This window comes from Hibiscus syriacus, unplaced genomic scaffold, assembly GCF_006381635.1.
Source record: "Hibiscus syriacus cultivar Baekdansim isolate YM2019G1 unplaced genomic scaffold, ASM638163v2 tig00003041_pilon, whole genome shotgun sequence".
NCBI classification, from domain to species: domain Eukaryota; kingdom Viridiplantae; phylum Streptophyta; class Magnoliopsida; order Malvales; family Malvaceae; genus Hibiscus; species Hibiscus syriacus.
Genome location: NW_024061960.1, coordinates 3,926,128 through 3,998,216, shown reverse-complemented (window position 1 = coordinate 3,998,216; position 72,089 = coordinate 3,926,128). Strand labels below are relative to the sequence as shown.

General features: G+C 34.1%; 1 protein-coding gene across 1 annotated transcript; it reads left to right on the top strand.

Annotated features, from left to right (window-relative positions):
• Positions 1-50,856: 50,856 nt before the first annotated feature.
• Positions 50,857-52,084, top strand: LOC120168070. The gene is made up of 3 exons (XM_039176912.1): positions 50,857-51,537; positions 51,601-51,844; positions 51,903-52,084. Exons 1-3 carry the CDS (start codon positions 50,857-50,859, stop codon positions 52,082-52,084), a joined length of 1,107 nt encoding a protein of 368 aa, XP_039032843.1.
• Positions 52,085-72,089: the final 20,005 nt, after the last annotated feature.

Genomic DNA, 72,089 nt, shown 5'->3' with positions numbered 1-72,089 from the left:
CTCTTCCTCTGACTTTCTCCATATTGTGAATAATTAATGAGGCTATTCTTTGGGTTTGAGTGAGATGTCCCAGGGTATGTTGTCTTTCTCGACTCTTTAATCTGATAGCCCAATTTCTCTTTAGCAGTTTATCTTTCTTTATCAGATTTCATTCCCTGAATAATTGATCTGATCTATCTGGTACTGAATCTGACGCTTCTTTCCTTGTATCCCGAGGTAACCCTGTCATTGTTCTGGCCACTGGTCTTGTAGTCCCTCATAAGATTGCTCCATGTTTTCATGATGACAGTAAGTAATATGAATGAATGACCTTGGTTTTACTGTTACAAAACCTTTCATTAATTATTAACATGTTTTTATGATTAAAGTACATGACAGTACTTAAATAAAAATGTGAAAAATGCATAAAAAATAAGAATGCAAAATGTGCAATTCAAAGATATAAAAAGTAAAAATACAAAATGAAAATGCACAGATACAAAATGTAAATGCATGTATGAAAAGGTATTACTTAGAGTGATCATCTTAGAACAGATTTATTGAACACAAAAGCTTCAGTACATCAACAAAACTTTTACATGTAGGGGACAACTTTTAGTCCTAACTTCAACAAACTTACATAGGGAATAACTTTTCCATTTTCTTCTCTAAAACCAAGTTAGTTTATCAGCTTATGGACCATAATGCTTGTCTGGACTGCAGCTTCTTCCATGACGTTCTGGTGTTCTTTCCTCTCCTATGTCAATTATCGGAGTTGCTCATTTTCCCTTGAGAGAACATTTGTGTTCAAAAAGTTTTTGGACAAGATCTTCATGTATGTTGCAACTTTTTTTCAGTTTGGTGACCCCTGTTATCCACTCTTCTGGGGTGTTCCCTATGCCAGTATTTTGAAAGGCTTGACTGACCTTCTGGAAGTCTTCATGTATGGTTTCCATTTTGGTGCTCAATTTATCGTTTTCAATCTTCAAATGATGGTGAGCTTCAACCTCAGCAATCTTCTCTCTCTGGGCGCCCCTACTGATATTCTTACATTTGAAGACTTTTGGTATTAATCTATCAGGACCCTTGGTTACCAACTAGGTCGATCATTTACCATAAATTGTAAGGTTCCATGATCTAAATGACTTTGGACTCGGCGTTGAAGGAAAGACAATTCTCGATGGTATGTCCTTGAGCTCCGGCATGATATTCACAATGACGTTGATCATACCAATTTGGATACGGTTGGAATGGTTTTATGTAATATGGAGCCACTTCTCGTGCTTCAAGTTCTCATACACAAGTAATTCATACAACTCTTTATATATAGGGATAGCATTAAAATGAGAACCCTTTTTTGGATTGAACCTGAGTTTAGACGCGGGAGCAGACCAAACTTTGATGATTTCTGATTACATGATTTCTTCTTTTCGTTAAGAATCGAATTCCCTTGCGTATCTGAAACTGCAGAGTTAGGTCATTGAGCTCTTCTCTTTTGTCTGGAATCTTTTCCTTTGGCCAACACAGATATTCTATCCTCATCTGGTCATGCTGCTCTCTTATTTCTCGAATCTCCTTTTGTTCTTCATGGTCATACGATCTTTGGTGCATAGCTTGCTTCTATCCTCAGAGTTTCTCAGGATGTTTCTTGGCCGCATCATATTTTGTTGATCATAAAAATTTTTTGTCCATTATAATTTCTTTCCAATATGATGAACAGTCTTTCAAGTAAACACCTTTGGTTATGCTATGATCATGCAATGCAAACAAAAGACATGAGAAAAAAATAAAATAGTTAGTACCAACTAATGAAAAAATCTATCTATCAAGGTATAAATCTTAACCTCATGCTTTCTAGTTCCATGCTTTGTTTGGAAAATTTAACCTAACCGCATGATTTCTAGTTCGCATGCATTTATTCAGGAGAAAAATAATAAATTAAATAAATAAAAGCTAGAGCTTATTTCTTGTGTAGAGCTATGAACAGAAGTTCAGTACTGTCTTATATTAGGTGAATTTCTAGGGTTTATTATATGCAGAGTTTCAGTTCTAGGAGTAAAGATACTCGAATTGTCCTTGTGATGCCCCCTTGGGCTGTCAACCCTCAATCATAGTCCATTACAGACTTAAACGGATCGAGTTCAATTCGAGGGACAATTTCTCTATACCTGACACGGAGAAATTCTCACGAAGACATAGAGCATATGAACCCCGAAAGTTACTTGCTAGGTCTGACACGGAGAATAATTTCACGAAGACGTCGCTTTCACTCCCACTTAAAAGGGACAACTCAATTATAGAGCTTTATGTTATGCAATGCAAGTGTTGTGTGTGAGGAGAAATATTCGAACCTCTGACAAAAAAAAAAAAACGAAATAAATACTTACAAGTAAAATGAAACATATAAATATTATGAAAAAATAAGTAATATAAAATTTTGAAAAGAAAGAATTAAAAATTAAATATATGAACTTTTAATTTTTAATTATAGAGACAATTTATAATTGATTTTAAAGTTGACCAGTCCCCAGCGGAGTCGCCAAGCTGTCGTAACCTTTTCGTCCGGGCACGCAAATATTTATTTGGCGGGAAAAGTGATGTTAATAAATGGTTTTGAAAATAATTTGGGAGTCGCCATCGCCTTTGGGTCAGGTAGGTCGAATACCTAAAAATATCTTTTAAAAGAGTTTTTAAGAAAACATCAATTAAAAGATAAATGATCTGCGTTTTAACCAAAAATTCGTTCTTTTTAATAATAAAAAGGGATTCGTAGTCGGTTACGTTTAGGGAAGGATTAGCACCCCTACAACGCCCAAAATTGGTACTTTTTAATTATAAATTGTCTCTATTATTAAAATTTAAAAATTCAAAATATTTAATTTAAATTATTACTATAATTTTAAGTAAATTTATTAATTTATATAAATAAGATATTATTTATTAGAATATCAGAAAAGAGCTTCTAGGTGTTTTAAGACAGCACTTTTCTTAGATATTAAAAATAAATGTATATCAAAATATGTTTTTTTTCTTAAAAGTAATTTATAAAATTAAATTTATAAATAGGATTTTTATTTAATAAACAAATAGAAAAATAATAAATATTATATATTTATATAACTTAATAATATAAAATAATCATGAAGATAATAATTTAACATATATCAAAGTAATAATAAAATAAAAATAATTAAAATGAAAGAAAACAAAAGTAATAATATTAAAACTATTGGATTATATTCATAATATATGAACCTAAATGTAAAATAATAAGACTTATGGTTAAAATTAAGATATATAAAATTTAATGATCAAATTATAAATATAATATTTAAGAGACATGGTTAGAATTATCATAAATATAAATACTAGTAGTATAATTAGCCATTAATTATTAATAGGTGATTAAAATAAATATTAAAATTATTAGGGACTAAATGTGATATTTATCCTAAATATATTATTTAATACTGGTAAGGACTAAAACATAATAAAATAAAATTCGAATACTAAATTAGAACATTCAGAAATTAGTTTTAGTGACTAAAATGAATAATTACAAAACTTAGATGGCTACGGAAGGGGTTAGCCATACATGTAAATTACACATATACCCCTTCCCAAAACGACGTCGTTCGGGAAGGGGTATATATACCCCTTCATAGCTGGCCCGAAGGGCCAGCAGCCTCTTGTTTCTTCTTCTTCTCTCAAAAACGAGAGAAGAAGCTCTCTCTTATCTCTCTTAATTCCCTCACCGGAGGGAATTCTGGCGCCGATAGCCACCGCCAACTCACCCGGCCACCGCCTCCGGTGGCCGGAAAATAAACTTATACCACAACGTAGATCGGATCGTCCTATGACGATTACGGTATTGTTTACCTTAAAAAGCTCTCAATCGGAGCAATCTATAAAATACCTTCGGTTTTCGAAGGATTGTTGTGGAGCGTGGAGGCGCGTGGTTACTCCGGTGGTGGTGTGGCTTTCCTCGGTAAGATTCTTTCGATTTTATCGTTATTTTGGTGTTTGACGGTGGTTGGATTGCTTGCTGTTGGTGTTGTTGTCTCCCGTTTTCTGGCTGTCCTCCTCTTTTTCTTGCAGGGGACGGTGGCTTTTATAGCCACCACCGGTGATGGCTTCAGACCGGTCCAAAGGATAAAAGGTTCGGTGAGTCTCCATAGCTATGGTGGTGACTCACCATAGGGCTCGACGTGGGTGCTTCGTGACGTTCTGGAGTGTCGCAGCAGCTGTTGGACCACCTGGAATCATCAGAGGCGGCTGGAAGCATCTGGAAACGGCTGGCTGCTAGGGTTAGAAACCCTAGGGTTTTCAATCTGGAACCCTTTTGGGCCGTTGGATCTTGCCAGATCCAACGGCTGATGATGTTGACGGCGGCTGGCCTTCTGGAATCTTGGAGGCGGCTGGGGGCTAGGGTTTGAAAACCCTAGCTGAACCCCAAATCAATTCAGGGTTTCCATTTGGGTTTGGGATTTGATAACGTGCCTCCATATTTGTAAAACGAGCCTCCGGGTCCTTTGGGCTTGTAATATATATATATATATATATATATATATATATATAATATAATATAATAATATTTAGTAATAATAAATTTAATAATAATAATAAAATTTAAATGAAAAAAATGATGTCTACACTATAGTTCATATTTATTTTGATTTTTGCATGTTTATTAGTATATTATATTTTTTTCCTGTTTGTATGATTCATTCCATGCATATATATATATATACATGTAATTTAGGTATGTATTTTTTTTTAGATTTAAATTTATGTTTAAATATTATTTTAGTCACTTTTATTTATTTCCAAGTTTATTCAAAGTTATTTACAATATTTTCTTTTCTTTAAGAACTTTTATTTCCTATTTTTCCAAATCAAATTGCATTTTTTACTTAATTTCCTTTAAATATGTGTGATTGATGCATGACTTTTTTATTAATTTCCTTTAAAGTATGCGTGATTCATGCCTGTTGTTTGGTATGAAATCAATCCCTTTATATTCTTTTCTTCCTTTTGTTTCTTTCACTTTTACATGTGTATTATTGTTTATTATTTTATTCATTACCTTTAAGTTTCATGTTCTTTACTATTCTCATATACTAAATTATAATTTTACGGGTCTAACTTAACATTGAATTTAGGTTGATTGAGTTAGTTTAATTCATAAATTTAATATCTCTTTAGAATTAGTCCATGAACTTTTAAATTAGGGAATATTGAATTTGGCATCACCTTAATTCTCGAAGTTCCATTTTATCTATTTGATTGCAAGGCTTACTGTTAATTATTTATGTTTCAGTCTTACTTTTATTTTTATTTTTATTTTTATTTTGCATGTTGTTTTCATATTATCCTTTAGTCATAATAAATCTTATATGATATCTTCATCAATATCACTTAACTCGATTTGAAATAAATTGACTAAGAGTAATATTCGATCATTTTATAATTATCGAAAGAAACTTTCTAATACATGAATATTTAATCCATTTTAATATATAGCATTAAGTATTAATACTAGAACTTACATTTTAGATTTGAGCCCCTAGGTTCCTTAATTTACATAATTTGACACTTTAAGTTAGAAAAAGGCCTTGATTTACTTTTAGTTTAATTAGGACAAATAAAATTTTATTTAATTGCGTTGTTTTTACAAATCTAAGGCGCTGTTCACTTATTAAAGAATTAATAGTATATCCTCCGCGATCATGCTCAAGGGGTGACTACTGATAATTCCCCAAATAGGTCGACATCCTTTTCAAAACCACATCATGTTTTTTAAAAATGAGGCAATGCTCGGTTATTAGACAAAATAGTTGATCTCCCGCATTTACGCTCGGGGGCGAATGTTATCGGTCTCAATAAACGAATACCCTTTTCAAACTCTGCATCCTTAATGATTTTTAAATTAAATAAAGATCGAACTCAAAATTTCCGATTTTAAATATAAGGTAATTAACTAGGTACCAATATTTGGGCGCTTATGGGGGTGCTAATCCTTCCCCATGCGTAACTGACTCCCGAACCTGATTTTTGGATTTTCGTAGACCCCAAAACTCAATATTTTAATAAAAATAAAATGTTTTATTAAAATCACCCGGTTTTTACGGTGTTCCAATCACACCTCAAATGATTGGTGGCGACTCTTCACCTTTCGAAACAATTTTCAAAGAGAAAACCCCATCGGCATCGGTCTTTCCCCTTCTGGGCGAAAAACGGTTACGACATCATGGACGGAGAGCAGGTGCTTCTGGTTCATCCTCAGCTGCACCCACAGGACCTTCACAGCAGCCACCGTATCTAACGACTTACATACCGTAGCCATATATGATGCCGCCACTGCCTTTCCATTAACAGATGTCGCCGTCGCCGCCTTCACCTGGTTTTATGACCCCGCAGCCGCCACCGTCACAAATGACCCGTCCTGGAGGCTATTATGGGTCTATGTTTGCATATCCGACTTGGGGATCATATACTGGATATTTGGCAGGTTCAGCCTCATCACCCATAGCCGAAGCACAGACACCTCCTGTACAGTTTTCACACTCAGTGATGTATGGGTTTTATGAGTTTTCCCAATTTTCGCAGGCCGGTGGTATAGTCAGTCATAGACCTCGAGGGTCCTTATTCTATGGAGGTGCTTCATCGTCATCAGCTCCTCATCAACCTAATGTACCTACTCAGGAGGACGACGATGATGACGACGATGATGATGATGATGATGGTGATGATGATGACAGCGAGGAGTCACAACCAGTGATACGAAGAAATCCTCCTCGAGACCGACAGCCACCGCCCTGCGGAACACATTCGCGTCGCAGGCATCGATAGATTTTGTTTTTTTATACTTGTATTTAGTACTTTTTTATTGTAGTTGTTTATTGGACTTTTTTATTGTAATTTTTTTATTTATCATTTAATACTTACTTTGTTAATTTATCATTTAATATAAGTTATTGTAATTTGGTTATCATTTAATACTTATTGTATCGTTAATATCAATTATTCGTTAATATAACGCCAACGTCTAATCTCGTATAATTGTATCATTTTTTTAATCTTCATCAGCGGTTATCGAATAACATTAACTTGAAGTAAATGCAAAGTAAAGTACAAGAATTATTATTTGATAAATAACTACATCATTTCCTCATCAATTGTTACTTGATGACAACAGAAGTGGACATGTTTTTCTAGTGTGTCCTGGGTTTCTACAATGCCCACATCTTCTGTATTGTCTAGATCTTTCTCGAATATCCATATCGTAATGAATTCGATTGGATTTTGGACGACCACACTCCCTCAATAAACTCAGATTTGGTACAATCGAAAGCTAATCTTGAACCTCATCAGGGTCTTTGTCATTACCTATAGGGGGAAACTCAAATTCGTATTCCTTAAAAACTTCAGATAGTAGGTATACGGGATCCACAAAACGGTTAGTCTTGACGTATATGCGAGAAAGCTGCTATCACATGAGAGCATGGATACTTCAGAGCTTGAAAAACCCCGCAGTCGCACGTTATGTCCCTTAGATTTACTCTTAACGACACAGCTTCAATCCATTGAAGAGGTTGCGGTAACTCTGTGACACGAAACATTTCATGACTTCTAGAGAAGCTTGTTACGGACATTTCATTTGATGCAACAATTTTTTTCTGTATATCTGCAACTAATCTAGGGTGATAGACATGACCGCCTTGCATCCAGGTTTCAGCTTGTCCCCCGAGCTTTGCAAAAAGCACCCCCAAACAAAAATATATAGTTTCTACCAAAGCCGCTACAGGTAAGTGACGTGCACCCTTTAAGGTTGAATTGATTGCCTCAGCCAAGTTGGTCATCATGTGTCCATATCGATATCCACCATCATATGTGTTCGTCCACATTTCTTTATCGATGAGGCTGATGTAATCATATCCTTCCTTGTTCTTCGCCCGCAAATATTGAATCATTGATTCAAACGTTCGAGGAAGTAGTTCGTAACCTGATCAAAAAATGTATAACTTAATAACCTGATTTCTTTGTAAAATTAAAATGATAAAAAAATGTATAACTTACTAACTTGCTTTCACTTACCCATGCGCACAATTAATTGACGCTCATCATTCTTCTTGTACCTCCCATGGTAGTTTGCAGCAATGTGTCAGAGACAATACCTATGTTGGACAAAGGGTGGTTGCCACATTGGACCCAAAGACTCCATTGTTGCTTTGATCCCAGCTCCGCGATATGAAATGACACAGATTTTCTCTCTCGTGATAACATGTACACGTAAGTTTCGGAGGAAAAAATCCCAAGAATCTGTATCTTCTCCTTCAACAAGAGCAAAAGCAACTGGAAGAATGTTGCGATTGCCATCTTGGACAACTGCCAATAATAAAACTTGATTGTATTTTTCATACAAGAAAGTCCCGTCGATCTGGACCACATGCTTACAGTATTTGACAGTATTAACGCACTGTAGGTAAGTCCAAAAAACCCGGTAGAATTGGCATCGATCGCGCAGAACTCGATCATTATGGTATGTATAGGAGGTTTCGAAGTCCACAATTATCCCAGGATTCAACGTCCGCACCAGCCTAAACCAACCTAGAAGTTCGTTGTAAAATGCATCCCATTCGCCATGAAGTTTGACAATGGCATTTTGTTTTGCCAACCAAGCTTTTTTATATGAGACATTGTACCCATACTACGATTGTATAGCTGAAATCAACACTGCAACAGCTATATGAGAGCTTGCTTTTACCATAAGCATGATGGCTTGGCATATCACTTCAGAGTCCAAGTTGGGATGATCATGGTTGACCCCTCCAGCACAACATGTGTGAGGACCGTTGTATAATGTTAGTTCACATCTGTTGTTTTTCCTCTTCCTCTTCGATACGCGAACCATCCAATTACAACCGTTTTCGCGTCGGGCACAATAGCATACATATTTTTTGATCGTGGAGTAGTTAACTCTGGACTGAACAAAATTACGGATATTGTAATTTTTTATAGCCATCATCGCTTCTTCCTTGCTTGAAAACTCTATGCCTAAAGATAACTCACCATTATTTATGGATGAGTAATATCCATAGTCACTGAGATGAGGCATATCCGTAAATTATGGCCCGTACATTGCATCATAATCAGCTTCATACATGTGTTCTAGAGGGTCAGTTTGTGCCATATTTGGTGGAACTTTATCTACATCATTATCACCATCGGAGTTGAATTACAGTGATTCTGAGTGAATGAATAGTCCAGTCTCAAAACCATCCGCACCAGGCTCACGAAGAGGTTCTTCTGGTGGAGATGATGGTTCCTCCATGCTCTCCACATTTAGGTCAAAGAACATACTACTGGCACGCCTTCCCCTTGAACTAGAAGGCATGTCTGGATTGAGATCGAAAAAGCTCGCAGTCGAATGCCTCCCCTGGAGCTTGAAGCCATCGTGTCAAATGAAAACTGCACAGATTGTTGCATCGATGGCATCTCCATATTAAGGTCAAAGAAATTTGCAGATGAATGCCTTCCCCTCGAACTGGATGCGATGTTGCCATACGGATTGTTCGTGGACCCACCTCGGTACATATCGTAAGGAGTTTGCAGATGAATGTCTCCCCATTGAAGTTGATGTGCCGGCACCATGATGTGGATTTCCCATTATGGCATTGAAATCATTACACATTACTGTAGTCGGGCTGTCAACATGATCAACTTGTTCAGCCAGCCCATAGTGTGAGCTTAATGGTTGACCCCGAACAACACGCACTTAAACAAACTTTGCATACATCTCAATATCACCGTATGAATAATTACTTTGAAAATCAACCATCATTTCAACATCATCATTGTTCAATAGTTCGAACGCTGTATAAATTAATGGCAACAATGATGTTGAAAATATGTACTGCAACGACGACATTCTTCTACTACTTTCAACATGAATCTTCCTCGAAATCTTCGTTATCAGCTCCTCAAGAGTTATGTTTCTCTTGAAAGATATTTTAACACGCTCATTTGATACGAAAATAACATCGATTTCATCTTCTTGAATTTCTCCATCATAATAAACAATAGCTGAAAGTCGCGTCATTCTTAGAGTTTAAAAGTGCAACAATATTATATCTGCAAAAAAAAACAACTGAAACAAACTGATTAAATAAATAATATATGACCAAAAATATAACAGAATAAATTTTTTACACATAAACATAAATAATTTAAATAATATAATTTTATATTATTACCTGCACCGCAAAAATATTTCGGCGTATGCTCTCACTTTCTAATTCTACAAACACAGAAATTAATTGAAAACAATTAGTATAATATTTTTTCAAATAATCATATATAACTATAAAATAAATATTATAAGAAAATTACCTTATAACAAAAGATCGAGCAAATTTCTGAATCAAATATAAGATGATCGTTGGATGTTATTTACTGATTCAAAGGATTGTTGGTGAGAGAGTTTACGGGGGACGGCTATTTATAGCAGAGAGAGGATGCCTTAAAGCCGAGAAGTTTGGGAAAATGAAGCAAGGCGCGGTCCTTGCACCACGCCTTGCATTATGCATGTTTGATAATTGATATAATTGAATAACGCGGCCCCTGTCCCGCGCTATATCTTACGTGGCGTACGGCGCGGCCCCTGCCCTGCGCCATACACATGTGTATCCATGTCAGCATAAGGCGCGGCTTACCCCACGTGGCGCCAAATCAACGTATAGCTCGCTGCAGGGGGCGCGCCTTACTGCAAAGGGTGTTAGATCGAAAAATATAGTCTAATCGGTGCCTGATCAGGAATATTAAATTAAAAAGATTATTTTTCTGGAAAAACGCCAATTTTCTTTCCTTCTTTTTGGGTTTTTAGATGATCTTCTCAGCGGTTGCATGCTCCAATATCTGTATGAATTTAATGATATTGAAAAATGCAGAACAGTATTGTATAATTATGCACAGGCACATAAGTTACTGTTTTCATGGAGCTGTTGCCAACTAGGCTAAATGGCTAATGGCATGAGTTGGAATTTGGTACACAAGTGACCAATTGGTTGTTTCTTTAAATCACTTTTCTTTATCAAATGTAAAGTTCTCATAAACAAAGAGAATCCACTAAAAAACATCTAATTTATGAAAACAATATTATTTAATTATCAAAATAACATTCCAATGATATTATTTAAAAAAATATTTTTTGGATCATGTAGAATAAAGATATGCCTAGCTGGCCGCACTTTAACAAAGATTCTTTCTGTTGGACACGTCCTTACTTTACGTATAGTTTTTGATAGACCATGATCCATATTGAATGATCAGTAGAAAACATACATAAAAAAATTAATCAGAATAAAATACTTATTTTAAAATAAAATATTAATATTATATAATTAAAATATTGATAAATTCGTAAATAAAAAATAATCAAAGAAACATACTTTGAAATTACCTTTTTTTTCTTTCAATACCTCTTTTTTTTTCTCTTCTTTGGTGTGAAGAAGAAAAATGTGTGATGGATATTTATAAGGGAAAAGGTGTGTTCTAATGAGAGCGTTTTCTCCTAAAACATTAATATTTAAATTAAATGCGCATAAAAAAGTGTCTTCAAATATTTTAAATCTTTGGATAAGAGACGCAGATAACAATTCACACCTTTCTTCTTCAACCAATTCTAATGAAGAGTTCTCACACGTTTTGTCACGTAGGGCAAAAGTGTATCCATATTAAAATGTCTTTACTAAGGTGCAACTAGTCTTATGTGATTGAAAAGAGTGTTATTTTTTAATTAATATTATTTTGATGCTATTTGATTATGATGCAGATTTATATTTATAATGTCCTTATTTTTAAAAGAATATTAATGATAAATTTACTATTATGATTTAATTTTAAAAAAGTCAAGGGTTTTAAGATATATTTGTAGAGTTATTGACATTTTTTGATGAAACAAACATCAAATTTGAGTTTAAGGGGAAAAAAGAGTGAATTGAAAATTTTAGGTTTTAATAATCGTTGACAACGGTGATCAATAGTGACCGACGGCGCATGTAACACCCCAAACGTAGGGTCAATGACCAAAATATAAGAAATTAAAATTTAGTGGTTTAATTGTAATCAATTGATAAGTTCAAGGACTAATTTTGGAAATTTTTGTTTAGGACTTATTAGCAAAGAAGGAAGAGTGAAAGGGAAAAGAGGTCTTTTATCGGCATATGAATTTAAAATTAATATTTAAAGATATTTTAAGTGTTGGAAATGGAGAAAAGAAGTATATGGAGAGTTGGCTCATTTCTCTTCTTCCTTTTCTTTTGGCCACCGTGACTCCATTTTTAAAGGTGAGTTTCATTAAGTTGGTTGTTTCGTTCAAGTTTTGGGTTGATTTTGAAGCTGTGAGTTATATATAAGCTTAAGGAAAGCTTAAGGTTGATTAAAGCTTAGAGATGAGTGAATTAATGATAAATTTATAAAATGGGTATAGGGGATTTGTTGATATAGTTTAGTTTTTGGATTTCTATTGATAAATTTGACTTGTCAAGGGTTTAGTTAAGAGGTTGGAAGTGTTAAAAAGGATTAAGAACATGTTTGAATTTTTTATATGTTTTTTAGTTTCAAGTGTTCTAGTGGGATTTTTTGATTTTTAGGAGGTTAAAGTGATATAAATTGGTTTTGATAAGTGTAGTTGGGATTAAAGGCATGAAATGAGATAAAATGGGAAGTTTTTTTGGAAGAGGTGTAAAATTTGAAGTGAAAGAGATGAAATCTGGGAAAGGGTATCGGTACTGAAAGAATAATATCGATACTATAGTGTTAAATCAAAGGAAATAGGTTGAATATGATGAACAATATCGGTATTGATTAAATTAGTATTGAAACTGAAAGTGAGATATCGATACCAAGAGTAAGGTATCGATACTATTATTAAGTATGAATTCCATAATACCAAAATGGTATCTGTACTGAAAGGGGGTATCGGTACCCTAGGAGAGAAGTATCGGTAATGTGGATGGGGTACCGATACTATTAAGTCTAAAACTTGAAATTTTGAAGTCTTTTGTTCCATTTATGTAGTGTTAATCGGTTAAAGGTTAACGAAGATTCGGTATTGATATGAGACATGTCTATATGTAGATTTGGATCGAAGCGGTACGGAAAGAATCGTCATAGTACGAGATTGAAAGAAAAGGATTTCGTTTATAACTTATGTGAGGCAAAGGTGAGTGCTATTTATTTAATTTATTGATGTTTGAAGGAAGGCTTGCGATGAGCCACCCTCATAGTGTTTTGAATAAAATGAAATGATATGATTATATGTGAAGATTTTCTATATGAGTAGGTTTTATACAAGTAAAGGAATAAGTTGAATAATGATATGTAATATGAAATAATTAGGTAAATCGCTATGAATATATAATATATGTGATTAAATAAAAATAATGAATAATGCTATGTGAAACAAAATACTATGAGTAAATGTATGAATGTGAATAAATAATAATAATTGATAACACTATGTGATAAAGATATATGTGAAATGTTATTTGAATATGTGCTAAGTGGAGATGTTCTATGGAACATAAAGGATAAGTGAAAATGTGATCTACATGAATTGTTCTATGTTCAAATGTGTTAAGTGAAAATGTCTTACATGAAATTAGACTAAGAGAATGTACTCCATGGAAATAAGGCATTCTTTAAATAGTAAAATGTAAAATAATGCCAAAGTTAAAGCCCAATGTATATGTATGAGAATTAGAGGTATAGTTGGCATGCCAAAATTTGAGGGTTCTATGTGGTCCTTCGGGACAAACTTGGTGCAAACCTATGTGGTCCTTCGAGACAAAACTATGTGGTCCTTCGGGATAATTATGTGGCACTTCGGTGCAAATTACAAGCTGTGGTGACAACATTAGTGCACGACCTCAATGTATTCACATATCTTGAGTTCTCAGTTTTTATACGTTGGGCCAATTAAACAAATGGATATGAAATGAAAATTGTATCAGTCATATGTAGTTTATATGAAACTAAAAGTCTATTTTAGTAATGACATGAAAGTATAATCAAGAATAAAATAAGTATAAATTCTTCAGTGATTAATAAAAGAGGTTATAAGTTATAAGACTGGTGATATTGGATAATTTAACCTTTCTTTTATAGAAATATACAAATGTTTTATTGTTTCATAGTACTCATAATGCCTCACTAAGTCAATGACTTAACGTGTGAGTATTTTCACACGTAGGTTCAAGAGTATGCGAGATGTAAGCAGAGTAAGTAAGGGCAGGACATCATATCTTTGCAGATGTTCAGATCAGAGAAATGAGATATGGTATATGTTTTGTTCTTATAAAGGTTGTTGGCATGTACTATAAATATTTAAATTTTAGATGCTCTGATATGTTCTATAAAAATGTTTTCATTTGTCTAATAAAAGTCAAATTTTAGACAAATTTTTAGAGAGTCAAAGAGTTGAAAGTCAATGTGACACCTCGAATGCATAACCGAGTCGGATACGTGTTAGGGTTGTTACAGCGTAAGGGGAGTTTTTGGTTGATTCATGGGTTAAATTGACATTTTATCCAAAGTTCAAAGGCCAAATTAGTGTTTTATCTATAGTTCAATGGTCAAATTAAAAATTAGTCCCATTTACCAACGTGCCACAACGACATTTTACGTCTCAGTGGTCGGAACTTTATAAATTGATAACATAAATAACCAAAACATTACCTTTTTTAAAAATTGATGATCAGAAGTGAATGAAAATGAAACTAAAGTGACCATTTTATGAGTTTTACCTTAATTGTTTTGGGTAGGTGGGAAAACATTCCTATCTATCATCGTAAAAGCTGTTCCTGGGAACGATAATTGTTCTCGAGTATCCAATCAATTAATCCTTTAACTGTGGAAGATTAAGTGGAAATGAAAGATGTGGTTGGTTCAAAATCTCAATTCCAAAAACAAATGCTTTTCAAAAGTAATGGTATAAGGGATCTAAACAGTCTTTCCGCAGTTCAGCCCTAAAAAGAACAATTGTGCAGTTCAAAGCATAAAGTTTTATTTGTTCATATGAGAATTTTGTATAGCCACAATACCTATCATCTGCTTTCATTAATACAAGCAGCACCAAATTTCATGACAAAAAACCAATGGATTGTACATGGTAAAGCTTTCTATTTGATGCCATTAACTGCTACAATAGTCCAGAAAATTGCAGTCAGTGGATCTATTCAGTATAAATCAAGTTGGTGCTGGTAATTCTTAAGAGAGTAAAGGCATATAATCCCAGATTGGGAAGATAAGTACTTTTTTTGATGGGTTTATAAGAACTAAGAAAACCATCTTTACGTTTCTCGTTGAATGTAGAGCGACAAAGACTTCACACGCATCGTGTTCATGTTAACAAGTATTTTCGACACATATCGCGCACTTATTATCTTTTTAGAGAAAATTAGTATGATTTTTTCTTTTGAATTTTAAATCTGAAATGATATCTCCTTCGTATGTTACTTCTAAGACAATGGTTTATCATGACACAGTGTTAATGTTCTAACACAGCGATGCACCACACGAAACATGTATTAGTGAAGGGCTCGGAGGCAGTCTCCATTCCTCAAAGACCAACAAAGAAAGAGCGTAGCTATGCATCTAGCATTTATCACTAAATTCTAAGGACACTTCAGCAAAAAAAGTATTACATTGATCACATCAATGTGAAACAATAGAATTAACACTTAGCAACGTTGAATAAAATCAGCATTTCCCATCTCCAGATAGTAAGGTTAAATCAAACATGATATAAGAAACATGTTGGGTTGATTTTGTATTTTCTCTCTTTTAACTTTTAATTTTATTAAGTTAAATTGACGTCCCCATATCATTTTTGTCAAATTTTCATCTTCATTTTCAATTTTTTTTAATAAATTAAATATATTTATTTATATTTTTAATAAAAGTTTAAAATAAAAATATTTAACTCGATTTGAGAATAATAGTATAATTGATATTTATATATTTAGGGATCATTACTATAATGGCTTAATATATATAAAAGTATTCAAATTATATCATTCTTTTCATCTATATCCTAATTTTGTTTTCGGTCAATCTAGGTGTCTAACATTACAAAAACGTTATCAATTTAAGTGTCTTGATCGTAACATTTAAAATATTTTTTTAACGAAAATTAAAAAATCATTTAAATGATGCATATCATGTTTATATTTTTTTTAATATTTTTATTTAAAAAAAATTTAACGAAAAACAATTTTTAAAGAATTGTTCTCAAACCCCTCACCCCTTGTTTGTGTGCATCTCTCCTCCCTCTCTCCCTCTGCGTGCCTATCCCCTCGTCGTCCTTCTCCCCTTCTCTCCTAGTTCCTCGACCATCCCTTTACTTCTCTCCAGAGAGAAATTTTTAAGCCCCCTTATCCGCTATTCAAAAAGAATAAAACAATTTAAATTGGATTTAGGATTAGAGATTTTGAGATTATGATTAGGAATTTATGGATTTAGGGGGATTGAGACAATGACAAGAGGGATGGTGGTAGTGGAGGTTCAATAACGAATGAATAACCATTCGACGATGATAAAGATGGTTGTCTATGGTCGGCGACAGTTGATATAGAGTTGGAATAAAAGATTTTAGGGTTTTAAAGTTTTTTTTGTAATTTTAAAAAGTTTGGATTTTTTTAAAGTTAATAATTTTTTAATTAAAATTTTAAAATTACCTAATGCAACACGTTTTACTTAGCGAAATTTTTTAAAAACCGTTACGGTCAAAATACATAAAATGATAATATTTGTAATATTAGACATTTAGATTGACTAAAAATATTAGGCATCTAAATGAGAAAGAGTATAGTTTGAACATTTATTTTGTATTAAATCTACTATAATATCTCTATATTTATTCCTAACTAGGTTCTTATTTTCTCTAATAAAAATAATATATATATATATATATATATATTTGAGTCACATTGAGCGTAAATTTTTAATATAGAAATGAGTTGATCGAATAAAACATTTTTAATCTTATTCAGATTTAATGACAAATAAAAAGATATTATACATAAATTAAAAATTAAATTTAAATAAACTAAAAAATAAACTCGACCCAACATTAATATAGAAGATTTCACAATCATTTTATATGAAAATCATTTCGTGGACTGAACATCACATGTTTAATTCTTGCTGTCCAACAATAAGACAGAAATGCCAATCCATTCCCCATTTTAATTTGCCAAACAGATTGTCCAATCCCTCTCCAAATAAAATGATGCGATCATTAGAACAGCTGCATGTGCAGATATCAACCCAAACTTTTACATTATCTGTAAAAGAGGGAAAAGATAAAACAGCTTTTCCTGCATGGGATTTGAAGTGTACATATTTTTTTGGGACCAAAATGCAAAATTAGAATAAAATGAGCTCTTCTGCATCAAATTTCTGCATTGCACCCTGATTGGACAAACCCAGAAAACTCATCAGGCATACCGAGTTCCTCAGGTTTACTATTTTGCCCTTCCAACATGTTAAACCCATAGGGTGCACCTTGATACTCCGACCCGGTGATCAAAACTCTCCCTCCAAGCGAAATCCCACATGTTCCCACCCGAAGAACCGGGTTCACCTCTGCCCAATTCAGTAATTTCTCATCTTTCCCGGTCCCGGCGCACGATCTCGGGCACCGGCCGGGTTCCCAAACCGCTTCGACCCGCATCCATTGGCCCGAGTTTAACCCGTATGTCGTAACCGGTTTTCGTCCGGGCACGAAATATTTATTTGGCGGTGAAATTGATGTGAATAAATGGTTTTGGAAATAATTTAGGAGTCGCCATCGGCCTTTTGGGTCAGGTAGGTCGAATACCTAAAAAATATCTTTTAAAAGAGTTTTTAAGAAAACATCAATTAAAAGATAAACTGATCTGCGTTTTAACCAAAAATTCGTTCTTTTTAATAATAAAAAGGGATTCGTGGTCGGTTACGTTTAGGGAAGGATTAGCACCCCTACAACGCCCAAAATTGGTACTTTTTAATTATAAATTGTCTCTATTAAAATTTAAAAATTCATAAATATATTTAATTTATAATCCTATTATTTTCAAAATTATATTTATTTAAAAATATCCGAAAAGAACTTCTAAGTGCCTTAAGACAACTCTTTTCTTTGATATTGATAAATATTAATTTAAATAATATTGTTTACTTTTTAATTTTAAAATATCAGAATAGGGCATCCAGTTGTATTAAGATTGTCCTTTTCTTCGATATTAAAAGATATTTAAAAAATACTATTTATTATATATTTAGAATATAAAATATTTAACAATATAAAAATATAAATACTACTAAATATATTTAAAAACAATAAATGAACATATAAAATAACTGACTAAATTACAATAAAAATAAAATTAAAAATCTAATTCATAATTAATCAAAATTATAGGGATTAAACATGTTATTTCCTTATTTTATTTATTTGGTGACTAAAATAAAATTATCTAAACTCGGATATTAGAATCAAATAATTAAAAATATATACTAGGGATTAAAATATTATTTATTAAAATTAAAGGACTTATTATCCTAAATATTTAAACATACAAGCTAGGACTAAAATGAAATAAAATAAAATTACGAGACTTAATTAAAACATATAAGAATTGATTTTAGTGACAAAAATAGAAATTTACAAATCTAGGATGATTACGCGAGAGGTTTGACCCGTGTGCGAAATTACAGATACCCTGCCCAACGGCGTCGTTTGGGAGGGTATATCAAATGGCTGGCCCGTAGGGCCAGCATCCCTCATTCTCTCATCTTCGTCTCTCTCTAACCGAGAGAGTTTATAAAACTCTCTCGCCTCTCTCTAACCGAGAGAGTTTCCGGCCGTCGCCGGACACCGTACTCCGGTGTTGGTCTCCACCGCCGGCTACCACACGCGGTGGCCGGATTTTTCCTAAAGACCCCAAAATAAAGACCCGAACCTCCCAAGGCCGAATCTGGCCTTGGTTTGCCCTAAAAAGCTCTGGATCGGAGCAGATCTAGAGAAATACCTTCGGGTATTTCGAATGTTTCCTCGGTATGTAGCGTCTCCGGTCACCTTGTGGTTTCCTCGGTAAGTTCTTTCTCCTTTCTTTCTTTCTGTTTTGTTTGCTGCTGAGGGTTGTTATTATTTTTTTTTCTTGTTCGGTATTCTTTGTTGATCTTTCTGGTCTGTTGGTTGTCTCTGTCCTTGCTGGGTTCCTTTTTCTTGCAGGTGGGGTGGCTTTTATAGCCACCACCGAGGCTCTCGTTGGACCGGTTCCAGAGATGAAAGGCCCGATGAGTCACCATAGCTATGGTGGTGACTCACCATAGGGCTCAACGTGGGTAGCTTCGTGACGTTCTGGAGTGTTGACAATGGCGGTGGAGGCGTCGGCAGTGGGGCATTGGACCACTTGGCAGTGAGGCGGCGGCTGGGATTCTGGAAGCATCAGAGGCGGCTGGGGTGGCTAGGGTTTAGAAACCCTAGCTGAAACCTTACTAATCGTTTAGGGTTTCTGGTTGTCTGGACCGGTTCTGGTTGGTTGTAACTGGGCCGGTCCAGTTGTAATTATTTATTAATAATAATAATATAATATTAATAATATAATAATAATAATAATAATAATAATAATAATAATAATACTAATAATAATAATAATTTTAATAATAATAATAATAAATTTAAATGAAAAAATGATGTCTACAGCTGCCCCTCTGCTCATCTTGTTTCTGGTGTCTGGACCGGTTCTGGTTGGTTGTAACTGGGCCGGTCCAGTTGTAATTATTTATTAAATAATAATAATATAATATTAATAATAATAATAATAATGATAATAATAATAATAATAATAATATAATACTAATAATAATAATAATTTTAATAATAATAATAATAAATTTAAATGAAAAAAATGATGTCTACAGCTGCCCTCTTTGCTCATCCTTGTGTTAACAAGAATAGAGCAAAGACGAAAAAGACAATAATTTTTTCATTGGCTTCTTTCGAGCAGGATGGAATGTTGAAAACATCATGCACTGAAGGACTTACAGATGACCCGAAGGTTTTGAAAACATTAAAAGCTCCTGAAGGCTTTTTGGAAATATCATGCACTGAAGGACTTATAGATGACCCGAAGGCTTTGAAAAGATCAAAAAGCTCCCGAAGGTTTTTTTTTTTTTTTTTTTTGGAAACATCATGCACTGAAGGACTTACAGATGACCCGAAGGCTTTGAAAACATCAAAAAGCTCCCGAAGGCTTTTTGGAAACATCATGCACTGAAGGGCTTACAGATGACCCGAAGGCTTTGAAAACATCAAAAAGCTCCCGAAGGCTTTTTGGAAACATCATGCACTGAAGGACTTACAGATGACCCGAAGGATTTGAAAACATCAAAAGCTCCCGAAGGCTTTTTGGAAACATCATGCACTGAAGGACTTACAGATGACCCGAAGGCTTTGAAAACATCAAAAAGCTCCGAAGGCTTTTTGGAAACATCATGCACTGAAGGACTTACAGATGACCCGAAGGCTTTGAAAACATCAAAAAGCTCCCGAAGGCTTTTTGGAAACATCATGCACTGAAGGACTTACAGATGACCCGAAGGCTTTGAAAACATCAAAAGCTCCGGAAGGCTTTTTGGAAACATCATGCACTGAAGGACTTACAGATGACCGAAGGCTTTGAAAACATCAAAAAGCTCCCGAAGGCTTTTTGGAAACATCATGCACTGAAGGACTTACAGATGACCCGAAGGCTTTGAAAACATCAAAAGCTCCGGAAGGCTTTTTGGAAACATCATGCACTGAGGACTTACAGATGACCCGAAGGCTTTGAAACATCAAAAAGCTCCCGAAGGCTTTTTGGAAACATCATGCACTGAAGGACTTACAGATGACCCGAAGGCTTTGAAAACATCAAAAGCTCCCGAAGGCTTTTTGGAAACATGCATGAAGGACTTACAGATGACCCGAAGGCTTTGAAAACATCAAAAGCTCCCGAAGGCTTTTTGGAAACATCATGCACTGAAGGACTTACAGATGTGGGAAATAGTTTACTAAGTAAGAAATATGGAAATTGTTTTCTTACTATTCAACAATTTCATTTTCAGAAAGGATTGAATGAGAAACTATGGAAATCGTTTTCTCATTATGTTTTTGAAATAACATGTTGATTGAGTAACATGCCCCAATCTCAAGATAATACTCATTCTTGTGGATTGCGTCCATCTCTTCTTCAGATGTTTGTGTGATTCCTGTATTTTGGTTTTGAATACCTTCTTCTTATAAGGTATTTTTTACCTTTTTCGTTCTTCCGAAGATCTGTAAAACTTCATGTTTGAATGCACTCAGATGTATCAATGTAATGCATTGTCTATTGTGTAAATGATATTCTTATGAATGCATGAATGTTGATGCAATCTTCATTTGACTTCAAAGTGGTGAATTTGGTCTTCCTCTAGTTCATCATTTATTGCCAGGGTTATCAATGTAACAACTTATGCTATCAAGCTTGCATTTCTGCAGAATCATCTGATCGACTTATATCTTTGCTGTCTTCTTTGCTTCATGAAAGTCTTAGAAGAAATATTTCACTTGTGGAACTCTTGTAGTCAGAACTATGACCTTGATGCCCCATTTTGTCTTGGATAAAACCAACTTTCTTTGCTTGGAGTTGTGCAGAAATCCGATAAAGCTTTCATCTTTGAAAAGAGAATCTGTCATCTTTAAAAAGGGAATCTATCATCTTTGAAGAGTGTAGATGTAGATATGCCTGACTCAGCAAGGATTAATTAAGAGAGTAGAGTTTGTTCTGATTTGACTCTTGAAACATATCACAAGGAAGATTTATTCCAAATTTTTTTCATGTCTCCACATATAATCAGATCTCGAATAAGGCAACTTGGACCATATCATGTCAAGATGCTTAACAAAACCTGTAGTTCAACCTTAGTTGACCCCATTAGTTTCTGTTTTAAAATTTCAACTTTCCTTGGAAAGAATCTCATTATATCTCACTTTAATCTTGGGGTTGAAGAAAACAAACTTCATCTTGGATCAATACATGGAAATCATGATCGTAACATTGGTTCAGCATCAGAATAGCAGGTTCGTAAAACATTTGACAGGCATTCATCTTTTCCTGTGGCTTCTGCTCAGATGTTCGTAAAACATTTGACAACACATTCATTTTTTTTTGGCTTCTACTCAGATGTTATCAAACATTGAAGCTCTTTGCCTAGTGTCCAAAGCTTTTGAATGATGTCACAAGACCATTTGAGAACAAAAACTCAGTGGGGATTCAAGTGTAATGTTGGTATGACCAAAAAGTTGGTCAAATTCACAAGATATGTTGATGTCGAATTGAATAGGAGACACTAACTGATCTTGATCATCTTGGGCAAAAACAAATGTGATACTGATCACATTTCTTCTATAATGATCTTTGTAGGAAGTGAAACACATCAACTGTAGGATCCCTATACAGAAAGATATCCGTGGAATTTTTTTTTTTTTTGCGGCTGGGGATGAAATACAAATGATAAAACCAGAATAGATGAAAACTCAGTTCATCTTGGCTAGCAATGATGATCCCAAATAACAACAGGAATAACAGTAATATAAGTGAGAGTCGAGTCTCCCTTTTCAATGTCATTAAGGAAACAAAACTGATGTGAAAAACAGCTTCGTAACCTCAACAGTATGGTTGAAACTAACTGGCAGAAATCTCAAAGAAATATTTCAATTATCACCGACACACAGAAGGCCAAATTCAATGCTGAGATCTTAAGGAACTGAACCCTGGATCGAGTAGTCTGCATGGGGATCATCTTATTCATGCAACCGTAATGTAGTTTATCAAAGAACACACTGATGAACGAAGCAATTATGTATAGTCAGCTCGACTGTCAATGTTTCACCATTTCATTCTTCATATCTTTGTATCTCATTGGAAATATTTGTTCAAGTCAATGATCTTTACACAGGATATTGTGGGCCTTCAGCATGCCCCAACATTGGCTAATATAAGTGTTCAAATGCATCAACAGTTCTGATTCTGATTGAAATGGGTTTTCAGCATGCCCCAACATTTTGCTGATAAATATTCAGAATATTTCAACATTTCTGATTCTGTTTGAAAAGGGTTTCAGCATACCCAATATTTGCTAATACAGATGTTAAAAGTGTGCTCAACATTACTTCTTGTTGAGATGAGCCTCCAAGAATGCCCAAATATTCATATTGCTGTGAGCCTTCAAAATGCCACATATCTATCTCTGGTTAAAATGGGCTTTCAAGATGCCCCAACATTTTGCTTCTGGTTCACTCTCAACGTCTGTTTGACTGGAATTCATGATCCCCACGAGGTCCAATTTTGACAATGCACTATTGTAGGTACTTGTGGATTTATTCGTGCCCCAAATCTGTTATCTTGAATGCTCTCATTAGGGTGTCAATAAACAACAGTGTTGTCAAGTAACTGGAGGAATTCTCTTCATGTTGTCACAAACTTAAGAAGTACTCAATCATTCATTCCAGGTTGACACAGTGGCTTATCATCTTTCAATGAAGGTCATCTCTGAAATATATTTTTCTGTGGGAGAGAAACCAATTTATGCAAACAGTAATCTGATGCAATCAAGACTACATACAGTGATACAGGCTCTTCAAAAATCCACACCCATGCAACATGTTGAGTCTGATAATAACTCATCTGATTATGAAGCGATCTTTTAGGATGATTTCACAGATATTGATAGTTCTTCTGATATCGAGGAAATCCTGAATTCTGATTCTGATGAGGAGAGTAAACTGTTATACTTGACAAAAAAGGGATTCTCAGAGGTTGAGGCTTCAATAGCCATGGAGATATGTGCTCCAAATTCATCAATTGCAAAGTTGACAGATTTTATATGTGCTGATCAAATGGCTAAGGTTACTGATGCACTTCTTATGGTAGAAGATAGGAAGCCATTATGCAATGATTCCAATTACAAGCAAAGGCGAAACTTGGGCTATGATTTGTGAAAAAGGAAAAAGTATAGGAAGCTTGAAAAGAAGCTTCTTAATGAAGATGATCATGCAGTTTATCTTTCAATTCCAATAATCGGTTCTGGGGTTCCTACCGAATCAGATCAGATAACTCAAAGAACAATTCCAGAAGATGCTATTGGGTCTCCTTATTTCTACTATGAGCAAATTCATCTTTCAAATCCAATGATTGATTTTGGAGTTCATATCAAACCAGATCAGATAACTCAAAGAACACTTCCAGAAGATGCTATTAGCACATTCCTCTTCCAAATTCAATAACTGGTTTTACCAAACCAGATCAGACAACTCAAAGAACACTTCCAGAAGATGCTATGAGCATTCATCTTTCCAGCTAATGTTTGGACTGGGATATCACAGTACTTATTAGATGTAGAGCCAGAATTTGTAGATTCGAAGCATTTCCATGCTACTACATTGAAAAGGGCTATATTCATAATTCTGTCAATTAAGAACAGATTTTCTCTTATTCTGCTTCCTCCATGTGCTGATGCTTTTCCATTGACAAAGAAATGATGGTTTTCATGGGATCCAAGAACAAAGTTGAACTGTTTATAAACATGTACAGGAAGTGCCAAATTGACAGAAAGGATCTGTAAGGCTCTTGAAGATTATGACAATGAGCCACCTTCGAGTGTCCAGAAGTATGTTCTTGATGAGTGCTGAAAATGGAATCTAGTATGGGTTGGAAGGAATAAAGTTGTTCCACTTGAACCTGATGAGGTGGAAATGCTTCTAGGTTTCCCTAAAAACCATACACAAGGAGCTGCTAGAGACATGTTCTCTGGTGATATCAATGTTCTGTCTCTTTTTTCCTTTTGGGATCAATAATACAGAGGTTGTCTTCTACTGTCTTGGCATATTTTTGAAAACAGATGTGCAAGAACTGAATGATGATCGGTTGGAGCAATTGATGAGTAGATTTGTCGAATTTGACCTTGTTGTCGGTGACATCCAATGTAACAACCTTACTGGAAGAAATAAATATCATCAGGATGAAATAGAATATTTTTGCTGGTGCATTTTCTTGCAATGACTGCCACAGTGACTGTCTCTTCTGCTGCTCCAAAATACACATTGTCATATCCCACTCTTCCTTAACCAAGGAAAGGTTTAGTTGATGGTAAAACTGGTTATCTCAACTTTTGGAATCCTGTACGGCATACAAATGTAGAATTTGTTCCAATGTCTTGTTCTGTGCCCTAAGTCCTTAAATTCAAATTCAGCAATCTTCTGAAGGACATAATGGATATCATCTTGACAAAGAAAATGATCGTCATAGAAAAAGTAGCAATGATGTATCAAGACTTGAGCCAACACCAGAGTACAGGTAGTGACTTGTTCATGGCTTTATGATGTAATCTTTTAGAGAACGTGATTTGATGGTTGGGGAAAATAATCTGTCTGGTGATGCTTATTGTCCTCAGTATGAGATAAACGATCTTTCTTGATGAGCTGCTAATAATGTCATAGGAGAGTGTCACAAGTTCAATTCTCCAGACTTTCTGGCTTATTGGACCACTTGCCTTCAAAAATGTGAAGCGCTTCATTCTTCTGGCTTCGTTCATTCTTTTTCTTTACAACAGAGGTAGAATAATCAACAATTGCTTTAAGGACCTTTACTTGCCCTCTTATTCACAATAGAATCAGACCATAAACAATGAGTTTAATAAATATCAAATAAATCAACTACACTTTTAAATCATTCAAAAATAATAGTCCTATGGCAAGTGTCAAAATTATTGACTGATTTGAGGTGTGGGTGGATTTTGGTAAAGTAGATTCTTTCAAGTTGGTTTAGTATGTCGCTTCGGGCTTCAACTAACTTGAAGAAATGGTTGTTATGCCCATCCTGTAGAAATGCTTCATGTTTCCCTACTCTCAGGAACGTCTTTGGGATGTGTGGTGCTTCATTTAAGAGCTTAAGATCATCTCTTAGGTCATTGTTGCACCATTTATTATTCGAGCCACCTTTTTCAGGTTTTCAACTCGAATCCTCCTTTGGTTTCAAGATGTTATTTAAAAATTTACATCTTGAACCCTCCCTTTATCATTTTCCATATCATGCATTAAAGATTTTGAAAACCAATTTTTGCAAATAAAAATCAATCTTGGAAGGCGGAATGAATTCTAAAGATATCATCTTTTACTTAGAAATCCATGTATGATTAGAATGGACTTTTCAGGTACGTAACGTAGGCCACGGCTTATGGTTACGAAAGAAAGGGATAAAAAGGCCCAAATAAGTGTTTAAGGGTAATCAAACCAAGGATCAATTCATTCTGATTCCATCAATCTTGCCTTGCTTGACTTGGATCTGCTTTGTTGGGGATTTTTCCATCATTTGGATCCCTCTAGACTGCATATTTTGGATTCATTTCCAATTTCTCATATCTTCAGCATTTCTTGCTTTTCTTGTTCGTACTTGATCAACCTTATAACTTGAGGCTCAATAAGTCACCCATCTTGATTCAATTTTCCTTTTTCCTTTTTGTTTATTATTTTTTTTTTGTTTCTATTTTTTTCTTTGCTGGATGAGTATAATACTTCAACTGCTTTGAGCACCTCCTTTTCCTTTTGCATTTTGGAGATTTTCCATTATTCTTGATTGGATTGATCTTCAAGCACTCTGTATTTGACATACTTTGTAATTCAAAACTTTCTTGACTTCATGGAAACTTGTCTTCGTAATAAAACTGTATTGACAATCTTCATTCTTGTGAGCAAATATCCTTCACCTTGCCCCCTAATGTGGAGGGTGATCCTTGGTTAGGGTTGAATCAGAAGAAAAATTATTCAGGCTCAAGTGGGGACAACAAATGATATATTTATATATATTAAAGGATAAACGAAACAATGCCGTTCATCATCTCATACACAGAAACCTTTGTAAAAAGAGGTATCCACAGGGGGATGAATATTCAAGATTAACTTTATTTACATGAAAAAAATGTAATTAATGCATGATATATTTATTTCAATCAATCACTTTCCCCTTCTTCTTTGATTATGCCCTACTCACTCGAAATTATCAACAATGAGTTGGTCCCTGATGCCTCATCTCGTCTCTTCTTACAGTAAGATTCACGAATAGTTGAAAGTTTGGTTCTTTTGATATCTTTTGGTTTATGATGGTTTTGTGGAAAGACAAATGTGTGACTTTTGAAGTCATGTATATGGTGGAATGTAGTATCATCAATCAACTATACCCGAAAAGGTAAACATCTAGAGTTGGTGTCTCAAAAATAGGTGGAGACATTACTTCAGAATCTTTGTAGTGTCAGGATTTGGTTTGAGTAATTGGCATTGGATGGGATATTAAAGATATAATTTTACCACTTGCCAATAGATCTATAACTATTGAAAAATTAAAAGAACATTTAATCTACTTGATACTCAATAATTTCAAGATTAAAATTTGATTCCTTGCTCATAACCTTAATAAGCAACACACATTTATTTACTGCACAAAATGTGGAGGAAGGAAAAAAACAAGTTCAAACAAGATGCTGAAAGTAGAAAAGTACTACAGTGGTAGATAACACTTCCACTTATTTATTTTATTATGCCTCATTACTCCTATAATGGTATGTAATAGGATCAGGGTTCTTTTCTTCATTTGCCCCCCATTTCTTGATCATTTCTTGTGTCAAAACCCCTTTGTCAACAAGCATCTCAATTTCTTTTAACAGTGGCCTACAATCGCCTGTAGAATGCCCCTTTACCCCCAAGTGGAAATTACAAACACTATCTTGATCATAGCTATGAGCAGAAGGGTTTGATGTCACTTTAATTGGTCTTGGTTTGATGTATTGAAATTTAACCAAATGAAGATACAAGTCTGAAATGGACGTTTGGAATACTTCCAAAGTTTTTCTTGATCGCATGACTTTCTTTGGTCGATCCGAATAGTTACTTGCTCTTTTTTCTTTTGCAATTGCGAGGACTCTGGATGCAACATTCATTCACATGATCAGCTTTTGCTTTTTGATCCGTCAGGCTCCTGGATGTGACTTTTGAGTTTTCTTCATTGATTACATTCTCAATTAAATCTCCACTTGTCACAAGATTCTCAAATTCAGTTGTCGGATTTGCCTGCATTAACTCGAAGAAAGGCGATGGAAGGGAATCACGAAACATACGTGATATCTCTTCTTCTAACATGAGAGGTTGAACTTGTGCTACCACTCCTCTCCATCTTAAGGCATATTCTTGAAATCTTTCATTGGTTTTCCTTTTTACTCTTCGAAGATCCATACGTGTTGGAGCTAAGCCTTTAACATACCGATATTGTCCCAAAAATGCATCAGCTAAATCTACCCATTTCTTGATCTGTTCTTGGGTCAACTGATTGTACCAAACTACTACTGGGCCAACAAGACTATCATGGAAAGAATGAATTAACAGATCATCAGAACTCAAATATCCTTCCATTTTTCTACAAAACATTCTCAAATGGATTAAGGGACAACTGGTGCCATCATATTTCTCAAAATCAGGCATTTTGAATTCATGAGGAATAATCAAATCTGGAACCAAGCTGAGCTTTCTTGCTTCTAATTCTTTGTGGGAAGTATCAACACATTTCATTTTTTTGATTGCTTCATCCATCTTCTTGAATCTTTGAACAAGGCTATTCTTTGGATTCAATTGGGAAGCCCCATAGGGTTTTACCATTTTCGACTCTTCAATCTGACAGCATGATTGCTCTTTATCAATTATCTCTTCTTTATCAGATGTCACATACAGAATAATTTGATTTGATCCATTTGGTACTGAATCTGATGTTTCTTTCCTTATATCCGGAGGTAACCCTGTCAATTGTTCTCGCCACTGATCTTGTAGTCCCTTATAAGATTGCTCCATTGTTTTCATGATGTCAGTAAAGTAATATGAATGTATGACCTTGGTTTTACTGTTACAAAACCTTTCATTAATTATTAACATGTTTTTAATAATTAAAGTACATGACAGTACTTAAATAAAAACGTGAAAAATGCATAAATGGAAAAATAAGAATGCAAAATGTGCAATTCAAAGATATAAAAAGTAAAAATACAAAATGAAAATGCACAGATACAAAATGTAAATGCATGTATGAAAAGGTGTTACTTAAGAGTGATCATCTTAGAACAGATTTCATTGAACACAAATGCTTCAGTACATCAAACAAAACTTTTACATGTAGGGGACAACTTTCAGTCCTAACTTCAACAAAACTTTACATATAGGGAATAACTTTCCCATTTTCTTCTCTAAAACCAAGTTAGTTTATCAGCTTATGGGCCATATTGCTTGTCTGGACTACAGCTTTTTCCATGACATTCTGGGGTTCTTTCATCTCCTATGTCAATTCTTGGAGTTGATCATTTTCCTTTGTGAGAGAACATTTGTGTTCAAAAAGTTTTTGGAGAAGATCTTCATATATGCTGCAACTCTTTTTCAATTTGGTGACCCCTGATATCCACTCTTCTGGGGTGTTTCCTATACCAGCATTTTGAAAGGCTTGACTGACCATCTGGAAATCTTCATGTATGGTTTCCATTTTGGTGTTCAATTTATCGTTTTCAATCTTCAAATGACGTATTTGAGCTTCAAACCTCAGCAAATCTTCTTCTCTCTGGGCGCCCCTACTGATATTCTTACCTTTGAAGACTTTTGGTATTAATCTATCAAGACCCTTGGTTACCAAACTAGGTCGATCATTTATCATAAATTGTAAAGTTCTATGATCCAAAAGACTTTGGACTCGGCGTTTGAAGGCAAGACAATTCTCGATGGTATGTCCTTGAGCTCCGGCATGATATTCACAATGAACGTTGATGTCATACCAATTTGGATATGGATGTTGGAACGGTTTTATGTAATATGGAGCCACTTCTCGTGTTTCAAGTAACTTTCATACAACTCTTATATGATATAGGTATAGCATCAACATGAGAACCACCTTTTGTCTTGGATTGAACCTGAGTTTTAGTCATTGGGAGCAGACCAAACTTTGATGATTTCTGATCACATGATTTCTTCTCATCTCTGAGAGCTTTTACAGTGGTCACCATTTCTTTGGTATTTCCAGACGATTTGTGAATACGAATGATGACTGTCTGTAATTTCTCAAGTTGGTTAGGATCAGAATTCCCTTGCATATCTGAAATTGCAGGATTATCTTTATTAAGCTTTCTCTCTTTCTGTGCAGGAATCTCTTCTCTTTTGGCCAAAACAGATATTCTTTCCATCATCTTGGACATCTGCTCTCTTATCTCACGTATCTCCTTTTGATCTTTAATGGGCATAAAATCTTTGGGTGCATAGCTCTCCTCTATCCTTGGAGTTCCCTGAGGATGTCTTTTCTTGGCCGCATCATATTTTGTTTGATCATAGAACTTTTTGTCCATTTATGATTTCTTTCTAATTTGATGAACAGTCTTTTCAGTTAACACCTTTTGTTCATGATCATGCAATGCAAACAAAAGAAAACAATATAAACAAATTAGAACAAAAATAACATGCATATGAAAATAAGAAAAAAATAAAATGGTTAACCAACTAATTGAAAGAAAAAATTTATTTATCATGGTATATAAATCCTAACCTCATGCTTTCTAATTCCATGCTTTGTTTGGAAAAATTAACCTAACTGCATGATTTCTAGTTCGCATGCATTTATTCAGGGAGAAAAAATAATAATAAATTAAAAGCTAAAGCTTATTTCTCCTTTGTGTACACCTATGAACAAAGGTTCAATACTGTCTTAGATTAGGTGAATTTTTAGGGTTTATTATATGCAGAGTTTCAGTTCTAGGAGTAAAGGTACTCGAATTGTCCTTGTTGATAACCCCTTGGGCTGTCAAAACCCTCAATCCTAGTCCATTACAGACTTTAAGCGGATCGAGTTCAATTCGAGGGGACACATTTCTCTATGACTGACACGGAGAATAAATTCTCACGAAGACATAGAGCATATGAACCCCGAAAGTTACTTGCTAGGTCTGACACGGAGAATAAATTCTCACGAAGACGTCGCTTTCACTCTCACTTAAAAGGGACAAACTCAATTATAGAGCTTTATGTAATGCAAGTGTTGTGTGTGAGGAGAAATGTTCAAACCTCTAACAGAAAAATAAATAATAAAATAAAATACTTGCAAATAAAATGAAATATTAATAAGAATATATATAAAAACTATAAAAATAATAAGTATAAAAAAAATTTGAAAAGAAAGAATTATAAATTAAATATATGAATTTTTAATTTTTAATTAATAGAGACAATTTAAAAGTTTGACGGTCCCCAGCGGAGTCGCCAAGCTGTCGTAACCGGTTTTCGTCCGGGCACGAAATATTTATTTGGCGGTGAAATTGATGTGAATAAATGGTTTTGGAAATAATTTAGGAGTCGCCATCGGCCTTTTGGGTCAGGTAGGTCGAATACCTAAAAAATATCTTTTAAAAGAGTTTTTAAGAAAACATCAATTAAAAGATAAACTGATCTGCGTTTTAACCAAAAATTCGTTCTTTTTAATAATAAAAAGGGATTCGTGGTCGGTTACGTTTAGGGAAGGATTAGCACCCCTACAACGCCCAAAATTGGTACTTTTTAATTATAAATTGTCTCTATTAAAATTTAAAAATTCATAAATATATTTAATTTATAATCCTATTATTTTCAAAATTATATTTATTTAAAAATATCCGAAAAGAACTTCTAGGTGCCTTAAGACAGCTCTTTTCTTTGATATTGATAAATATTAATTTAAATAATATTGTTTACTTTTTAATTTTAAAATATCAGAATAGGACATCCAGTTGTATTAAGATTGTCCTTTTCTTCGATATTAAAAATAGATATTTAAAAAATACTATTTATTATATATTTATGAATATAAAAATATTTAACAATATAAAAATATAAATACTACTAAAATAATATATTTAAAAACAATAAATGAAAACATATAAAATAACTGACTAAATTACAATAAAAATAAAATTAAAAATCTAATTCATAATTAATCAAAATTATAGGGATTAAACATGTTATTTCCTTATTTTATTTATTTGGTGACTAAAATAAAATTATCTAAAACTCGGATATTAGAATCAAATAAATTAAAAATATATACTAGGGATTAAAATATTATTTATTAAAATTAAAGGACTGAATATATTATTTATCCTAAATATTTAAACATACAGGCTAGGACTAAAATGAAATAAAATAAAATTACGAGACTTAATTAAAACATATAAGAATTGATTTTAGTGACAAAAATAGAAATTTACAAATCTAGGATGATTACGCGAGAGGTTTGACCCGTGTGCAAAATTACAGATATACCCCTGCCCAAAACGGCGTCGTTTGGGAGGGGTATATATGATCAAATGGCTGGCCCGTAGGGCCAGCATCCCTCATTCTCTCATCTTCGTCTCTCTCTAACCGAGAGAGTTTATAAAACTCTCTCGCCTCTCTCTAACCGAGAGAGTTTCCGGCCGTCGCCGGACACCGTACTCCGGTGTTGGTCTCCACCGCCGGCTACCACACGCGGTGGCCGGATTTTTCCTAAAGACCCCAAAATAAAGACCCGAACCTCCCAAGGCCGAATCTGGCCTTGGTTTGCCCTAAAAAGCTCTGGATCGGAGCAGATCTAGAGAAATACCTTCGGGTATTTCGAATGTTTCCTTGGTATGTAGCGTCTCCGGTCACCTTGTGGTTTCCTCGGTAAGTTCTTTCTCCTTTCTTTCTTTCTGTTTTGTTTGCTGCTGAGGGTTGTTATTATTTTTTTTTTCTTGTTCGGTATTTCTTTGTTGATCTTTCTGGTCTGTTGGTTGTCTCTGTCCTTGCTGGGTTCCTTTTTCTTGCAGGTGGGGTGGCTTTTATAGCCACCACCGAGGCTCTCGTTGGACCGGTTCCAGAGATGAAAGGCCCGGTGAGTCACCATAGCTATGGTGGTGACTCACCATAGGGCTCAACGTGGGTAGCTTCGTGACGTTCTGGAGTGTTGACAATGGCGGTGGAGGCGTCGGCAGTGGGGCATTGGACCACTTGGCAGTGAGGCGGCGGCTGGGATTCTGGAAGCATCAGAGGCGGCTGGGGGTGGCTAGGGTTTAGAAACCCTAGCTGAAACCTTACTAATCGTTTAGGGTTTCTGGTTGTCTAGACCGATTCTGGTTGGTTTGTAACTGGGCCGGTCCAGTTGTAATTATTTATTAAATAATAATAATATATAATATTAATAATAATAATAATAAATAATGATAATAATAATAATAATAATAATACTAATAATAATAATAATAATTTTAATAATAATAATAATAAATTTAAATGAAAAAAATGATGTCTACACCGTATACGTCGGCGCTCCCATCAAATTGACCTTGGCTCTCCGTTTTTTATCCACTCACGACCCAGAACTCGTCCTCCCCAATCACCACGCCTTCGCATTCGTCTCGCTCTTGACTTAACTCCCCCAACTGAGTCCACTCGTCATTTCTCAAGTCATAAACCCACGCGGTTCATGAGGCGTTCTTGTTCTCGTCATGCCCGCCCGCGATAAAAATCCGACCCGAACATGCTCCGATTGCAAAGAAGGATCTTTTCGACGGCATATCCTTCCCTTGTCTCCACTGCTGACTCATGAAATCGTAGATAAAAACGTCGGTAACCGGATCGTAATTCACCGGGTCCCACCCGCCCATCACTACTTGCTTCCCCTCACACCTTGCTAATTGACAGAACAAAGGCAAGCCGTTTTGATACTTGGGAACCGGAGCAAGTCTATCCCAACTCTGACTCACCGAGTTAAACACAGCAATTCCATAACTCGATACACGAGTCTGTGAGCAGTGTAAGGTAGAGGAAATAAGCACTCAAGACCGAGTTCTTCGGGTAAACCCGGAAGCAGCTCAGTTGAAAACTCAAAATTTCCCATTTCTAGAAAGTGAGGGTTTAAATTTTTTTAGGGTGAAATATAGTAATTGTTATTGAATTTTTCTAAAGTTTTCATTTAAGTCTCTTAACTTTTAAAACTTATAATATAGTCCTCTAACATTTAGTCTGTTTGTAATATGGTCCCTGACATAACCGATCGTTTGACGTCGTTACACTGTCGTTAGTACGTTTGCAATATCGTCACTGAACTTTTCAAGCTCTTGCATTTAGGTCCCACAACTTTTAAAACTTACAACACAGTCTTCAATTTTATTCTAAACCCCAAATTCCTTTTCGATCTCAATTTTTTTTCGTTTCTCATTTTTAGCGTAACTTTTTAGTCGGGGATGTATTGAAAATTCTAATCTAACTTTGAATTATGTGGAGGTGATGACTTGAATAAGGGGTCCATTGAGAGAAGACCCGACCAAAAAACTATCGGGATCATCAACGATTCAAGGTGTAATGTTAGATACAGGTCATCTCAGGTAAAACATAGATTTCGATGAAATGCTTGTGAGAAAAAAATGGGTTTAGAAATGCAGAGTTGACAAATACTACTAAGATGAACTAAGTATCATTGTTGAAAGTCACCAACAAAACTGGAATTATTTTGTATAAATAGCATATAATAATTTCTTCGTTTAATCCTTATGGTTAAAGATTTTCCAACATATGATCAAATATAATGAAATCTCAATCAGCGCATTAGCCTCTCAGTCTCTTTCGCTCACATGCACACTCGTTTGGTTTTTGTTCTTCAATTTTCCGCCATGTAAAATTGTAAACCCAAGCAGTGCTCTATCTTTCAGCTTTTTATTTACAAAGAAAAAATAAAGGAAAAATTGATGGAACGTAACACCGATTGTGTTTATTTCATAACGTCTCCCCTCACTTGCAAGAAGGTATTTATTTTCTCTTTTGGGCTATCCGGAAGTAAGCTTTTCCTCTTTCGCACTTTCTCATTTTCAGCTCGCATTGTGTGTTTTTTTGTTGAAATTTTTATGTTTCTGGAACTGCATATCAATGATCTGGATATTCAGTGTTTGTTTTAAACCAAACCCATATAATTTTCTTTCTTTATTCTTAATAAAAACTTTTAGTACTCCCTATGAAAGATATTCAATCCATCAGAATTGAAGTGAAAGAGGATCATAGGCTAAAATTTTTTTGATCTTCTTGTTTGGTTTTTCTTTAAATCATGGAATTGGTTGTAAGTATCGACATAGTGAAATCGCCAGGCTCAATCCGAGAGATACTGATACTAGTTTACTAGGAATTGTATTGATCCGACCTGTGGTTTTCAGCATCTTGTGAGCTCGTATTTTTTTTAATAAGTTCATATTGATTATGGAACTGATATATCGTGAACGAATTGAATTTTTTTACAAGTTTTGGAAATTGAGGACTGTGTTGCAAATTTTAAAAGTTTGGAGACCTAAATGTAAGCGCTTGAAAAGTTCAGTGACCATATTACAAATGTACTAACGATAGTGTAATGGCGTCAAATGGCCGGTTACGTCGGGGACCATATTGCAAATGGACTAAATGTTAGACGATTGTATTATAAGTTTTAAAAGTTTAGGGACTTTAATGAAAGATTTAAAAAAGTTCAGTGTCTATTACTATACTTTACCTCTTTTTTTAATTGCCATGGAAACATTGGAAACATGGTACCTCTTTTTTAACGCACAGTTGGATAAACGAGAAAGATTATAGCACTTTGGTTGAATGACACGTGTACGTTTCACCGCATTTGATGCAGCTGCAGGAGACATTTTGACGAGCTTTATGGCGGAGTGGATAAGTGCAAGTAAAGGAATCACACGCGGCAGTTATCGGCTACCGTGATTAATATCAGCGATTCCATTTTCATCAGGTAGACGGTTCTCGTTTCATCAGATAAATGAGAAATCGGAACCTTCGATGATGATTGATGAGAGGACACAACTTATTTAAGGTATTTTTTTAATAATGATAACTAGATTTAATTAATAAAAATATTAAAAAATAAAATTACAATGTACTTACAAGAGAGAAAAAATAATAATTATTAAAAAATTTATACATAAAATAAAAATATTTATCTTAAATATATGTAGAAAAACAAAATATTCATTTAATAATGACGTCTAACATTAAAAGAATCTAATAATCTTTATAAAAAAAATTTGTCTATGTAGAATGAGACGTCTTACGAAGTGGTAAAATGAATAGTGAAGGAACCAAATTATTTGACAGGCTGCTTTATTACATAATTTTAATTATACCGTAAACAACCTTTTACCTAAAAGTGATCTAACTATTTAAGGTACTTTTTAATTATTAATTGAGTTATAATTTTAACACTCATCTATATTAAATTTATAAAATATGTACATTATTAATGAGTAAAAAAATTATGAAAACATCAACAACCAGTTGATTTAGTAGGATGAAGCACTAGGTTCCTTAAGCAATGTAAGGGGTTTGAATTCTGGCTTTTGTGAATGGAGCAAATTGGATTGAGAGGGTCGCCCTCATCTCTGCAATACCCGATCCAGATTAGTCGATCAATAGATCGGAAACCAGTGACTAATTCAAAAAAAAAGATTATGAAAAAAAATTTATAATCATCTTAAATTGTTTTTAAAAAATAATAATTAAATTTTATTTTATTTTATTTTCATGTGTAATTAAATTCACATCACTATCATTTTAATTATTTTTGTCTATAAAATTGTCACACATTCTCACATGAAGGAACGGATTAGATGCGGACCATACGTAAAACCTTCTAGAGACCAGCTAAGTAAGGTCTGGATTAATCAGGGTCTTAGGTTGATTATGTTAAAATAAGGTTTAAGATTTGAATTATTGTGCATGTAATAATTTTTTTATTAGGAGATTTATCCATTAAAATCATATGTTCGACACGAATTAATTCAAATTAATCAAAATAAAACCTTGAAAAGAAAAAAAAAAGGGCAGAACAGACACATTTTGACAGACACTAAGGCGATTGCAATGATTGAATCAATTTGATTGCTCTTTCTCTTTTAATATTCGTTTTTTTTGGGTAATATTCGAGTTTTTAAATTTTGATATTTAATATTTATTGATCACATAGTTAAATAAATATATTATCAATCTAATTAATAATTTATTGCAAGCAAAGTAACCATCAAAATTCGATTTAACGCATGAAGATAAGATTAAAAGAAAATTAACGACAAAATGCAACATCAAACGCAATTAATTATTAATCTTCTCAACGTTTCAGGATTATATAATAATCGAAGTTAAATTAAGGATAAAGTATAGTAATGATTACTGGATTTTTTTTAAGTTTTCGTTTAGATCTCCTAACTTTTAAAACTTACAATACAATCTTCCAACATTTAGTCCGTTTGTAATATGGTCCCCGCCGTTACACTGCCGTTAGTACGTTTGCAATATTGTCACTGAACTTTTCAGGCACTTGCATTTAGGTCCCCCAACTTTTAAAACTTGCAACACAATCCTCAATTTCATTCTAAATCCCAAATTCCTTTTTGATCTCGAATTTCCTTTTTCGTTCCTCTTTTCTCATTTCCAACGTAACTTTTCAGTCGGGGATGCATGAGAAATTCTTAACTTTGAATTATGTGGATGTGTTGACTTGAATAAGGGTCCATTGAGAGAAGACCCGAACAAGGGACTATCAGGACCATCAACGATTCAATGTGTAATGTTAGATACAAGTCATCTCAGGTGAAACATAGATGTCCGATGAAATGCTTGTGAGAAAAAAATGGGGTTAGAAATGCATAGTTGATAAATACTACTAAGATGAACTAGGTATCATTGTTGAAAGTCACCAACAAAGCTGAAATTATTTTGTATAAATGGAATATAATAATTTCTTCGTTTAATCATTGTGGTTAAAGATTTTCTAACAGATGATCAAATATAATGAAATCCCAAACAGTGCATTCACCTCTCAGTCTCTTTCGCAACTCGAAAGGCATCATGACAGGGTCAAGTAGCTGTTCCAAATATACTACCCTGTCATGATGCCTTTAGAGTTACGTGTATGCAAAATTGTCTTCTAAAGCTATAATTCAATACAATTCAACTGTAAAATTTCCAAAACATGTAAAAAAATCCAATTCGTTCACGATATATCAGTCCCATAATCAACATGAACTTATTAAAAAGAATACGAGCTCACAGGACGCCAAAAACTATAGGTCGGATCAATATAGTTCCCAGTAAACTAGTACCAGCAGTCTCTCGGATTGAGTCTGGCGATTTCACTATGTCGATACTCACAACCAATTCCCTGATTTAAAGAAAAAACAAACAAGAAGATAAAAAGAATTAGCTTAGGACTCTCTTTCACTTCTATTATGATGGACTGAATATCTTTCATAAGGAGTACTAAAAGTTTTGATTAAGAAGAAGAAAGAAAATTAGATGGTTTTGGTTCAAAACTAACGCTGAATATCCAGATCGTTGACATGCAGTTCCAAAAACATAAAAAATTTAACAAAAAACACACAAAGCGACTAAAAATGGGAAAGTGCGAAAGAGGAAAAGCTTACTTTCGGATAGCCCAAAAAATAAAATAAATATCTTCTTGCAAGTGAGGGTAGAGGCTAAGAAATAAAAGCAATCGGTGTTGTGTTCCAGCAATTCTTCCTCCATTTTTTCTTTGTAAATAAAAAAAAATGAAAGAGAGAGCATTGTTTGGGTTTACAATTTTACATGGCGGAAAATGAAGAACAAAAACCAAACGAGAGTGCATGTGAATGAAAGAGACTGAGAGGTGAATGCGCTGTTTGAGATTTCATTATATTTGATCATCTGTTGGAAAATCTTTAACCACAAGGATCAAACGAAGAAATTATTATATGCCATTTATACAAAAATAAGCTTTGTTGGTGACTTTCAACAATGATACTTAGTTCATCTTAGTAGTATTTGTCAACTCTGCATTTCTAACCCCGTTTTTTATCACAAGCATTTCATCGAACATCTATGCTTCACCTGAGAAGACCTTTATCTAACATTACACCTTGAATCGTTGATGGTCCTGATAGTCCCTTGGTTGGATCTTCTCTCAATGGACCCTTATTCAAGCCAACACCTCCACATAATTCAAAGTTAGATTAGAATTTCCCATGCATCCCCTACTGAAAAGTTACCTTGGAAATGAGAAGAGAGAAGCAAAAAAGGAAATTTGAGATCGAAAAGGAATTTGGGGTTTAGAATGAAATTAAGGACTGTGTTGCAAATTTTAAAAGTTGGGGGACCTAAATATAAGCGCCTAAAAAGTTCAGTGACCATATTACAAATTTGCTCACGGCAGTGTAACGACGGGGACAATATTGCAAACAGACTAAATGTTGGAGGATTGTATTACAAGTTTTAAAAGTTGGGGACCTAAATGAAAGCTTTAGAAAAGTTTAATGACCATTACTATACTTTACCCTTAAATTAATTATTCAGTTAGGTAAATTAACTTTTCGGTACCCACATTATATATATCATTTGTCACTAATTTTACCATTAACTTAATGAAAACGATGTAATATAATAATAATTGTAGTTCTTAAAAATTATATATTCTATCAATTTAGTCATAATTTAAAATAATTAATAAATTATTAATATCTAAAATCTTATCAAATTGATTCTTACTTTAGTTTTAAATAATATTATAATTTTATAAATTTAATACTTCAATAAAATAACGATATATATTATCTATCTTATTAAATAAAACAAGAACCAAGGAAATCAACCTATGACTTTGGCGAACAATGAGCAATTAACCACATAATCAAACTCAATTTTTGTATATTTTTAATAAATATTGAAAATTTAGTAAATTATTTTAAATTTAGAATAAAGTAATAAAATATATGATTTTAAAATGATTAATATTAATAATAGATAATAAAAACATCATCAAATAAAGTTTAAAATAATTAAAAGAAAAATATAAAAAATGAGATGCAAAATAAATAATTTATCCCATGTTTTTTTTATTGAATTATAATTCATATTCAACTGTTTTTGTCTTTTTCGTTTTCCAATTTTCTTGTCAAAATCAATCAATTCCACAGTGTTCATAGGAGGCAAAGTTATAAATCTGACGTGTTTTGCATATTATTCAGCGTTAATAATGCTTGCTTTTTTATCAAAAGTTTTTACAAGTTCTCATGAAAAATCTGAGCTTAATTACCCAAATATTAATTTTTTTTAGAGGAAAAAAAAAGTAAAAAGAGAAATATCTTTAAAAGAAATTAAATTCAAAATTAGACTATAAAATATATGTTTTGTCACAGAATATAAATTCAATGGTAAGAAATGTATATGTTTTTCTCGCATATGCTCTGTCTCTGTTTATTCTCTAAAATAGGAAAGATTTATAAAAATTTTGTTATGTTTTATGTTTTTATTTTTTTAAAGAGTCAAAGGATGTCAAATCAGCTCTTTACTATCACATTAGATTTTCGTCACACATTTAAGGGTTTAACGGTTGAGTGATTATTTTATAAGAAAATATTAGTATTAGTGTCTATTTTATAATTTTATAAATTTAAGCGGTGAAAATAAAAATTTATTTAAACTTTAGTGACCGTCTTTATTAAAATGACGTGTAAATCAATGTCATTTGTTTGTTTAAAAAACAATTTTCTTATCTCAAATGTATCGTGATAATGTCATAATTGATTTTTCGCCAATAATTTGCGGTGAGCTTTTGGTTTTATTATGTTAATAACGTTCTATTGATTCCGAAAGATTTGTTCACGGATTTAAGTACATTTTATTATTTTATTTTACTTTAATTTCAATTGTGTTTTAAATTTGTAACACCCCAATTTAGGGGCTAAATTTTAAAAAATTATAATGTGGTAAATTTAATTGGTATTTTGGAAGAAAATGAGGATTAAATTGCAAAATTTCAAAGTTGAAAGACCGTGTCATAAAGTGCAGAAAATTCAGTGGCTAAACTCATGGTTTACCCATTTTTCTTTTTGAGATATTATAAACCCTCATCAGACGCATATTTTTCTGGAAAATTCCAGTTTTCCTCTTCCCCTCAACCCCTTTTTCAACTCCGATCTACTCGCCGTCCGACCTCCAAATGACGAGCCGAAACAACCATCGTGTTCGTTGTCAACCGAGGAACAAAACCCCTCAAACCTTTCGTCGTGAATCATCGCCGTTCGTCGTGAATTTCAGTCGGAAGTATCGTCGGTAATAACTCGGTTTTAGTTGGTTTTTCATCGATTCACGACGATCGGGTCATCCGTTTACGACACCTCCCACACCATCGTGTTCCTTGTGCCGTTCCGAGTCCACCGGTGTTCTCCTTTTTCTCCGGCGGCGGCGGCGCGTTGGGAGGTGAACCGGTCAAACTTCCCGATTTGTTGAAATCGAGCTCTCCGCCGTTCAAAATTGTGAACCGAGCTTTGTAAGTATCTCGAAATCGCTCAAAATAATTTTTAGAAATTTTTCCGGGATTTTATCACTGTTCACGCGCCCCCACGCGCCGCCACTGCGCGTGGGGAAGGGAAAAGTGACCGGTTTGACCGGTTTTGGAACTGTTTTGACCGGTTTGACCAGTCACAACCCGACCCGACCCGTTGACCCAACCCGACCCGTTTACCCGACCCGTTGACCCGACCCGACCCGTTGACCGTTGACCCGTTGACCGGAGTTGACCACTGTTGACCAAAACTTTGACCGGCTTTGACCGGGCATTAAACGACCTTTGACTTCGACCGAGTATACCTATCCTGACATTTTTCGACGTTCCAAATCCGATTCCGCTGTCCGTTTTTCGAAATTCGAACCCGAAGGCCTCGAAATTGTCAGTCAAACCCGTTGACTTTGATTTTGACCAAAAATTCCAAATTTCCGAAAAGTCATATTTTATGCTTTCGACGTCCTGAATCCGAATCCGAAGTCCGTTTCGCCAAATTCGAACTCGGTAAGCCGTCTTTCACTGATTTATCACCCGATTCGATCCGTTTATCGTAATTAAGCTCCGTTTCTGATATAATTTATGTTGATATGTATCTGAGGAATTATTGGAAGTTGAATTGAAGATCAAAGGCGTTCGAATGGAATTTTATGGTCGATCAGTATTGCACGGAAATCGAGGTAATACTTTACTACCTCTTTATGCTTTATAGAACATGTTGGTATTGGTAAATGCATGAATGGAAATGTTTGGTCTCATATGTGTAATTAATGAAGTTCTACACTCGATCTGAATACGGTAAAAAGGTTCAGTAATTGATTATGGTTCAGATGACTTTTATAAGAAATTAAGGGATTGCTAGAATTAAATTACAAGTTGTGCTTAGTGGTAAAGAAATCAACCTGGATCTGTAAATTATAATTTATTTCATCAAAGGTTAAATGTTAAAGGCATTTGGATGTGAATTTATGAAAATACTCCGGTAGGGTAAAATTACGAAAATACCCTTGTGTTATAAAAAGACAAGATTGGAATATGGAAGTTAGATAAGAGGATTTTACAGACATATTGATCTGATAAAATATTGATGTGCATAAGAAATGATAGTTATACGTAGACATTATGGATAACCGGTTTTTAACCCCAAGAGGGTTTATGCAAGATACTAGAAGTGTGTTAAGGGAATTATTTCAAGATCAGAGATTGTTCAAGAAAGCAATTAATCATAAGATCTCTAAATTATTATTTTCGTTAAGAGCTAATATCGAACTTATCTGGTTAAGAAATTATGGAAATGCCCTTAAGAGATAGAATAGTCTGAGATGACTCTGACTGAGAAAATACTTAGAGGATTCGTACTTAACTCGATTAAGTACGGATTTAATTGTTAAGATCCCGACTTAGTGCAGGAAAATTTCTGATATTCCGTTTGTAAAGTCTGAGAAGACACTTGACCTGAAAATATTCGAATAATGATTAAATACTTGAAGAGTAATTTATCGGGGGTATTCTGCTGTCAGAATTGTTCGAAAGGACTGAAGTAAATGATAAGATTGAATTAAATAATAAGATCGGATGGAAGGAAAAGATTGAAATACCGTAGATCTTTAAATGACCAAAATACCCCTGTAATGGAAATGACCCAAGATTATCACCAAGCTCATGAATGATTAGATATCCTCGAGCTCTGAAATGAATGTAATAAAACTAAATACCAAAATTACCAAAATACCCTCATGACCTATACCAAGTAAATGCCTTGGATTAATTAAGGAATCCAAATAAACATAGGTATTGGCATACCTTTAAAAGTAATGGAAAACAACTTAAGTGAGTAGATCAACCCTAAATCTATGTCAATACCTAAATAGCATAGATATTACTGGAATGCGTGTTCGTCTTCTTAAGTTTGGCTCGATGATAATTTTGGAAGTATTCAACTCAACTCAACTCTAGATCGCATTCAGTACTATGAATTGGACGTTTGTTAGTCAAATCAACCATGAAGACCAAATCGAATGGAATGGAAGTACAACATGTATCTAAAATTCAGTAACGTCTAAATTACTCTGAAAAACCCCGAAGTAACTGGAATGAATTTGACTGCTAAATAAGCTAAGTAACCTCAATGATCGAGGATTAAGTAAGTGAATTGGATAAGTCTGGAAATTTTGATGAGTTTATAAGATGTACTGTCCTTATGGAACATGAACTACAAATCAAGCACGTCAGTATTTCATGATATCGTGGAAGCTTGGAAATGAAATAAAGATCATTGGAAGATCTATTCAGCGATGATTCTGAAGGTGATCTATGAACAAGAATTTGTGGTATTAAAAAAGTAAATACCCTGGAAGGGAAATGAATTGACCAGTGGATATAAATTGTTAAGGTTCTGAATCTTCGTTATCAAGTTGTTCGATTATCCGATCAATTGACATGGATACAAAGGATTCTGAATACCCTTCTGATTATGTACAACTTCTGAAAACTGTCCGAATAAGATATGATCCTGATAATTCACATTCTGAATAACTGATGATTCTGTCAGTTAATGAACTCTTCCAATAGTGATTCTAAATTTCAATATTCTATCGTTAAACTAAAGATTTGTGTTTCTCTGCCCGATAAGATTATCCTGTATCTCTAAATAATATTTGGAAACTCTAGTGTGTTCCTTACTTATATGAATATTTTATCTGATTTCTGATTTGAATTATGTTTTGACATCTGATCTGAAATCTGTTCTGATTCCTAACCTGGATTCTGTTATGATATCTGATCTGAATTATATTTGATTTCTGATATCTCCGTTTACCGACGGAGAAATGTTTTATCTGGGGTTTTATTGTTGGAGGAAGATTATCTGCAGACTCCTCGGCTTTGTGCTCAGGGTCTAAATGGCATGTGCGGTTGGGTGTATAGTTCTGGGGAACCTACACATTTATGATGTGGACGGATGGGGGTATATATATATATATATGTTTTAAAAGATCTGTATCTTTTTACTGAATTTTTCGGGAACACACTAGAAAACCTATTCTGAACTCCTGAACTCAATCATCCGAATTATTTATCTGAACTGAAAGCTCATTGTCCGTTAGCACCTGAAATATCAGTAGGATTCCTGCTCAGTATAAAAATCTGTAAATATCTGAATCAATAAGGAAAATATGTTTATCTGTATCTGCACGTTTTCCAGCATCATATGGTAGTTCTGTATTACTGAGCTTTTCGAAGCTCACTCTATTACTCACCTTTTCAGGTTAAAAGAATTGTACCAGTGCATCTATCGATTTCAGTAAGGGAGTTCTTCCGGTGTTGTTGCAGAGTATGGTACATGTGATTAGGGGGCATGTAATTGTATTTTGATTTATATACGAGTCTGGAAATATGTTTTATTTTTAAATAGTGACAAATGATTTTATAAGTTTACATGTTCTGATAAAATGATTTAAATTTTCCGCTATTTTTACAATGGGTCGCTCCGGTGGCCCTAATGTGACACCCCGGATCGGATTTGGTTACCCTTATCGGTCTGTGGGGGTTACATTTAGTGGTATCAGAGCTATGGTTTTAGTCAAAAAAATTTCAAGTTAGACCGGCCGGTCGAATGCCAAAATATGTCTGATCAGTACATGCCCCTAGACTGCAATCGTACCTCTCTGAGCCGGAACTCCAGGGCTGAGTCCCTATCTGTATTGAGTAAACCAAAGTTTCTATCTGCTAAGGCTATACTTGTACAAAAAGGAATACCAGTAACATCTGTCTAAACGTTGTAAAGTATCTCATGAGCCGTGTGTGAGTTATTCATCTGAGAAATTCTGACTCGACTCCAGAAATAAAATTGAGATATGTTGCTGCTCTACGAGCCTATTCACGTAACCAAGGCTGAATTGATTTCACAAGGATAAAGTTGTTTTGATTATTTACTTGGACTGAGGGAGAATTCTGAAGAGATTGATTACTCGAGAAAATTTTAGTTCAGATTCTTTTATTGAAATGAGGAAAAGTTCTGATAAGAATGTATACTCAACTGGTTTAGGATTAGTGAAGGATTTGTGTTTCTATAAAAGCTATATGAAAGAACTGATGGAAGTTTCATTTCTGCAATTATGTGACATTAATGAATTTCGAGGACGAAATTCTTTTAAGGAGGGGATAATTGTAACACCCCAATTTAGGGGCTAAATTTTAAAAAATTATAATGTGGTAAATTTAATTGGTATTTTGGAAGAAAATGAGGATTAAATTGCAAAATTTCAAAGTTGAAAGACCGTGTCATAAAGTGCAGAAAATTCAGTGGCTAAACTCATGGTTTACCCATTTTTCTTTTTGAGATATTATAAACCCTCATCAGACGCATATTTTTCTGGAAAATTCCAGTTTTCCTCTTCCCCTCAACCCCTTTTTCAACTCCGATCTACTCGCCGTCCGACCTCCAAATGACGAGCCGAAACAACCATCGTGTTCGTTGTCAACCGAGGAACAAAACCCCTCAAACCTTTCGTCGTGAATCATCGCCGTTCGTCGTGAATTTCAGTCGGAAGTATCGTCGGTAATAACTCGGTTTTAGTTGGTTTTTCATCGATTCACGACGATCGGGTCATCCGTTTACGACACCTCCCACACCATCGTGTTCCTTGTGCCGTTCCGAGTCCACCGGTGTTCTCCTTTTTCTCCGGCGGCGGCGGCGCGTTGGGAGGTGAACCGGTCAAACTTCCCGATTTGTTGAAATCGAGCTCTCCGCCGTTCAAAATTGTGAACCGAGCTTTGTAAGTATCTCGAAATCGCTCAAAATAATTTTTAGAAATTTTTCCGGGATTTTATCACTGTTCACGCGCCCCCACGCGCCGCCACTGCGCGTGGGGAAGGGAAAAGTGACCGGTTTGACCGGTTTTGGAACTGTTTTGACCGGTTTGACCAGTCACAACCCGACCCGACCCGTTGACCCAACCCGACCCGTTTACCCGACCCGTTGACCCGACCCGACCCGTTGACCGTTGACCCGTTGACCGGAGTTGACCACTGTTGACCAAAACTTTGACCGGCTTTGACCGGGCATTAAACGACCTTTGACTTCGACCGAGTATACCTATCCTGACATTTTTCGACGTTCCAAATCCGATTCCGCTGTCCGTTTTTCGAAATTCGAACCCGAAGGCCTCGAAATTGTCAGTCAAACCCGTTGACTTTGATTTTGACCAAAAATTCCAAATTTCCGAAAAGTCATATTTTATGCTTTCGACGTCCTGAATCCGAATCCGAAGTCCGTTTCGCCAAATTCGAACTCGGTAAGCCGTCTTTCACTGATTTATCACCCGATTCGATCCGTTTATCGTAATTAAGCTCCGTTTCTGATATAATTTATGTTGATATGTATCTGAGGAATTATTGGAAGTTGAATTGAAGATCAAAGGCGTTCGAATGGAATTTTTATGGTCGATCAGTATTGCACGGAAATCGAGGTAATACTTTACTACCTCTTTATGCTTTATAGAACATGTTGGTATTGGTAAATGCATGAATGGAAATGTTTGGTCTCATATGTGTAATTAATGAAGTTCTACACTCGATCTGAATACGGTAAAAAGGTTCAGTAATTGATTATGGTTCAGATGACTTTTATAAGAAATTAAGGGATTGCTAGAATTAAATTACAAGTTGTGCTTAGTGGTAAAGAAATCAACCTGGATCTGTAAATTATAATTTATTTCATCAAAGGTTAAATGTTAAAGGCATTTGGATGTGAATTTATGAAAATACTCCGGTAGGGTAAAATTACGAAAATACCCTTGTGTTAAAAAGACAAGATTGGAATATGGAAGTTAGATAAGAGGATTTTACAGACATATTGATCTGATAAAAATATTGATGTGCATAAGAATGATAGTTATACGTAGACATTATGGATAACCGGTTTTTAACCCCAAGAGGGTTTATGCAAGATACTAGAAGTGTGTTAAGGGAATTATTTCAAGATCAGAGATTGTTCAAGAAAGCAATTAATCATAAGATCTCTAAATTATATTATTTTCGTTAAGAGCTAATATCGAACTTATCTGGTTAAGAAATTATGGAAATGCCCTTAAGAGATAGAATAGTCTGAGATGACTCTGACTGAGAAAATACTTAGAGGATTCGTACTTAACTCGATTAAGTACGGATTTAATTGTTAAGATCCCGACTTAGTGCAGGAAAATTTCTGATATTCCGTTTGTAAAGTCTGAGAAGACACTTGACCTGAAAATATTCGAATAATGATTAAATACTTGAAGAGTAATTTATCGGGGGTATTCTGCTGTCAGAATTGTTCGAAAGGACTGAAGTAAATGATAAGATTGAATTAAATAATAAGATCGGATGGAAGGAAAAGATTGAAATACCGTAGATCTTTAAAATGACCAAAATACCCCTGTAATGGAAATGACCCAAGATTATCACCAAGCTCATGAATGATTAGATATCCTCGAGCTCTGAAATGAATGTAATAAAACTAAATACCAAAATTACCAAAATACCCTCATGACCTATACCAAGTAAATGCCTTGGATTAATTAAGGAATCCAAATAAACATAGGTATTGGCATACCTTTAAAAGTAATGGAAAACAACTTAAGTGAGTAGATCAACCCTAAATCTATGTCAATACCTAAATAGCATAGATATTACTGGAATGCGTGTTCGTCTTCTTAAGTTTGGCTCGATGATAATTTTGGAAGTATTCAACTCAACTCAACTCTAGATCGCATTCAGTACTATGAATTGGACGTTTGTTAGTCAAATCAACCATGAAGACCAAATCGAATGGAATGGAAGTACAACATGTATCTAAAATTCAGTAACGTCTAAATTACTCTGAAAAACCCCGAAGTAACTGGAATGAATTTGACTGCTAAATAAGCTAAGTAACCTCAATGATCGAGGATTAAGTAAGTGAATTGGATAAGTCTGGAAATTTTGATGAGTTTATAAGATGTACTGTCCTTATGGAACATGAACTACAAATCAAGCACGTCAGTATTTCATGATATCGTGGAAGCTTGGAAATGAAATAAAGATCATTGGAAGATCTATTCAGCGATGATTCTGAAGGTGATCTATGAACAAGAATTTGTGGTATTAAAAAAGTAAATACCCTGGAAGGGAAATGAATTGACCAGTGGATATAAATTGTTAAGGTTCTGAATCTTCGTTATCAAGTTGTTCGATTATCCGATCAATTGACATGGATACAAAGGATTCTGAATACCCTTCTGATTATGTACAACTTCTGAAAACTGTCCGAATAAGATATGATCCTGATAATTCACATTCTGAATAACTGATGATTCTGTCAGTTAATGAACTCTTCCAATAGTGATTCTAAATTTCAATATTCTATCGTTAAACTAAAGATTTGTGTTTCTCTGCCCGATAAGATTATCCTGTATCTCTAAATAATATTTGGAAACTCTAGTGTGTTCCTTACTTATATGAATATTTTATCTGATTTCTGATTTGAATTATGTTTTGACATCTGATCTGAAATCTGTTCTGATTCCTAACCTGGATTCTGTTATGATATCTGATCTGAATTATATTTTGATTTCTGATATCTCCGTTTACCGACGGAGAAATGTTTTATCTGGGGTTTTATTGTTGGAGGAAGATTATCTGCAGACTCCTCGGCTTTGTGCTCAGGGTCTAAATGGCATGTGCGGTTGGGTGTATAGTTCTGGGGAACCTACACATTTATGATGTGGACGGATGGGGGTATATATATATATATATATGTTTTAAAAGATCTGTATCTTTTTACTGAATTTTTCGGGAACACACTAGAAAACCTATTCTGAACTCCTGAACTCAATCATCCGAATTATTTATCTGAACTGAAAGCTCATTGTCCGTTAGCACCTGAAATATCAGTAGGATTCCTGCTCAGTATAAAAATCTGTAAATATCTGAATCAATAAGGAAAATATGTTTATCTGTATCTGCACGTTTTCCAGCATCATATGGTAGTTCTGTATTACTGAGCTTTTCGAAGCTCACTCTATTACTCACCTTTTCAGGTTAAAAGAATTGTACCAGTGCATCTATCGATTTCAGTAAGGGAGTTCTTCCGGTGTTGTTGCAGAGTATGGTACATGTGATTAGGGGGCATGTAATTGTATTTTGATTTATATACGAGTCTGGAAATATGTTTTATTTTTAAATAGTGACAAATGATTTTATAAGTTTACATGTTCTGATAAAATGATTTAAATTTTCCGCTATTTTTACAATGGGTCGCTCCGGTGGCCCTAATGTGACACCCCGGATCGGATTTGGTTACCCTTATCGGTCTGTGGGGGTTACAAAATTAATTTAACTATTTTATGATTAAAATTAAAGATTTGTATTTGATACATTATTAATGTATAATTTTATATACATTATTAAAAATTAATTTAAAAAAATTACTTTAAAATCATTAACCACCGTCTAATTTATTAGTAGTGAATAGTCATAGAATTCATACACATATATCAAATATAATTCTTAAAATTATAAATTATTATTCGATACATAATCAACGAAAAAAATAATTCCACAAAAGGTGCTTAAATTATAACAATTACATTTTAGACATATTTAAAAAAATAAAAATAAATATCATTATCAATATCAATATATTTTTATTAAACTCTAATTTTTTTATCTTTCTCTTGTGTTGTGGTTAATCTCTTTTCTTTGTATTCTTTGTGACCCACGGTAGCACTAGCCTTACTACTGCTTGTCGTTGAGGTATTCATTATTTTTCATTTGTTTTACTATATCTTATCCTTATTTTTTTATTTTTTATTTTTATTAATATTGTTTTTATAACACACTTTTCTCTATCTTTTATAACACATTTTCTTCTTCTTTTGAAACTTTTTTCGATCATTTTACATTTTTTTGTTTATCCTTTTTCGTAGGGTCGGATTTGAGATCGCTATCTCTGGTCAAGATGATATTTATTTGTTATCATTTTGATTTTCACTGATTTGGACCCTAAGAGTGTATTTGGATATACGATTTGCGTTTATGGACATTTTCTTACGTCACTCGACTCTGATTTACGGTTTGTTGATGATTTTTCAATAATTTGATATCCTTTTATGATTTGTTTGTCGATGGGGTCAAGTATTTTTGTATATACCTTTTGTTTGAGTTTATTTAATTAGGTATTTAATCTTTTTCTTATACGTTCCTTTTGTGATCTTGAGTGGCTAGCTTTTTGTATTAATGATTATAGTAAAATATTACGTATTTAGTTAAATTTTCTGATATATACTATTTCCCTAACCCCTTAGTTATACTCATCAGAATCCTCATATTTCAGGTACCGTCTTCTCTGAGTTTTCTGCTTGTTTTTATGTGAATGATTCTTACTCTGTTATATGGCTTTGTTATTGATGTGATCTTCCTCTGTTTGACAGTTGGAATTGAGTGTAGATTTCATAAATACCAATGGAATGAAGAATTCAAAACTGATGGTCATAACGATTTTAGATGTTTGGTTGATAAGGATATTGAGACTAGCGCTCCCTTGTCTTTGATCAGTAACATTTCTAGGGAAGAAGACATATATACTGGGGCACAAGCTGTTCCACCTTTTTCTCCTCGAAAACAAGTTCTGCTTGGGCCAAATCATCAAGCCAATATTCCTTTGTTGGGTAGGCATATAAAGAAGGATATTTTCGTTCAAAATGGTGCATCAGACACCAATGATATTAACTATGAAGAGATTATGATGGGAACATGTATCATTCCAATGCCCGACTTAGATATTTCCGCAAATAACAGTGGCAACATTGGTGCTGGCAGGACTGACTGTGGCTGCCTGGATAGGGGCTCGTTTAGATGTGTGCAACAGCATGTCATGGTAGCACGGGAAAATCCCCGAAAATCCCTTGGGCATGAAAAATTTGCGCGGCAGGGGTTTTATGACATGGGAGAGGATGTTGCACATAAATGGAGTGAAGATGAAGAGATATTCCGTGAGGTTGTTTACAGTAATCCTGCTTCATTGGGTAAGAAGTTTTGGAAGCACTTGTCAGTGGTTTTGCCATCACGATCGAAGAGGGAGCTTGTCAGCTATAATTTCAATGTCTTTATCCTTTAGAAACGAGCTGTTCAGAACAGATCCAGTGTTCTGGAAATTGTCAGTGATGATGATGAGTGGCATGGAAGTCAACAGGCTTATGTAGTTGAGGCTTCAGAGAAAGATGAAGACTCTTCTGCTATTGAGTCTCTTGCTGATCAGGAAGGTGTTGCCTACCATGAAAGTGATTGTCTTGATGATGATGAGAATGGAAGTGAAGACGATGACAATGATAGTAGTGACTCTGATAGTGATAGCTGTGATGGTAAATTACAGCAATGCCACAGAAAGAGAGGATTATGGTGTAAATCTTTTGTTAAAAGGACATGTTTCAAAACCATTTGGTGAGAGCAAGTTCAATGCTGTTTTTGAACGAACAAACGAAGTTTCAGAACAGGTAGAGGATTTAGATGTACAGGATGACTCGTGCATGTCTTTTGTGTTTCAGCCAAACATGGTCGACTCTCATAGTCTGATTGACACCAAAGGCTGGTTAACACGATAGAGAAATGAAGACCGACCTTAGCAAGTGTATGGAGGCTAAATTAGATGGGTCTAATGACCTGGTGAGTCAAGTCTATTTATTGGATACCTGTATTGATCTCCAGCCTACATGAAACATTATTGAAGATATCTTTGGAGAAGACACTAGGGATAACAAGACAAGAAATGAATAAGCATCGAATAATGGCTAAGACTTTCGGTTTTGACTTCTTCTTTCGTTCTTTTTTCCCCCCCTCATCAGTTCATTTAGCAAATGTATTTTGCTTCGGCATGTTCAAAAAGTGCTGTTAATGAGATCTTTTCTGCTTTTGTAAACGACACAACAGTAAAGCACTCTTTTTTCTGTTTTTAGGGTCGAAAGTTGCTGCAGCATGCCGGTAGTCCTTTTTAATTATTAAGTTGAAATTTGTGAAGAATCCTTTTGTGGGTAAAGTAACAGGCAGTCCATGATTGGTCATTAATATTATTAATTTATAATAAATCAGTCATTAACATTATAGATTTATAAGAAACTGATAACGAAAAGCTTTCCTAACTCACTAATTGCTTGTCTGACAACGTTGACCGCCATGCTGAAAACTCAATCTTTGTTGACCAATTACCTCTTCATATATTTCGTCCCAAAATAACCCACAGTAAAACAATATGTATTCAAGACCCTTTTATTTCTCATACTTTTCGTCCTCCATTGTTCAACAACCTTAGCCCAATGTCCGGCGAAGTTGAAGAAGAAGGCTGTTTGTTGTTTTCGAAAGCCCTGATGAAACACTTGCTGATAACTCCAAAGCGGCCATTACCATGCAAAAAGCCTTGTTTGGTGTTGCTGCTGTAATTGCTGCACTTTATTTGTAACCATGAAAATGGAGAAAAGATGGTGATTTTGATGGGTTGGATTAATATTTAATGATGGAAGTGATCAAGATGTTGGGTGTTTTCTTTCTTTTTTTTCTTTTCAATAAATATCATTATTAAATTGAATTTTGATATGTCTTATGGTTCTTTGTTTATTGTGTTAATTTCATTTGATTTTTGTTTTGCAATCAGCTCATTGCATTTTAACTTGGCATCTGTTGTTGGTTTCATGTTCGACACCAAGTATAGTATCGTCCCATCCTTTTGAATGTTGAAGAAGAAGATAAAAAAGGGTTGTTTAGTAGCCAGACTTTCTCTTGTTCAGTACCTACCTTCCCTTTTTCCTCTACACTCAATCAAAATCTGATAACGTACAACTTGCGTTACATAATTGCCTCATTTGCTGAAGAGAAAGAGCAGCCTCCAACGCCACCTGCGCATCGAAAACATCCAATTCTTAACCTCGCTTTCTCCCGATGAATACCCTCCTTTCGAAATGTTCCACAAATGCTTGGGCTAGAAGTGAAGAAACTTGCTTAGGTTTCCTCACACCCCGTTCTCTTTATCTCGTTCAGTCGCACTCCATTTAGCATATTCATGAAACTCCGGATGACACGGGCTTGCGTCCCTCAAAACTCTTGTCAGAGGCTAGCCTTCTAGCTTCCCTGGGAATCAAGTATACTTTCGTTGTAGGCGAAACACAGGGAAGTTATACAGTGCTGACACCCTTAATATACAATTAAAAGAAGACGTTATCGGTTTTGTTATTATTTAAATAATAAAATCGATAAAAAAATTACTTAAAATATTATTATTTCTATCTAAAATATCAATATTTTTTAACATTTCCGGTAAAGTGCCCAACAATAACAAAACCGGTAGAAAAAATAACAAAATCGATAGCGTTTTACCGGTTTTGTTAACAAAACAGGTAAAAGGTCCAATAATAACAAAACCGGTAGAAATAATAATATTTCCGATAATTTTCTACCGGTTTTTGAAGACAACCGATTTCGTCCGATTAATATTATTATATTATATGATTACAAATTATATTATATAATATATATTTACACTCATTTTATTTTTACAGGGCCCAAAACAAAAACACCCAATAACCTAGTGGCCCACAGTGGACCCAACAGTGAGCCAAAACACGTGACCCACTTGAAGCAATCCAACCTCGACTCCGTTCTTGTAGAAACCGTGACCCGAACCGGTTAAGCTAGGGTTTGTAACCCTAGCTTCTCATCCCCTCGAGCAGCGCCGCATATCCCCCTTTGGAGAGTCCACGACCCTCGGTCAATCACTCACCCCGAACTCCCCGGCGTCGTGGATGCATGGAACACAAAGACAACCAAGCAAGGAATTTAGTTTTACTAAGACTCCTAAAAATAGATTTTTTTACTACTATAAATAAATGAAACCTCACATTCGAAAGGGATACGATTTACACGAGATTACACTAGAGAAACAAACCAAAGCACTTGTATCATTTTGAAAAGCAAGGAAATAAAAAAAAATGTATACTTTTTTTTACCTTCGATTTGATGGATCTTGGCTTGCATGTTGTTTTTTCTTCGATTTAAAACCCAAAGGCCGATGATTAGGGAGGGATTTTTTTCGAGAGCTTTTGCTTTAGATCTAGCTCTCCCAAGGCCCATTTTAAAGGGAAAAAACTTGGTTTTTGGAAAGAGGAGGGGAAGAGCAATCGAAAGATGTATTTTTTTCATATGGCCACCACCAATGAACGGTGGCCGGCCAGATTATGGATTTTGGGGCGGCCGTGTTCTTCGCAATGAAGAACACAGTTGAGGCTTGAGAGAAAATAGAGAATGGGGTGGGGGCTTTCGTTTGAAATGAAGGAAATGAGAAAGTTTTAAAAAAAAATTGACTTAAATACTCAACCCGATCCGACCCGCGACCCAACCCGTCCGCCTTGAAGGTCCGCATGTTCTCTTAAATAAAAGGGGGAATTCGATTTTGGTCCCCATGTTTTTTTAACATTTTATTTTCCCCCAAATTTGACTTTTGCACCAATTTCCCTTTTAATTTTGATTTTTATTTCACATTAGCCCTTTTAATATTATTATACATATATATTTTTTTTATTTTTTTACTATTTTTTATTTTTAGTTTTTTACTATTATTATTATTATTATTTTTTTTTTATTTTTATTTATTTCTTTTTCTTTTCCCTAATATTTTACTTAGACGTTTATATATATATATATATATATTATACCTAATATTTTATATGTATATATTTTATTATTTATTTTATATATTTTATTATTTATTTTTACTTATTTAATACTATATCTTATTATACACTTATATATTGTTTTTGTTTTCTTTTTTCTTTTTATATTTTTATTATTATTTTTTATGATTTTTACCTAATATTTTTATTTATATATATATTTGTATCAAAACATTTTTCTTTTTCTTTTTTTTGTGTTTATTTACTTTATTTATTAAATACTATACTATATATATATATATATCACCTCACATTTATTTGCTATGTCCCCTCTTCCTCTTTTTCTTCCTGTCATCTCTCACTCACCAAACTTTTACTCTCTTTTTTCTTTCGATGAAGTGATTGTTTTCTTTTTTTTCTTTTTTTCTCTCTCCTATTTATTATTATTATTATTTTACCTAATAGTTATATATTTTCATTTTTATTTTTTTCATTATTATTTTGTTCTTTTTTTCTTTATTGTTTTTTTTCTCTTTATTTTATTTGATTTGGTTCCGTAATTTAGTTAACTTATTTGATTTTTATTGGTTCTTTGTATTTATTTTCTTTATTTCGTGATATTTTTATAGTTATTGTCTTTTTGATTCTGCATTTTACTTTAGCCAACATTTTTATGACTTTTTAAGGGTACATTTTCAAAATCGTTAAAGGTAAGTAATTTGGATCATATTTTTACCTTTTAATTTAAACTTTCAATTTTCTTAATTAAAGACAACTGGAAATTAAGTAGTACCGAAAGGGCAGTTCTAGGGTGCTAACCCTTCCTTGATTGTAACTGACTCCCGAATCCGACATATCTTTGGTAAGATACAGATCGAGTAAGAAATAAAGTATCCGATCAACCCATTTGTTCTTAAAATAAATGATCGGTGGTGACTCCAAATCATTCCATTCAAGTCGAAGCTCAATTCCGGACCCACCCGAAAGACGGTTCCGACAGCTTGGCGACTCTATTGGGGACAGGTAAGTGAGTCAGTCTAAGGTAATTTCCAGTTGTCTTTTTAATGAAAAGGGTAAGTTTAAATTTTAAGGTAATTTTTCAATCCTTATTACTTACTTTTGATTACATTTTCAAATAAATAGTTGTACTGACAATTTCTTTCGACAGTTTCAGTTTATCAAACTCCTTTTCCACCTAAGGCTCTAAATCCGAGCTCCAAACCCGTTTTTAAGTGGGGCTGAAAGCGACGCTCTCATGAGAATTTATTCTCCGTATGGGCCTAGCAAGTAACCTTTGGGATTCATATACCTTATGCTTTCGCGTGAATTTATTCTCCGTATGAGCATAAGGGAATGTATCCTCTCGAGTTTAACTTAGTCCACACAAGCTTGTAATGGGGTTAGGACTAAGGGTCTGGCAAGCTCAAGGGGGCACCATCAAGGAGAACTCGGGTACCTTCTTTAGAACCTAAACTGAGAGACTACAAGGAATTAGAGCCTACCTCAAAACCTCATTCCAACCCTAAGCTATTTTGAATTCATTTCCTGCCTTATTTTATATTCAAAGCATGTGAACTAGAAACCTATGCGGTTAAGACTTGATCAAAATCAACTTGCGGGATAGAGATCATGTCCGGGTATGAATAATAAGCATGTGGGGCAGATATCATGTGGGGTATGACATTTTATTTTCATGATTGTTTTGATTATTATCTTTACCTCACTAACTCTTTTCATTTTTGTTATCTTTTATTTTATATTCATCATTTGCATCATTCAAAAGAGGTGTTGATCCAGCAAAAACGTGTTTGTTAAACGTAAATAATCTGTATTAATGGACAAAGGGGTTATAATAAAAGAGATGAAAAGCTCAAAAGTCCAGCTATATTCAGAAAAGACTCGGAATGGATCGGGTTTACACCAAGCACTTCAAAAGTCAACTTTTCCAAAACGAGATGGCGAAAGTTGCAGGGGTAAGACAAGAAAAAGGTTACTGACCCGGAGAGTCCTTTAGAAGACTACGAGAACAAGATGGTGAAACCCTAGCTGATTTGGATGCCATTGTTGACGAATTCAAGCAAATGAACTTCAGATAGCTCTTAACGATGCAAGGCTTCAATGGCGTTTCCGTTAGGGAACAGACTCAACAGAGAGTGAAAACCAGAGATGCAACCATTCGAGACTTCTTAGGAAAAGTACAAAAAGCAGCTCGTCACCTGCACGATTTAGTCAGAGAAGTCGGAGCGGTTCGACTGGGTATTCAACTCAACCTGTCAGAAGCTGTTCGGGGTCTATACCTTTAAAATGTTTTTTGTCTCTTAAGATGTAACACTTTTGTCCCTTAAGACGTAACACTTTTGTCCCCAATAAGGGTTATTTATAATAACAGACACATTTTTGGATCAATGCCTCGAACATTTCATGCATCATGCATTTAGACATATTTTGCATTTTGTTATTTTCATTTCTTTGCATTCGCATTAACTAACAGACTAATGTTTCATCAAAAGGAACAAATACTAGATACACCACCTCAAGCATTGGACACACCCTATCCGCATAACACCCGCTTGAAAAAGACGAAGATGGAAGCAAAAATTGCTCAACTCGAGGAAATTATGCTGAAGTTACAGAAAGAGCTAGAGGTTGTCTAAACTCTAAAGACCCAAATTTTATCAGATTTTTGGATAATCTGAAATTAGAATTTAGGTGATTCGCATATGTTTCGATTATTTGATTTTTTTCTCAAATATTCATATGACTTATCCCAAAATAAAAAATAGATTGAATACCCAAAATTTCATATCAGATCAGTGGATCAACAAATCAATTTTTTTTGCACACCTCTAGTACCAATGTCCATAAAAATAACTAATTTGATCTTTAGGAGTTTTTCTTTATAATTTAATCTTTCAACTTTTATTTTTAAATTTTTTTTAATTAAATCCTAGATTATATTTCTTTTTGTCCCAACAAACTTAATTGATTGAAACACACCCTAATATTTAAAATTGATAAATTAATTTTTAAAATATTTTTTCTATCATCGAATTTTTAAAAATGGTTCAATAATAAAGGATGTTACACAAGGAGAAGAATTAAGGATTAGTTAAGAACTCTCATTTGCTCAAGATTGATATTTGTGCACTTCTAACTTTGAAATGTCTCTTATAATTGACAAATTTAATGTTTTGATTGTCAATAGTATATTAAGTTGTACTTACTTGTTTAAATGTCAAGTTGATATATTATTGTGCTTTAAGCATAATATAAATACATTGTTATATATATATATATATTGTGTGTGATCTTGAAATAAGACTGAAGTTGAACAAGTATATTTGGTCAGTTGGTTAAATTATTTATTTTGCCCTCTCATATTCTCTTAAATAATGAGTTCTAAACCCACTAAAACCACTCAATTTTTTCTCTCATAGAATTCTCATTTCTTCTCTCCTTAGGATTGAAATTAAATTTATAATTTATTAAAACAATAAAAGACTGAAGTCTTTGGATGTATTCACGTGTTTAAAAGTTTATTCATATATTTTAAATAATTTTTACATCTTATTGAATTGACATTTAACAGTTAAATTGATGTTCAACAATTAATATTATATTAATATTTTGATGATTTAATTATAATATTTTATAATTTAAAGGTTAAGTCATCAAAGTAATTTTTTATTACAACTTCATAATTTTTATAATTTTCTTTAAACAAATTTTAAATTATGATTACAACTTCATTAAATAAATAGACGTGACCCTCCAACAATTAATATTTTATAGTTTTGAAAATTTATATTTTAATAACAACTTCATAACTTTTATCTCATTTTTATAATCAAATTAAGATTCAATCAATTAAATGATAATATAAACATTATTACAATAATAATAAAAAAATTTCATGACATCGGTGAGTTAACGCTCATTGATGAGTTTAAAAAATAATTTTCCTTTGAAATTAATTTGAGGATATTTTTTTTTCCAAAATTTGGATAACTTATATATAAGTTTATTTTCATTAAAATTTAAACATCCAAAAAGAAATTATAAAAAATGATTTAAATTTAATAGTTTGATGACATAAAAGAAATTATGAAATTTATAGTTTATATTGATTAGGATTATGATGAAATATAAATGTATTGAAAAAAAAGATTAATAATATAATTTTAATTCGGGAAAATTTATGTGGCAATCGGTGAGAGGACATATACACGTGTACGGTTGAACCAGGTTTAATAACCGAAAACTACACCACATGTTGCAAAAGGATATGGGAATAATTAGGTTCACGCACTCTTATAAAGGTTGTAGAATAGGACCATCTATCTTTATGTTTGTTTTAATAATTTAAAGTCGTTGAAAAATATGTTGTGTTCATAATTTTTATTAATTATTAAAAATATACACATCTTATAAATATAATTATTTGAATTTATGATCTTAAGAGAAAATAATACTTATAAATATAATTATTTGAATTTATCATCTTACGAGAAAATAATACTTCTTTAAATTATCGAAATCTTTTAGCAGGTTTTCACTATCTTTACGTTCTTACCTTTTTTCGGAATCGTCTTTCGGGTGGGTCCGGAATTGGGCTTCGACTTGAAGTAATTGGTTACAGTCACCACCGATCACTTTAAAAATATTTCGGTGGATCGGACACCATCTTACCTGATCCGCGTTTTACCATAAATATGTCAGATTCGGGAGTTAGTAACAGTCAAGGAAGGATTAGCACCCTTGTACTGCCCTTTCGGTTCCAATTAATTTGACGGTTGTCTTTAATTGTGAAAATTTGAAATTAAAATTAAAATTTAAAAATTCAATTTGAATTGCTCACCTTTGACCGATTGAAATTACTACTGAAAAAGTCAAAAAGAATATTAAATTAAAAAAAATAAAAATAAATATTAAATAAAAAGAGAAAAAAAGGTTTTTAAATAAAGTTAAAAAACAGATAAATAAACAAAATCACATTAACAAAAAGAATAATTTTTAAAAAATAATTAAAGGAAATGAATAAAGGTATAAAACACATTAATCATGTGCAACTAACTAATTGAAAATTATCAGCTAGATTTATGGCATAATACATGCACTCATATATATCTATATATAAAAGTTACAAAGTGAACATATAAATGAGACAAACATATCATGTCAAACAAATTACACCAAAAAGTCAAGCAAGTTGATGCCTAAATTAAAGAAATAATAAATTATAATGAGGGAAACAAAATTATGGGTCAAGAAGAAATTGACAGAAAATATGTGTTAAACATGAAAACACAAATCTAGAAAAATTAAATTAAGTAGAAACATGAACACAAATATTTAAGTTAACTTAAAATAAATAAATAAACAAAGTAACTAATGCAATTTACTAAACGAAAACAAAGCCATATTAATAAAAGGACTAAACATGAAGAAAATCAAAATTAACAAGATAAAAAAAATAATTTAGTGACCCAAATATAATATTTACAAATTCAGGATATGAAATACAACATAAGTGAACTAAAACAACTGCCCATAAACCAACTTTTCAAAACACGGCAGCCCCTCTAGTGAAATTTACTCACACGGAAATTTCAACCCAGGTCCCTATTCAAAACGGTGTAGTTTTATGTGGGATATAAATCTCAAGCTCACGCCTAAACCCCCCACTCTCATCATTTTCTTTTTTCCTTAAAAACAGAGAGAAACTCTCTCCATATTCCCTCATCGGGAAAGGAAGGCCGCCCTACGTCGGCGGCACCAACTGTGGCTCATGACGGTCGCGAGCGACCAAATAACCCTAAAATAACCCTCTAGTTACCTTTGACCCATATTTAGCCCTCGCTTAGCATAAAAACCACTCCTTTGCCCTAGATCTAAAAAGTTTATCTCTCGAAAGCTTGCAAAACCGGCGACCTTTAGAGCTTTCACGGCGGCTTTAGGGCTTCCAAGGTAAGGGATTTCACTCTTTGGTATTTTCTTTTTGTTATTTGGTTCGAATGGACTTTTTAGGATTTTTTCCCTTTGGGTTCGAATCTTCCCCTTCGAATTTCTCTGTATTTTCTCTCTCGATCTCACCTCTTTGGTTTTGTTCGAATATGTTGCTCGTATCCCCTCCGTTTTTTTGATTTGAATCCTCTTGGTATTTCATATTCCCCTCGTATTTCTTGTATCCCTTCGAGTTTACAAACATGTTTAATTATAGTCTAAAAAGACTATTTTTAGTTCCAATTTTAGAGGTTCTCTCGGACTAAAACACTCGTTTTGCTTGATGTTTTTAAGTCACATACGTTCACGGCACTGGAGAACTCGGAGCGGGCGGTTGAACGAGGCACATACTCAGTTGGTTACGTGAGGCACGCAGATTCTTCAACGGGTGCCCCTGTTGTGGCGCTGAGAGTTTGGCTAGGGCTTGAAGAAAACCTTAAGTGCTTTGGGGGGCCGGTTCGAGTCTGAACCAGTTCAGGTTGTTGGGTATTGGGTCACCCACTGTTTGGGTTTGCTTGTACTTGGGATTGGGCATGTAAGATAAAAAGAAAGAGGATATATAAATTATATAATATATACATTATATAATAATATAATTATAATATAGGGACAGAAATTAGTGTCTACACCTTTAAAAAAGAAAAAATACTGATAGAACCCAATTAACTTTTTAATAAGATACTTTTCTTTTTTACATTTTAATAAGATACTTAAGATCATGTGTTTATCTTCAAATAGTTATATATCATCTAAATTAATCATTACAAAATATTATTATAGTGAATCATTGAAATATATCTCAAGGGTCCATAAATACTAAATTTTAAATTGAAATAATTATTTTTGATACAAATAGAGTCGTTAATTTTATTAAAAAGAGAAAATATTTAAAATTATAATAAAGGTCGAAAATTAAATATATAATTAGAATATTTTCAACTATTAATACAATAAATTAATTACTCGAGATCATTTAAGGACCATAAAAGGAAAAAAAGAAAAAAAGTTAAAACACATTCAAGAAACTCAAATAAAAGACATATACAAATAAATCTGACTGTATCGACAAACAAACTACAACATAATATTAAAGTATTGAAGGCCCGTCCATAACCATAAATTAGAATCAAACTTTTTTATTTTTATCACTAAAGCAATGTCTCGTTAACTATATTTTATGCTTCCTAATATAAATAAGACTAGTATGAGTCCTTTGGGTAGTAAGATTCATATGAGCTTTTTCAATCATTTAGAGAAAATGTTTGAATTCAAGGATGGAGCTAAGATTAAGAGAGAAAAGAGTCTATTAAGTATTTATAATTAAAATTTGAAAGAGACAAATTTTATTTAACTAATATTTGAATTAACAAGAACCTAAAATACTATTCTACCAAAAATATGAGAGAGCGGCAACACTTCCTCACCAAACAAATGGCTCCTTCCTTATTTGACATGTATGAATTTATATATTTAATGATAATATATACAAACATAGTACTAATAAAAATACAATAAGATATTTATTAATTAGTCAAGTGGTTAAAAGTATTCATGTTATTCAATTTTGTATGAGTTTGAATCTTAATAATTATCTTAAAAATATAATACCTTTATACTTGATGAAAAAATAAAAATGCAATAAGTTTGTAAGTATGGAGGTTAAAGGGTTATCTTAGTCATCATAACGAAAAATCAAGGTTGACCCTTTATAAAAGATATATCTAATTGAATTTTCAAACTCTAAAATTAATCAATTTTATCATTTGATTAACATATATTATTATTAATTGTTATGGTACTGATCTAGCAATCAAAAATATTAATTTAACAATCTACGATATTGACGTGACAGTCTACATCTGAATGATGATATAACAAGGATACTCCATTGATGTTTTAGAAAGTTTGAGAGCTTAATTATTTGTTTGATAAAGTTTAAGGGCTTAATTAATTGTTTTAAAAATCTCAATGGCTTATTTAATATTTAAGAAAAGAATAAAAATTGTCACACCCCAAAAATTTTGGGTTAACATTAATAATCTTAATTGGATTTTTAATAAATTTTAAGGATTAGTTTGTGAGTTTCAAAAGTTTCAGGTTAATTTTTAGATTTCCCTAAAAGTTCAGGGACCCAACCTGAGATTTGTCACTTCTCTACTTGCAAAGAAAAAAAAAGAAATGAAGGGTGGTTGGTATAGTTTGAACACGTGACCAACAGGCACGGGGAGCCAATTGATTATAACAATCATTTAAGCCCTTAAACTTTGTCAAACAAATAATTAAGCTCTCAATTCTAAAAAATCAATATATTATTTAATAACTTTAATCTGGGTTATAACCCATTTCCAAAACTAAACACCCGGGGTAGTGAACCAAAAACCACAAATCAACCTACCCAAGCCTCCAATCGCCCATCCCGATCCATCCGTCTCGGGACAGCGGTGATGCAAACCTCCGCCAACTCAAGCACCGACGACACCTAGAGAACCCAACCCCGACCATTAACTACCTGAAACCATCATCGTTATGCATGAATCAACAAAAGAGCGTTCGAACCTGTTACCTCCGTTCAACGATGAGTGTCACCGCCCTTACCAGCAGGAGCGCCATCTCGTCCGAACAAAACCTCACCGGTCACTCGTCGTGACTCGTCGTAGAACGCCACGAATCATCGACTGAAGCTTCTTCAGAACCTCATTGTCGTCATTGTTTTCGTGATTTTTTGGCTGTCACGATCGTTCCCTTGCCTTACCGCCCCAAACACCAAACTCCCTAACTCCGTACGACTAAAAATCGATATGGTTCGTCGCTTATCGTTGTCGTTTTTGTAGATCATCGACGTTGGTAAGCTCGATTTTAATTTTTTGTTAAATTAACATGATTTTGGGTTGATTATTGACCTTTTGTGGTTTGTGATATTGAAATAATGCTTCGGGGATAATTGGGCCTCCTCCACCGCAATTTTACATGTCGAACGCGCCATCGTGTACTCGTAGGGCTCTCCCACGCTCCAAGGATCCTTCTAGACCGATCCAATCGGTCTGGACCAACCCAACCCGGCCTGAACCGAGTCTGTTTGACACGAACCGACTCAACCCAACCCGACCCGTTGACTTTGACCTTACCGTTAACCAGATCCATTGACTTTGTCTTTGGCTTTGACCAGTTTAACCGTTGACTTTGACTAAAAAAGTCAAAATTTTTGAAAAATTATATTTTATGTTTTTCGACATCCTGAGTCCGAATCCGAAGTTTGTTTTGCCAAATTCAAACTTGAAAACCTCCAAATTGATTGTTAAACCCAAATATGCATATATAAATTAAGTATTTATTTCAGTTCATCTAATTTAAATAAAGGATAAAGGACTAATTAATGTTATCGTATATTTAAGGTACGCGTGGATCTCCTGATCGTTCGACTGATCGACCTGATTTCTCACGATCCGCTCTTACGCGAGAGCTCGTGAATACTCATATAGTTTTGTAACCCTGTTAAATATTTAGTTTAAATTATTACTCTTATTATAACCAATTTCTGTAATAACTTAGGTTTTCGTTCAGTCGAAGAGCCTAGTGAAGCCGATGTTTGATAGATCTTCCAGAATGATACTTTTTGCGAGGTGTGTTCTTGCGTACCACATAACTGTGTTAAATATTTGTTTGAAAAATCATGACACATGACTGTTTTATCTTATTTGCAATGTGACTATCTGTTTGACTTGATTCCATATGAATTATCTGATTTAAAGTCTGATTTCTGATTTACTAAAGTTTAAGCATGATTGTCTAATTCATGTTCTCTAGTTATTGTTTTTACTGATAAATAAATATGCATGAACTCTGATTTTTTGCTATCACTAGTTACTGTCTGAAAAATATTTTTCTCCAGGGTACTCTAAGATTTAGTATGAAGTCTCTACATGTTTAGCTCGGTCAAATTTGCAATTCCTTATATAAGTTCAGACTGATCGAGCTGGTAATTCCTTATGGACTTAAGGCGACTCTTGGGTGGGCTTCTGGGCCTAATGGACATAGTGGTAAGACCTTATGGTCCCTAAAGTACTCACTTCGGGTAGGTCATCTGCTGTGTGCATTGGGTAAGTCTTTTTGGGCCTGAGGGCACCTTCGACTAGGGTAAGACCTTATGGACCTAAGGTGCTCCCTTATATTGGCATCTACGCCGTTTGGGCCAAGGGTAAGTACTTATGGAAGTAATTTGGGCCTAAACGCCATTTGTGGACCCTGATGGATCTACCTCCCACCCCTGGAATAGGTTTGACTACTCCGTTTAGAGGAGCAACTGTTTCTGAGACAGAGCATGCTAGAGTAGTGTTAGATGAGAATCTCGGTAGACACTTTCTTCAGTTGATTCAGGGAGCGATCAAAGCTGCAGACGTTGTACCCGAGGTTCATATTTCTCAAACTCTAATTGCTAATGGAGTTAGGACCTTTGGAGGCTCTACTGGTAGAGCTCCGACTGAGGTTGAGGACTGGAGTTGTGATACTGAACGACGTATGGATCAACTAGGTTTAGATTTGCAACGATATTATTTGAGAGCTTTCTCTATGCTAGACGAGAATGCCCACACCTTGTGGGAGTATATTGTGAGCAGCATTCCAGCCGATCGCTTGACTTGGGATTTCTTCAGGCAGCGTTTTAGGAGCTGTTTTCTGGGAGAGCGTTAACTAGCTCAGAGACGACAGCAGTTCCAGGATCTAGTTCAGGGTGATATGATTGTTTCTGAGTACGAGATTGAGTTCTTGAAGTTACTGAAGTATGGTTCTGGTCTGATACCTATCGAGAGAGATAGGTGTCGAAAGTTTACTCAGGGGCTCCGGTATGAGTTGCGTCGTCAGATGGTTACTCATCAGGATAAGGTGTTTAATGTCGTAGTAGGGAGAGTAAAAGGGCGTTGAAGAAGTCGAGGCTTCTGCTTCTGATAGAGAAAAGGTAGATCGAGATCGCTCTAGGAGGTCTTCCGATCAGTCTGAACCTTCTGTACGCCCTGATAAGAGGAATCATACTAGTTCAAGGCCTGCATCACCTCCACCTCCATCAATTAGTCGAGACGATTATCTCGGGGTAATACGGTAAAGAAAGACATGACACTATTTTTTATAAAACCTAAACTCTAAAATCGAGATAATACTAAACTCTAGTTTAGACTGATTGAAGGCAAAAGAAACCTCGTTACCACCCTGGAATAATGCTCTAAGGTAGCGTTTGGTTCGCTGGAATGTTTATGAGGGAATTGGAATCTGTGAAGGAATTGGAATCTGTCAGGAATTGGAATCCAATTCCATATTCTGTTTGGTTGGCAGGAAATGGAATTGGAATCCAATTCCATATTCTGTTTGGTTCGCAGACATGTCAGATAAAATTGATTTCAGTAATGTAAAATGATATAATTACCCTTCTTGTTTTTTTGCTTTATTTTAGTTTGTTTTACCACTTACACGTAGTAATATATTATAAAAAAATTAAAAAATATTAAAATTTCATTTTATTGATTGATTATTCATTTCAATAAATTATAAAAATCATGCTATTAAACATCATAAGTTAAAATCATCGCAATCAAAATATGTTAATAAGTTACCAAAAGATAAAGCAATATTTCAATACATTATAATCGGAGTATGTTAATTAGTTACAAAAATATACCAAAAACTATTTTTATTCAATAAATGAATTAGAAACCCAACCCGACACGACACAAAATAATAAAAAAAATTATTTTTATTCAATAAAAGCATTAACTTAATTGAAAAAAATTATTATATATAGAGGGGTATTATTGTAATTATATATAAGGTAAAATTATATATTTTTTTCGGGTCGGTCCGGTTTTTTTCACCCTAAACCCGAACCCGACCCAACCCGACCCGAATATCACACTTAAAAAAACCCGACCCGACCCGAATATCACACTTAAAAAACCCGACCTGACTCGAACAAAATAAAGTTTCACTCGACCCGAATATATGAATTAGAAATCCGACCTGACCCGACCCGACCCGAAATAATAAAAAATATTTTTATTCATTAAAAAAACTGACTTAATTGAAAAAATATATATAGAGGGGTATTATTGTAATTATTCCTAAATATATAAGGTAAAATTATATATATTTTTGGGTTGGATATTTTTCACCCTAAACCCGAACTCGACCCGACCCGAATATCACACTTAAAAAAACTGACCCGACCCGACCAAAATAAAGTTTCACCCGACCCGACCCGAATTAATAAAAAATATTTTTATTCAATATATGAATTAGTTACCAAAAGATTGATGATGGTAGTATAGTCAAATTTCAATTCCCTCCAACAAGGGAATTAAATTCTATCCATTCTTGGATGAAATTCACTTTCCTTCATTTGATGGAAAATTGAAGCCATGAGGGATTCAAACTCTCTTAGGAAAATTTGAACAAAACATGGGAAAATGGTAGAATTGGATTTTAATTCCCCCAAATTCTAAGAGATTCCATCCAACCAAACGCCACCTAACACTCTACTTCCCGGGTAATACGGTAAAGAAAGACAATAAACTAATATCCCAAAAATTAAATAAAATAATAACGTAACCCTAAAACCCTAAAATTAAAGACAAGAAAATAAGGAAATAATTTGATGCTTTGTTTTGAAAACCAGACCGGCCGGTTCAACCGGGAACCGTTGCTTAGTCCGGTTCAATCTAAATCGGTTGAAACACTATTAGTGAACCGACCAGATCCGCTGAACCGTTCGAACCGGACCGGCTGAAAACCGGAAAAAATCGGGATTTTTGTTTTTTTTTTAAATTAAACCAAACAACGTCGTTTGTTAAACGAGCCAAGTCGAACTTGACTATTGCTGAGCTCGACTCGAACTTGAAAACTTTAAAAGTAAGCTCAACTCAACTCAAACTCACAAGCTAAAAATTATCAAGTTTAACTCAAACTCAAAATATAATATTGAAACTTGAACTCAAAAAGGCTTAAACTTAAAAAAAAATAGAAGCTCGATTGAAGCCTAAAATTCGAGCTTGATTGAAGTGAAAGAATAGTTCACTCAATTCTCACCAAAAGGTTCCATGATTTTGAATGTCAAATTACCTTTATTATTTATAGAAGTTAGTTGTGATGCGCTTCTATATTTGTTAGCAATGTGAGATTGTTTTTGTTCTCATATTTTTACTCTTTAGACTTTTGGGATGCTCTTCTATGTTTCTTAGTCATGTGAGATTATTTTAAAAAAAAATTAAACCAAATAATATCATTTTGTTATATTTTTTTAACCCCAAATTTATTTTTTAATTATAGTTATATAATTATATTTATTATTTAATATTTTTTACCTTAAATATAATGTTATAGTTAATTTGAATCATTTTGTTTCACTTGATTTTATGATTTTTAACTTATATATGTTATGACTTGCTTTGAATATGACTTGTGATATAAAAAATTATTTTTTATTAAATATTTTTGATATTTTATTTAATTTTTAAAATAATTATGACGTCGTCCGATTCTTCCGACCGATCGAATCGATTCGACCAGTTAAATCAGTGAACTGATATTATAATCGGTTCGCTAACCGGTTCGATTATGAAAATCATGATTCGATGAGAAAGGAGGGGAGATGTCAAAATCCAGGCCAGGGGAAATAAAAGGTGAAAAAGTGGGGGTCTAGGGGAGGGATTTAAAGCAATGTCGGCTGACAGACTGTGTCTGAAGCAACATTGAAATCCACGTAACTAAGCATCAAACGACAAGTGGCCCTATTCAATTCTTTTCTATTTATCTACATATTCTTTTCTCGCAGTTTACAGTCACGTATGAATCCGTGAAAACCTGGCAATAAATTGATGAAAAAGGAGGAGACGTCAAAATCCAGGCGAGGGGAAATAAAAGGTCAAAAAGTGGGGGCCTAGGGGAGGGTTTAAAGCAATATCGGCTGACAGACCGTGTCTGAAGCAACATTGAAATCCACGTAACTAACCCATTAAACGACAAGTGGCCTTATTCAATTATTTTCTATTTATATACCTATTCTTTTCTTGCAGTTTACAGTCACGTATGAATCCATGAAAACCTCGTAAACAGTTACCACACCAACACCCAAAAAAAAACACTAGAAATGCATCCAGGATCCGGTTCTTTTCACATGGTACGATACTGTAGTTAAAATTTATATAAGCATCTCAACTGCAGTACTGTCCAAAAGTTTTAAACCTAATAAGCAGGAATTTTCAATATTCACATGCATATATATATATATATATATTAGAATCGGAAGCAATACCAGTTGAGACAACCAGATTTTCTGTAAGTAAATAATTGTCATCTTGAAGAATAAGTAATTGCCTCTGGCTTGGTCTCTGTTGATCCTATCTGGGTTAGCTGGAGACACCGCGTTCTCTTCTGTTTATACCAGTCACCTACTTTGCCTATATGTACAAACTCAAAAAAATAGATTACCATTATTATTAATCTAAAGAAGATGAAGGTAAAAAAAAAAATCAGAAAAACCTATAAGCTAAGGCATCTTTACTGTGTTGTTGGACTTGGATTATCTTCTTTGATTAATGCTTTGTTCCAAACCGACAAGCATCATAATATATGCCGTAATCATATGCTTTTTTAGTAATTACGATTCAAAAAGAAAAGAAGCTTTTTAGCAATTACTCAAAGGCAATATTTAACCTTATATATTAAACTAGCTTCCCAAATCTCTTGTTGATGCATATAGCTGTTGGAAATAAAACACTCATACAAACAACTTTTATTGAAACTCAAACAAATATTACAAGAGTACTCTCACTCAAAAACAAGAACTACAACTCACTCTTATAAGACTTTGCTTCTTCACTCACTTAGAAGCTCTTAATTTTTCTTGATGCTTAAAACTAAAATGGGAAGGGGTATTTATACTACTCAAGAACAATCCTACACCACACAAATAAACTAATTTAAACCATTACAAATTCAACAAATATCTAACTCTCACCTAACTAAATTGATGTAAGCAATGACATCATTAATTAAATGATGTAAGCAATGGCATCTTTAATTAAATGATGTAAGTAATGACATCAATTTAGTTTGGGTTTGGGTTTAGGCTCCCATAATGGATCAAGTTTATGATCCAACACCCTCCCTTAAACTTGATCTCGTGACCCCTAGTAGGTTCCTTAATCTTAAGAAGTCTTCGCTGGTCAGTGGCTTGGTAAAAATATCAGCAACTTGATCTTGTGACTTCACGTATTCAACTTCCACATCTTTTCTTGCAACACACTCCCTTATATAGTGGTAGTGAATATCAATGTGCTTGCTTCGATCATGGAATACTGGATTCTTCGCTAAGGCAATGGCTGACTTGTTGTCGACACAAACCTTGGTAGGCTCTTCTTGTATCAAACCAATCTCCTTCAATAGATTTCTAAGCCAAATTGCATGACAAACACATGAGGTAGCAGCAACATATTCCGCTTCACAAGTGGACAATGTGACAATCGGTTGTTTCTTTGACATCCATGTGAATGCAATATCTCCCGAAAATACGAATCCGTAGTGCTCCTTCGATTATCTATGTCTCCACCCCAATCACTGTCGCTATATCCAACAAGCTTGTAATCATTAGAAAATGAATAGAACAAGCCAAAGTCAATTGTACCTTTCAGATAGCGAAGAATTCTCTTTGCGACTTTAAAATGGGTGATTGTTGGGGATTCCATGTAGCGACTAACCAATCCAACTGCGTGAAGAATATCGGGTCTCGTGCAAGTTAGATAGCGTAGACTTCCTACCAAACTTTTGAAGAATGTTGGATCTACACTTTCGCCTTCTTCATGTTTGGTCATCTTGATCCCGTATTCTGCCGGTGTGCTTATTGGCTTACAGTTCTCCATCTTGAACTTCTTCAGTATCTCCTTTGCATAGCTTTCCTGTGAATGAAAATTCCATCATTTTATTGCTTAACTTCAATGCAAGGTAGTACGCCATGAGCCCCATGTCTGTCATCTCGAATTCTTTCATCATCACATCCTTGAATTCATTAAACATGCTTGGGTTGCTTCCAGTGAAGATCAAATCGTCCACGTAGAGGCACACGATCAAATATCTTCATCTTTGATATTGATATAGAGCATGCTCGTAGGGACATTTGTTGAAGCCATTCTCTTGGGTACTTGTCGATTCGGCTATTCCATGCCCTTGGTGCTTGTTTTAGCCCGTAAAGAGCCTTCTTCAACTTCAACACCTTGTCTTCATGCCCTTTGACTTCATAGCCTGATGGTTGCTGAATGTAAAGTTCCTCTTCAAGAACTCCATTTAGGAAGGCGGACTTTACATCCATCTGTTGTATCTTCCACTTGTTTTGAGCTGCCAAAGAATGATTAGTCTGATAGTCTCCAATCGAGCAACAGGAGCAAAATCATCATAGTCAATTCCAGCCTTTGACTATAGCCTGTAGCAACTAGCCTCGCCGTGTGCCTTTCAATCTCTCCTTTGGCGTTTTGCTTTGTTTTGTACACCCATTTGACACCTATCGCCTTATGTCCCTTGGGAAGTGAGGTAAGTTCCCATGTGTCATTCTTCTCGATGGCCTTGATTTCTTCGTTCATCGCATCTCTCCATTTCTTTTCTTGTACCGCTTCTTGAAAGCTCACTGGTTCACAATCGTAAACAAACAAAATAATGTAAGATTATCTTGTCGTTCAGTTACCTCATAGAGATCTCTAAGGCTTCTTGTGCGTTGCACAACTCTTTCACTTTGACTCCCACTTGACGATGATGAAGGTGATGAGTCTCCTTGAGTGGTTGATGTTGGTGAAGTGGGTGGAGTTGCAAGCTCTTGTTGAGATTCATCTAGTTGTTCCCTCATTGTCTGCTCATCTTCTTCAAATGAGGAAAGAAATTGAAGTCATATGTATGAGAGTTAAAATCCCATTCTCCTTCT

Bases quoted from the DNA above. Each gene is read 5' to 3' on its own strand.
- LOC120168070 (XM_039176912.1), top strand. From the start codon at position 50,857: ATGATTCTTACTCTGTTATATGGCTTTGTTATTGATGTGATCTTCCTC. The intron at 51,538-51,600 runs GTTTTGCCATCA...TTTATCCTTTAG, and splicing joins TTTGGAAGCACTTGTCAGTG to AAACGAGCTGTTCAGAACAG. The intron at 51,845-51,902 runs GTAAATTACAGC...TTTTGTTAAAAG, and splicing joins TGATAGTGATAGCTGTGATG to GACATGTTTCAAAACCATTT.